This window comes from Eucalyptus grandis, chromosome 5 (assembly GCF_016545825.1).
Source record: "Eucalyptus grandis isolate ANBG69807.140 chromosome 5, ASM1654582v1, whole genome shotgun sequence".
Taxonomy (NCBI): domain Eukaryota; kingdom Viridiplantae; phylum Streptophyta; class Magnoliopsida; order Myrtales; family Myrtaceae; genus Eucalyptus; species Eucalyptus grandis.
In genome coordinates, this window is record NC_052616.1 from 57,246,654 (window position 1) to 57,305,700 (window position 59,047).

The 59,047-nt window shown below is 37.6% G+C and overlaps 3 protein-coding genes across 4 annotated transcripts; all 3 read left to right on the forward strand.

Moving 5' to 3' along the window:
• The first annotated feature begins 27,745 nt into the window (after window positions 1-27,745).
• LOC104447605 (F-box/LRR-repeat protein At3g26922) lies at window positions 27,746-29,326 on the forward strand. The gene is made up of 3 exons (XM_039313957.1): window positions 27,746-28,669; window positions 28,804-28,986; window positions 29,048-29,326. Exons 1-3 carry the CDS (start codon window positions 27,746-27,748, stop codon window positions 29,324-29,326), a joined length of 1,386 nt encoding a protein of 461 aa, XP_039169891.1.
• Window positions 29,327-46,659: 17,333 nt separating this feature from the next.
• On the forward strand, window positions 46,660-49,466 carry LOC104445732 (F-box/LRR-repeat protein At3g26922). Its single transcript, XM_010059654.3, has 4 exons — window positions 46,660-46,887; window positions 47,528-48,525; window positions 48,670-48,831; window positions 48,932-49,466. Exons 2-4 carry the CDS (start codon window positions 47,563-47,565, stop codon window positions 49,226-49,228), a joined length of 1,422 nt encoding a protein of 473 aa, XP_010057956.2. The 5' UTR covers window positions 46,660-46,887; window positions 47,528-47,562; the 3' UTR covers window positions 49,229-49,466.
• A 1,476-nt stretch (window positions 49,467-50,942) lies between these two features.
• LOC104445731 (F-box/LRR-repeat protein At3g26922) lies at window positions 50,943-53,810 on the forward strand. Of its 2 annotated transcripts, XM_010059652.2 has the most exons (5): window positions 50,991-51,060; window positions 51,653-51,699; window positions 51,833-52,829; window positions 52,969-53,124; window positions 53,233-53,810. In XM_010059652.2, exons 3-5 carry the CDS (start codon window positions 51,867-51,869, stop codon window positions 53,524-53,526), a joined length of 1,413 nt encoding a protein of 470 aa, XP_010057954.2. In that variant the 5' UTR covers window positions 50,991-51,060; window positions 51,653-51,699; window positions 51,833-51,866; the 3' UTR covers window positions 53,527-53,810. The 2 variants fall into 2 exon arrangements, with proteins under 2 accessions (XP_010057952.2, XP_010057954.2); XM_010059650.3 differs by lacking the exon at window positions 51,653-51,699 and having other exon boundaries at window positions 50,943-51,060.
• The last annotated feature ends 5,237 nt before the right edge of the window (window positions 53,811-59,047 follow it).

The window sequence follows — 59,047 nt, forward strand, 5'->3', positions numbered from 1 at the left end:
TAGGACTTGTCATCAACACATTCTTTTTATCATTCCATTAAACACAAGCAAAACGTACATAATAACTTCAAGTCAATCAACAAAGAGGGATAGTATAACCATCACAGCATACATCTTTAAAAACATTACTTCCATTTATAAATTTGTTAACCCCAGAAATTTCATATTTACAAAACATTACAAACAAATAAAAAATAAAATATAAAAACCAGCAAGGGTCAGGGTTAACCTAAATTTCATTAAAGCTAGGCTAATCCCTCACCTCCAAAGGATCTCAAACCACACATGACGATTTTCGAAACTACATGCCTAAAAAAATTAAACAACAATAGGGTGAGACATAAATCTTATTGAGTCAATCTTCTAAACCTCGATTAAGACTCTAATTCGCCTGGAAGGCAACTTAAACATGCAATGGCATAAGATCTTACCTCGCTTTGGTACACCCCTACATATTCATACATCCCGTGTACCAATATCAATGTAATAGGCATAATCAATAATCAGAACACATACTCTCATGCACCAAGCATCCACACGGATCCTGATTATAATATAAAACCCATCTTGGCTTATCTCATACCATGCCTCACAGATTTATCCTATAATCAAGCGTAATGCATCACAATCATTTTCCTCGTATTTCGATTATTACAACATCTTGGGCCATGGCCAACACACAAGTTAGCAGTCTTACGGCATAATTAGACATCATCCCACCCCATTGGGCATGGCATCATCTAGAACCTCTAACCTAGATGTCATCTCATAGAGGATGTTGACACCTAAATTTTGATGATCTGGTTATTAATTTAATTGCATAGAAAATTATGGGTTAATTTTATCCCTGGAAAAAATTATGGGTTAATTTTATAGCATATAGATTTAGGTGCATTTATTTTTAAATTGCATTTTTTGTTTGCATTTTATTGGACCAGTGGCGGATGAGTTCAAATTAGTTGGACCGAGCCCATGAAGCGAGCAAGTTGGCTTAAGTCCATAATTTTTTATCGAAAATTATCTTGTGAGAAATTTGAAATTTGAAGTTTTTTCGAGATATTATGAATTTTTTTTTATGGGGCATATGTGACAAAATATTACGATTCATCTTGGCAAGATTTGGATTTAGAGAAAAAATTTATCATGATCTTGAATCCTTATCAGGATGAAATTGGTGGAGTAATTTTGTGGATGTTGATTCGATGAAGAAATTTGAAATCCTAATTATTTCCCCTATAAAAGGTTGTACATGCATAGAGTTTAGGGGCTTTTCGCTCGGTTTTGGAATTATTCACCAAAAGGAAAGTCAAGGTTTGGTTTGGGAGGAAGAAAAAGCAAAAAGCAGCAAAAAGGAAAAAGCAAAAAAAGGGCAGAGGATTGGACAGGTACTGTTCAATCGTCTTCTCCACGCACTGCTCCGTCCACTCGCTGCTCCATGCTGCCACTGTTCCGACCTTTCCACTGCACCAGCCACCTCCGAGTTGCTGACCACTGCCGCCGTTGCTCCAGCGCCGCCAGCAACCCCCATGTAGAAGGATCGGGATCTTTATCTTACTTTGTTACTATAAAGTCAGCTAGTGACTTCGAGAAGGAAAAGATAAATCAAGCATGCGAAAAACATAAACAAGCTGATGATCAACAATGGAAAGCTGGTGATGAAGACTAACATGAGTTGATACAGAAGACATGGATCGCCAGACTAATCAACGGTGAAGAATATGCGATGTAGAAGACATGGATCGCCAAGCTTGCTTAGTTAACGGATTGCTGTTCTGTTGTAAACAGTTGGCGAAGTTTGTTAGTTCAGTTTTTTTGTTACTAGAAAATTAGCTTCTCTCCTTTTGTTATATATAGAGAAATGTAAAACTTTGTAGGGTTAAGAGAGTTAAGCTCGACTATGAGATGTACACATAATGAAAACATAGTAGAAGAGGAAGAACAGAGGAGTTGTATTGTTTGTTATAATCAATACTTTGTACAAACATGAGATTCTGATACAAAGATATATAGAACATTTCTTGTACAGATTTTGCTTCTGCTGAGTCTATTCTTCATCATCATCATCTGATTCCGTTCTTCATCATCTACATCTTCGATTTCACATGGTATCAGAGCAGGTTCTACTGCATTTGATGAAAAGATCCATTCAGCAGTAGGTCATTACATCAAGACTGAAGATCTGAAGCACCAGCAACTTTCAATATCACGATAATCATATCAGAACTCATAGTATTACTGTTATCTTCTTCTTCAAGCTAAAGGATTGTAACAATGGCAATCAGAACACCAAAGTATCCCTTTCCAATACATGTGAACATCTCGAATTTTGTTACAATCAAACTTGCTGAAGACAACTTCCTATTGTGGCAAGCTCAAATCCAGAGATTTTTGAAAAGTCAAGAGCTTTTTGGTTTTGTTAATGGTGATATCCCTTCACCTCCTCGAATGCTACAAAGAGAGGTTGAAGGCTGTGAATCTGAACTTGTCAATCCAGATTATACTGATTGGACAAGAACTGATCAATTGATATCATCTTGGATCAATGGGGCTGTTACTGAGAATATTTTGAGCTTAATAATTGGATTAGAAACATTGTTTGAAGTGTGGCAAACACTTCTAAAACGATTTACACAGAAGTCAATTGCTAGAGAGTTCTGAGATAGCTAGTATAAGCACCTAGAGGGGGGTGAATAGGTGCACAAACAATTTATCGAGATATGGAAGCGATTATTGGCAAACGATAGAAAGGAAATTCTCTCTTGATTAACAAAATGAAATACGATCAAGGTAAAGAGAGTAAAGAAGAGAAAATTGAACACAAGGTTTATAGTGGTTCGGCTTATTCCAAGCCTACGTCCACTCTTTTCGCACCGACACCCCACCGGCTGGATTTCACTTATGAACAAAAGAGAAGTTACAAAGACAGCTTTGCCTTGATTCCACAAAGTGTGGATGTTCTACCACACCTCCTCAAGATTTCTCACAAATATAGACTCTCTTTTGTATACAAGTATTCGCTCAAAGGAATTGTCTAAACAAAAAGGAGCTTCAGACTTTGGAATTCTTCTATCGCACACACCTCAACAACTTAGAACGTCTTCCTTATATACTCTTTTATGCCATCATACCCGTTGGCACTTACCAAAGAAATTCCTCCAATCTACCCGTTGGACGGAATCAATTAGGAAGATTATCCGAGCTATTAAAGGAACGTGTCGATAGCCCATCAATCATGTTCGCCCATACAATCAGGATCTCGGTTTCCATAAGTAGAACCTTCCAATAATATTTAGGCAATCACCGGATCTTCAATTATCGAATCAATCTTCGATCAATCAAAGAACTATGTTATGACTTTTCCAGCCACGAGATCTTCTCCAGTTGATAAGGTTAAATCATTGACGAAACATCCAGTTCTGGATAACCTTTCTTCAACGAATTAGAGACTGTCAATGAGGATAGACTTTGAGTCTTGAGTCTGGCTGTCGGAGGAGGTCTTCGAGACTTTAAATAGCAGAGTCTGCAAGCCTTCAGACTAGACTGATGGAAACGTTTTGTCAGCTTCAAAACACTTCAAGAAGATTTCTCCAACAAGTTCGAACTGAGAGGAAAGCTACAATCGTGTCAGAAGCATGATCAAACCCTTTCTGTTTATCTCAGAGAATATAAGTCCATATGTGATCAGTTGAATGCAATAGGCAAACCTGTGGATTAAATAACCAAAATGTTTGGTGTATTGGAAGGTTTAAGCCCTGAATTTGAAAATTTTCGAACCACCATATATTGCTTAAAGCCTCAACCTGATTATGATGAGGTTATTGCCCAATTAGAAAGGTTTGAATCAAGGCTGAAGACCTATTCCAGGAATCAGTTCAATCCTAATTTGGCCTATTTTGGGCAAAGACAATCTCAGATACAGCTTAAAGAAAATACTAATGGAGATTACATCTCTCAAACTTCTGGATTTATACCTCAAAGAGGAAGTTACAGAGGAGGCCGAAGCTATGGTCGTGGTAGAGCTGTTAATAATAGAGGTCGAGGTTTTGGTTATGCTGAAAGAAATCAGACTTACAGAACAGATGCCTTAATCCAAGGACAAGGAGATCAGCACCTCAGACAGAGAAATACTTTCTTTACAACTAATCAGGGATTTAGACCCTATACTACTTATTCTCAAAGGTACCAAAACACCAAAACTTATCCTTCTGTAAACTCAAATAAGAACTTACATGATGAGAAAGAAACAGGCAATATTCGACTGGAATGTCAAATATGTAAACGATCCGGACATGATGCTCTTCGTTCTTTGGTATTGTTTTGACAACTCTTATCAAGCAGAAGACATTCCAGCAGCATTAATAGCAATGCATATTGAAGATTCAACAGGAAGCGAATGGTATCCTGATACTGGTGCTATAGCCCACATCAGTGCCAATCTTGGTATGCTTCATACCCTTTCTAAATATCAAGGACATGATACTGTTATGATTGGCAACAGATCATGTTTACCTGTTACATACATTGGTGATACTTGGCTGAATACAAAGGGTAATACATTACCTCTTAATGATGTTCTAATTGTTCCAGAAATAAAGAAGAATCTTCTTTTAGTATCTAAGCTTACAGATGACTATCCTTGCTCGTTTATCTTTGACAAAACCGATGTTTATGTAAAGGACAACAATACCAAAATAATGGTGAAGCTCGGAAGGAAAACTAGAGGGCTTTATCAAGTAAATCCACAAACCACAAAAGCTTTTTTCACCCAGAGGCAAAGGACTGTGGATGAAGACATATGGCACCAGAGATTAGCTCACACGAATTCACAGATAGTGAAACATCTGCAGAAACAGAAGCTGATCCATTACAACTCAACATCTAAGAATGTATGCAACAGCTGTCAAATAGCAAAAAGTACATCAGTATCTTTTTCTTTGTTGGATTCTACATCAAGTCTTCCATTAGAAAAGGTCCATTATGACATTTGGGGACCCTCACCAGTATGCTCATTTCAGAAGTTCAGATACTATGTGATTTTTGTTGACAATTTTTCTCGATATAGCTGGTTATATCCTATGAAGTTGAAATATGAGTTCTATGATATATTTGTCCAATTCCAGAAGTTAGTTGAAAGGCAATACAATCATCAGATTAAAATTTTCCAGAGTGATGGAGGAGGAGAATTTGTAAGTAACAAGTTTCAAAATCATCTGAAGAACTGTGGGATAAAACAACTTATATCCTGTCCACACACACCAGAACATAATGGGTCTCAGAAAGAAAACATCGACACATAGTTGAACTGGGATTAGCTATGTTATATCATTCAAAAGTTCCACTGAAATTTTGGGTAGATGCCTTTGTGACAGCCAATTACAATGTGAATATTCTCCCCACACCAAAACTAAAGATGGATACACCCTATAACAAAATTCATAATAGACAACCAAGGTATGATCATTTAAGGGTATTTGGATGTGCTTGTTATCCTTGCTTGAGACCATATGCAAGCCACAAATTTGATCCTCGATCTCTTACCTGTGTCTTTTTGGGTTATAGTGATCTGCACAAAGGATATCGATGTCTTGTACCTACTGGTAATCGTGTGTATATCAGTAGACATGTTGTCTTTGATGAAACTTTGTATCCATTCACAAAGAGGTTGGCCAATGAGTTTGGACAGTATACAACTTTATATAAACAATGGATTGGAGAAATTCATTTGTTCGAACCCCCAAGTACAAGCTCAACAGATAATAGTCCTCTTCATCAGTTAGCCAAAAGTTAGAATCATCCTGATATAGGTGGTTATTATAGTCATCACCTATATAGTGGACAGCAGCCACAGACTACTTGCTCAGTACCAATGCAGAATGAAAACACAACAAATGAACAACCAGTCTTTACTTCAATAAATGTTATGCCTACAGATCTCTTTACTAATCAAGAACAACATACTTCCAGCTCTTTATCTTCACACAATGATCTACCTGCTGACATTAGTCCTGATCAAGAGCAACACAATTCTGTTCTTCCTCAAGGTACTATCAATGTTCATCATATGTAGACTCGACTGAAGTCTGGGATTAGAAAACCAAATCCAAAGTATGCTTGTTTAGCTGAGTATCAAGTTCCTATGGAACCAAGGTCTATCAAATTAGCCTTAGCTGATAAAGCTTGGTATAGCGCAATGGAAGAAGAAATGAGTGCACTAAATGAAAATCAAACCTAGACATTAGTTCCCAGAATTGACCAGATGAATGTAATAGGCTGTAAGTGGGTGTTTAAGACCAAACTCGCACCTGATGGGAGCCTTGACAGACTAAAAGCTCGTCTAGTCGCCAAAGGTTTTCACTAAGAGGCAAGACTTGACTTTACTGAGACCTTCAGCCCTGTTGTAAAACATGCAACAATCCGTTTAGTGCTGTCTCTAGCTCTGATGAAACAGTGGCCAATACATCAACTTGATGTCAAAAATGCTTTCCTCCATGGAGATTTGAATGAGACTGTATACATGGAACAACCACCTGGCTTTATACATCCTTAGAAATCGAGTTATGTCTATCTGCTCCAAAAGTCCTTATATGGTCTTCGACAAGCCCCAAGAGCTTGGTTCGATAAATTCAGCAAATTTTTACTCGAAATTGGCTTCTTCTGTAGCACAGCAAATCCTTCCTTATTTGTCCTTCATGCTGAATCACATATAGTGTTATTACTACTGTATGTTGATGATATCATCTTGACTGGTAGCTCATCTCAGCTTTTAACTACCTTGATTCAGAAGCTCAGCCTTCACTTCCATATGAAGGATCTTGGATATCTTCACTATTTTTTGGGGAGGTTGGGACACCTGGAGTGCCATAACTTGGCACGGAGGGACACTTAAGTGCCATAACTTTAAAATGGTACACCTGAGTGCCAATATCGGAGTAAAATGGGACATTTAAGTGCCACTCCGGCGAAAATCCGGCCAAATGGCTGACGTGGCAATTTTCCGGCGAGTTTGGTTCAAAACGGCGTCATTTTGCACGCTGACGTGGTGGAGAAAATGCAAAACCGACGTCATTTCGTGTCTACGTGTAAATAATAATATAAAAATTAATTAAATTAGATTAAATTAATTTTATTTAAAATATTCGAAAATTTTAAAAATTTAAGAAAATTTAAAAAATTAAGAAAATTTAAAAAATTAAGAAAATTTAAAAAAAAAATTTAAAAAGGGGAGGGGGAGGTCGAAGGGGCGGCGAGGGTTGAGCCCTCGCCGCCGCTGCCCCACCGCCGTCGCCGGGAAGGGCCGGCAACGGAGGGGGAGGGTCGGCCGGGTCGCCGGCCCCGGCCAACAGACGGGGAGGGCCGTGAGCCTCGCCGGATCGCAGCGAGGGCCGTGACCCTCGCCCGGATCCGGGCGAGGACTCGCGGGCCCTCGCCGCCGGTCAGCCGGGGGCCGACGAGGCCGGCCGACCCCGGCCAGGCCGGCGGCCTCGCCGCGATTCCGGTGAGGGCTCGCAGCCCTCGCCGTCGGTCGGCCGGGGGGCCGCGACCCGCCGACCCTCCCCCTTCGTCGCTGGTCCTTCCGGTGACGGCGGGAGGGGGCGGCGGCAAGGGCTCGCCCTCGCCCGCCCCTTGACCTCCCCCTTTTTAAATTTTAATTTTTTTTAGATTTTTCTTAATTTTTTTAAATTTTAAATTTTTCTTAATTTTTTGAAGATTTTAAATCTAATTTAATTAATTTTTATATTATTATTTACATGTAGACACGAAACGACGTCGTTTTTGCATTTTCTCCGCCACGTCAGCGTGCAAAACGACGCCGTTTTGGACCAAACTCGTCGGAAAGTCGCCACGTCAGCCGTTTGACCGGATTTTTACCGAAGTTGTACTTAAGTGTCCCATTTAACTTTAAAACTGACACTCAAGTGTACCATTTTAAAGTTATGGCACTTAAGTGTCCCTCCGTGCCAAGTTATGGCACTTGTGCTGTACTTCTGCCATTTTTTGGGCATCGAAGCCAAACGTACTTCACAGAGTCTATTTCTGTCTCAAACAAAATATGCCACTGACTTACTGAAACGAGCTCATATGGCTGAATGTAAACCAATCTCAACACCCTTGCCACTTCGATCACTTTCCATGATCGATGCTACAAATCAGCTAACAGATCCTGTTGAGTACAGAAGCTTGGTTGGTGGTCTTCAGTACTTAACTATTACTCGACCAGACCTGGCTTTTTCCACAAACCTTCTTTGTCAAAAAAATGCAACATCCTACAGTGGCAAACTTTCACCAATTAAAGAGAGTCCTTCGATATGTCAAAGGTACCATACATCTTGGGAGGGATAAGAACGCTTCAAGTGCCAAAAGTTGGCACAAAAGGACACTTAAGTGCCAAAAGTTACGAAAGATACACTTAAGTGTCACATTCGAAGAATAACGGATCACTTAAGTGCCACTCCGCCAAAGTCCGGCCAAAAGGCTGACGTGGCATTTTTCCGACGACTTTCCGATGAAGTGAACCCAAAACGACGCCGTTTTGCATGCTGACGTGGCAAATAATACAAAAACGACGTCGCTTTTGGTTGACATGGTAAAAAAAATAATATACAAATTAAATAAATTAAATTTAAAATTCGATTTAGTTAAAATATTTTTAAAAAATAATTTTAATAGTTAAAATATTAAAAAATAATAAATTTAAATTACATTTAGTTAAAATATTAAAAAAATAATTTTAAAATTAAATTTAGTTAAAATATTAAAAAATAATAATTTTAAAATTACATTTAGTTAAAATATTTAAAAAATAATAATTTTAAAATAAAATTTAGTTAACATATTAAAAATAATAATTTAAAAAAATTTAAAAAATTTAAAAATAATTTTAACATTAGATTTAGTTAAAAAATTAAAAAAATAATTTTAAAATTAAATTTAGTTAAAATATTAAAAAATAATAATTATAAAAATAAAAATTTAAAAAAATTTAAAATTAGATTTAGTTAAAAAAGATTAAAAAATAATAACTTTAAAATTAAAAATTTTAACAAAAAATTAAAAAATAATAATTTTAAAATTAGATTTAGTTAAAATATAAAAAAAATTAAAATTAAAATTAATTAAAATATTAAAAAATGGGGGTGCTAGCTAAGGCTGCCCTCAGCCACCGCCCCCTCCCTTTTATTAATTTATAAATTTTTGATAAATTTTTTAAATTTTTTAAATTTTATTAATTTAAAATTATTATTTTTTAAATATTTTAACTAAATTTAAATTTAATTTTCTTAATATTTTAACTAAATCTAATTTTAAATTTTAAATTTTCTAGTTTTTATTTTTAAAATTATTATTTTTTAATATTTTAACTAAATTTAATTTTAAAATTATTTTTTTTAATTTTTTTAGCTAAATCTAATTTTAAATTTTTTAAATTTTTTTATTTTTATGATTATTATTTTTTAATATTTTAACTAAATTTAATTTTAAAATTATTATTTTTTAAATGTTTTTAACTAAATCTAATTTTAAATTTTTTTAAATTTTTTTATTTTTATGATTATTATTTTTTAATATTTTAACTAAATTTAATTTTAAAATTATTATTTTTTAATATTTTATCTATATTTAATTTTAAAATTATTAACTTTAATATTTTAACTAAATGTAATTTTATAATTATTATTTTTTTAATATTTTAACTATTAAAATTATTATTTTTTAATATTTTAACTAAATCTATTTTTAAATTTAATTTATTTAATTTTTATATTATTTTTTTTTATCATATGAGCCCAAAACGACGCCGTTTTTGCATTATTTGGCCATGTCGGCGTGCAAAACGGCGTCATTTTGGGCTAGGCTCGCCGGAAAAATGCCACGTCGGCATTTTGGCCGGATTAGCACTCAAGTGATCCATTTTGCTCCGATTTTGGCACTTAAGTGTACCTTTCGTAACTTTTGGCACTTAAGTGTCCCTTTGTGCCAACTTTTGGCACTCCAGGGGTCCTTGTCCCCATCTTGGGATCTATCTCTATTCTCAAAGTTCAGTAAATCTCTATGGGTTTTCAGATGCTGATTGGGCAGGTTGTACTGTCACACGACGCTCTACAACTGGGCTTTGCACCTTTCTTGGATCTAATTTACTTTCTTGGTCAGCCAAGAAACAACCCATTGTTTCAAGATCCTCCACAAAAGCAGAATATCGGGCACTTGCCTCAACAACTGCTGAACTCACTTGGATAAGCTTTGTATTACGTGATATTGGTATTTCTCTTCCATCAGCTACATCTTTATTCTGTGACAACAGATCAGCAATTTCTCTTACAGCCAATCCAATACTACATGCTCGAACTAAGCACATCGAAGTTGACTTCCACTTCATACGTGAGAAAGTTTCTTCTGGATCTATTCGTGTTCAATATATACCTACTCATCTTCAATTAGCTGATATCTTTACTAAATTTCTCTCATGATTAGCTCATGTTACTCTCCGAACCAAATTGGGAATGGGATTTTTCACCCTTCCCAATTTGAGGGGGGATGTAGAAGGATCAGGATCTTTATCTACTTTGTTACTATAAAGTCAGCTGGTGACTTCGAGAAGGAAAAGATAAATCAAGCATGCGAAAAACATAAACAAGCTGATGATCAACAATGGAAAGCTGGTGATGAAGACTAACATGAGTTGATACAAAAGACACGGATCGCCAGACTAATCAACGGTGAAGAATATGCAATGTAGAAGACATGGATCGCCAAGCTTGCTTAGTTAACGGGTTGTTGTTCTATTGTAAACAGTTGGCGAAGTTTGTTAGTTCAGTTTTTTCTGTTACTGGAAAATTAGCTTCTCTCCTTTTGTTATATATAGAGAAATGTAAAACTCCGTAGGGTTAAGAGAGTTAAGCTCGACTATGAGATGTACACACAATGAAAACATAGTAGAATAGGAAGAACAGAGGAGTTGTATTGTTTGTTATAATCAATACTTTGTACAAACATGAGATTCTGATACAAAGATATATAGAACATTTCTTGTACAGATTTTGCTTCTGCTGAGTCTATTCTTCATCATCATCATCTGATTCCGTTCTTCATCATCTACATCTTCGATTTCACATGGTATCAGAGCAGGTTCTACTGCATTCGATTTGCAATCCTTTGCAAAAAATCGACAATCCGATCTCATGCTTGAGATTCGATTCGCGATTTAATTTTAAAATTGGTCAACCCGATCTCATGCGCGAAATATGATTCGTCAATTTTTTAATATCAATATTATCTTTCTTGATTTGCTTTTATGGTGTTTGAGTCAATTTTATTTTCGTAAAAGAAAAATCAAAGAAAATTTGAATTAGGATTAGGTTCGTGTTAGGATATTACTTGTTTTAGGGCTATTTTGCATGTCTAGAATAGGAAATTTATTTATTTCGAATTTCTTAAATAAAAAAATCCAAAAAAAATGCGTTCATTTAAGATGTTAGTTTTCTTTAATTTAAATGGCACATTTAATTATCTGGCAATTTTAAATTTCGAATTTTACAAAGAAAAATACAAAAAAATCATCATGCATGTATCATGTAGAATTAAGGTATCATCGGCACGTCATTGCATATTAGGTTGATTGCATGTTTAATTTTGTTTAGATATATCTTTTTAGATAATTGCATTTTAGGTTAGAGATTACTTGGTTAAGATAAGATCATTCTAGTTTAAATTAGGATTTGGCTTAATCTAATTCCTAATACAAATTGAATAGAATCTTAATCTAGCTAGATAATCTTTGCATTTTTCTAATTTCAAATTTCATGGAAAATACCAAAACTTGCCTTAGAATAAATCAATTTCATTCATTAGGAGAGATTGCATTTTATTCACGTCATATAGTTAGGTCATCTTGCCATGTCATGTCATTTCATATTAGAGCAGTAGCATACATTGCATAAAGCATGATTCTCATTAAAAAAAGTGAAAATAAAAATTGAGTGATTGCGTGTTAATTAGAAATAATATCTATGACCGTTGATGTGAATTCTAATCTAACATTGCAGATGATTTCGTTGCTATAAGGTAAGTCTTGCATTTTATTTATTTGTTTTATTGGATGTTAAATTGATGGATTACGCATCCGCATGATCACCTCACATGTTAGAGAATTAAAATCAATTCAAGCTGATTGCCAAACTTTTTTTCAAAAATAAAAGAGAAAGGTACCGAAATGGCGTTAGAGAAATCTAGCGCAATCAAGTCCCCGGGCTCACAATGTCTGATTCGTAGGAGTAAAATAAATCTCTCGTTACTTTACTTGGGTTTCTAATCAACCTACCAAAAAATAGATTAGTGGCGACTCCTAAATAAAATCTATCTGCATGTTAAGAATCAAAATATAAGTCGTGAATCGGTATAGGCTTGGGAGAGCCCGAGTTAAGTCTAAACTTAACAATTCATTAGCCAAACCCTAGGTAGTTCACACCTGAAAAATTGGTCGCCCAATATCCAATTTCCCCAAATCTTATCATTTCCCCAAATTGTATTTTGTCCCCCAATATCCCCTTATTTTACAACCAAGACTTTGGCCAATAAATCACAACTTTGCCATTAGGTCTAGTTTTTTCCTTCTTGATCTCCAATTTCCATTCGATAAATCATTTTCCAAAAAATTTGAATTTGCGAATAATTCAACGGACAATGAGACATCATCCAATAAATTAGTCTTGAAACTCTCGAAAGTTCGATACCTAAAATAGAATTAGATTTTATGGTTGAAAATCAATTGGATGCAACTCTAGTACAACCTAAATTATCAAGTGGCTTTTAAGGGTTTTCATGTAGTTAACTCGTGGTCGATAATTTTTTATCTACATTTGTGCCTTTTCGAATCGTGGACGACCCTCGGTCATCTTGTAATCGTGATGGTCCAATTACATACCTTGTGTGACATCCAAATTTTCCAATTCTATTTTCAATAAATTGAGGCGGACATTTCGTTGGCACGCATATAGTTATTTTCCTTGAATCGGCCATTCATGTGAAAACTAGACTATTTGGTAAAGCCGTTAAGAGTTTCTAATGTATCAAACTCGAGAATTTAACCATGAAGCGATTTTTCAACCGAGCTAATCTGCAAGGGTCATTACGGCACAATTAAAAATCGATTAGAGACCGAAGATAGGTTGACTCGACAGAGGCATGTGATCGGGTGTGAGTGATACCACTAAATCACACAATTCTTGTCAATCGGCACTAAACCGACTTTTCTGTCGATTGGATATCATGTGTTTGTATTTGAAATCTTGAGATTACCTCGACAACCGAAAGTCGCCAATATTTCAAAGATATAAATTGTGGCTTGAGATGATCAACCACAAGTCAAATACATGAAAATTTCTAAAGGCTACCAAGTAGGTTAGGCCGCGCTAGTATTGTGCCAAAGTGAAATTAACCGTGGAATTGAGATCGAATTCATAAATTGGAGGTCTAGGTGTGTCACAGATCATTTTAGGAATATTGACTCATCTTTGGAAGATTTTCATGAAAGTCGAGTTCTTCAGCAAAATAATCAAGGTATAGTTAATTTGGTTCGGAAAATTGGTAGGCCTGCTTTTGGGACTTAAGTTGGTTCTATGGACAAGTGAAGATGTGAATTTAAGTGTGGTGACATTAGATTAATTTTATGGACTTCAATTTGATTCGATTGGAAGAGAATCGAGTGAAGTTGAAGAAGTTGTTGTACAAGATTTTATGACCCGGCGGAGGAAGGAATTGGACCCATTGAAGATTGTTGTGGGAGATTTGAAGTTAGTGGAGTACGACCTCACTTGATAATGTCATGGTGGGCCATTTTTGTGGATTAAATAAAAAGAAAAAGAAAAAGAAAGAAATGGTCTCATCTCTTCTTCTCTCCTTCCTCTTTCCCGTGTAACCGCTCCTCCATCTCCATCTTCTTCTTCTTCTTCTTCTTCGGAGGCTAGCAAACCAGGGAAGCGAAGCAGCAGCCAATAGCGCTGCTCGTCGCCGTCGCACACCGCTGGACCGCTCGCCACCGCCGCGTGTTTGCCCCGCGCCGCTCACCGACCAGCTCGCCTCTCCGCTCTGCCTCAGCCCGCGTCTCCAGCCTTCATCCGACATCTCCAGCAGCTTCCTACTGTCACCGTCGTCGTCGTGAGCCACCACCGATCACCGCCTGAGCTACCGCCGCCTCTCTCCGCCATTCCCGCGCTCAACCAGCGACTAGCACCCCTTCGTCCGACCGTGAATAGCAGCCAAGAAAATGGGTATCTCAGCCCGGTTTTGGCCTGTTTTGGTCGGCTTCCCAACCTCGAATGCTTGGCCCACTTTGAGGAAAGTTGTTCCCCTCGGTGTCCCCGTCATTTTGGTCTGCTCGGCTCGCTAATCCGGTGAGTTTAGCTCACTAAATCTTGATTAGACGGTTAATGATGCCCTAAGTGTGTTTAGTCTAAGTTACGTAAGTTTAGGTGATTAGATTAGTTTATTTGGTTGATGATTAGATTAGGGCGTTTAATTAAGTTAAAGTGTGTTTAGTTTAAAGTTAAGTATGTTTATATTAATATAAGCTTTGATGTGACTTAAATGAATTTTTATTTATTTATTTAAGTATTCCGAAATTATTAAATAATTTAATAATATATATTTATTCGAAAATTTTAAAATATTATTATTTAAATAAATTTCAGAATAAAATTAATTATTTAATAAATTCCAAAAATTATCTCGGGACCTTATTTGCTCAAAATTTCGTGCTGATCGTTGATGTGTATTCGGATTTTGAAATTGATGGTTGGATATTATAAATTGAGTGTGGATTGCAAAAAATATGGATATTATTATTTAATTAATTTTCGGAATAAATTTAATTAGTTATTAAATTTCGAAAATTTGATCGAGACCTTATTCTCTCAAAATTTCATGCTGATTGCCGCTGTACATTTAGAATTTAAATTTGATGAATGGATGTGGCAAATTGAGTGTTGATTGTGGTAAATAGGGATTTTATTCATAAAAACCCAAGTGCCAAGTTTTGATGCAAAATTGGATTTTAATGATTATATTAAATAGTGGGGTTTGCAGAAGTGAGATATTGGCTTTTTTATTCGAAATTAGCGTGTCCCCACACACGTGAGTAATTTTTGGAATATTTTTAATATGAAAAAAAAATGGTCGAGATCACTATTTTAAGTGAAAGCATTGAGTGAAATGCAAAGTGTCCTGGGGCTAAGTATGATTTGGCTATGTGATAATTAAGAGGAATCGTCTTGGGCTGTTGAGTCGGACTTGCCCCTATATGAGATGCCCACGCGGTGGATGCCAGTCGCAGTAGAGGCTGGGCCGACTAGATCGATGCTCCTTCGAGAATGCCATCGACATAGTGACGAAGCCGTGCTCCAAGGGGGGAGACAATGCTCATTCGAGAATGCCGTCGACGTAGTGACGAAGCCGTGCTCCAAGGGGGGAGGTGATGCCTGGCATTAATGTTAGAAGATAGCCGAACTGCAAGTAGGCTATGCCCTTGTGTGGCAATGAATAATAATTGGAATGTGTGCTAAGTGCGATTGTGATTTATATGAAAGTGATGGCATTCCAATTGTTTGAATTATTATTACTATCTGAGATTGTATGATACAAATTGTGCTAATCTGCAGGAAGGAATTAAGACGAGGTAAGTCTTTTGTGTGATGTGGCTAGGCCACCCGGGGCATATTTTCTTTCTAATAAGGGTTTAGGGGGTTGAACTTGCTAAGACAATGTCTCATCCTGGTTGTGGGATTAAAATTTCAGGTCCCTGGTAGATGGAGCGGACAGATAACTTTGGTTGGCCTGGAGGAGTTGCAGAGGTGAAGTCATAATGATTTGAGAACGTGTTCGACTTGTAGGTCGTAGGACAGTTCCTTTTTAAGAGCCGGTCTTTTGTAGACTTTTGGCCATAGACCTCTGTTTGTAATTTTGTTGAATTATGAAAGTGTTAAGTTGTGGTTTTGCTTCCTGCTTTTCTATCCCGTATTTCATTGTTAGGGGTTTTATAATATGTTCCGCTTGCGCAATAATAAACGAATGGAGTCGGCGACACTACCTGGGAATGTCGCATTTGCATGACCATGGTGGGATGTTGGCGCGCTCGGGGTTCAGGGTGTGACATCTCTGTTTAAGTGGTATCAGAGCATGGTCTATGTATGGAGTGATAAGGTGCGATGAGTCATGGGATAGTTAATAGGAAAGGCTTTTAATATACTGATGCATGTGGTTAATAGCTGTTTGATAATGTGTTTGTGGGGTCACTCAAATTCTAACCTGATGTTGGAATTGGAAAACATGTGTCTATAAAGAGCCTATAGGATGAGTGACCAGGAGTGGATAACTCCTTGGAATAGGTCAGTAGGACCCATACCTCGGGGTAGGATGCTGACAAGAGTTGGTACCCAAGGTAGAGCGCAGACTTAGACCGGCGCGAGTGTGGGAGTACCGCTACAAGTCGGTACTAAGAGTGTAGCAGCACCGAGCGATCCTAGGTTTGATGGGATTGTTCAGGCGCTAGTGTTCCTTGGAAGCTCATTGGGTCAGTAAGCTCAGGACCGAGCTGCCGCTGTTGTCGTTGTTTCTACCGCTGCCAGTGTTGTGACCATTGTTGTTGCCACGCCTGTTGAGGCCCAATCTGGAGTTGTGATCGAGGATCAAGCCACTGTATCTTAGTTAAGGTTCAGTTTAGACAAAGATAGAAATTGATTGGGGAAAAAGACCAATGTCAAAAGAAATGTGCCCTGTTTCACCCAACCGGAAGAGTAGAATTGGAAAGTTAGTGTTCAACTCAATCGATGTGTGTCATGTCTGTAAGAAAAGATAAGGATCCGTTCCATGTTGTAAGAGAGAAATGATTTGTTACAAGGGTTGCTAGTACAGTCATCTAATCAAAGATTTTTCGTATAGATAGATTGAGCCACAGCTGTTTCTGTCACCGCCGTTGATAAGACAGAACATAGGAAACGTGTTTCGGGACATTTAATGGGGTACTTGGAACAGACCCTAGTGCAAGGACAAATAGCATGTATTTCTCCAACCGCTTCGATTTTTCACAGGGGACGAGAGTTTGACTTACAGTCAACAAAATAATAAACGATAAAAAATTGATGACTTTTTTGTAATCATATCAGCAACTCAATCTGAATATGTAGCAAGTTAATTACTCTCCATTGAAATCGGGAAATAATCATATCTGCAACTCAATCTGAATATGTAGCAAGTAATTACTCTCCACTCAAATCGAGAAATAATCATATCGGCAGCTCAATATAAAATTGTAGCAAGTTAATTACTATAGATTAAATTTCTGATCTAACATCTACTCAAATTCCATAAATACCATATCTATACATCTATATATACCCACTTCCAGGGGACACATGACACATATCTTCCACAATTGTCTCTAATAATCAAGCTCGGATTTCCTCCCTATAATCCTAAAAAACTTTATAGACAATCATACATCAGGTAATTAAGCCAACATACTTGGAAATGGAGAAGGGCCAAGCCAAGCTTAGAGCATTGGTCATTCTTTTGGTGATTGCATCTAGTAGGTTTCTCTCATCTCTCGTTTATTGTTATTATTTCTAAATGTAGAACTGCACTAATGAGTTTTCCAAACTTCCTTTCTTTTAAGGTCTTGCTGTCTCACAAGCTAAGGAAGGAAGAATATACTGTCTTCAAGACGGCAATGGCAAAGCTCATGTTTGTCCTATCGGGTTTCATCCCATCGCTATACGTGGCCACTGTGTATGTGTTCCATCAAAGCGCCAGGATGCCTCGGCTAGCAAGGAAGGAGAAGTTCTTTGTATTCCAGAGATGTGTCTTATGAGTTTTCATCCCATCGTTGTAGACGGCAAATGTAAATGTGTACCTAATCATTGATGCGTGTTGCGAATGCGTAAGAGGAGAGGAAGAAAGAATCAAAGGAAATAAGAGAGAGGTGTGTTGCATGTGTCAGAGATTTTTATAAATCGATTTAGCTTTTATTGAAATGGGTTGATGCTATTGAGTATTTGACTTATCCTTTTTGGTGGTCTCGAAAATTTCCAACAATCAAAATCAATCAATTTCGGGCATCGCCGTTAGATTCCACTGTTATATTAGATAGTTCGATAAGAAAAAATGATGATCGTACTCCTTGTATGTTAGGCAAATGGTCGGAGATCAATAAGAAATACAAATTTGATATTTGGTCTCAAAAACGAACTCCAGAAAGAGTGCCACACTCGATATGTTTGGGATTTTGAAATCGATAGCTAAGAAATTAAGACGTATTTAGAACATTCTATATTGACAGGAAAAATGAAGTGCTGAAAATGAAGATGAAAGGGAATTGTGTGGAAATCATAGATGCTTTTTTGTTCACATTCATGTCTGACCATCGTTCGTCAGTGAAGCTATGATTATGATTGAGTAATTGTAATCTCATCTTTGCCGATCATAGTAAAACATCTAGTCGATCTCTCCCCATTGAGTAAGCACACATCGAAACACACAATCCACCATGTTTGGTTTTTATCTATACAATTCGTTTGGTACTCAAATCGTTTCACTTGTTAATATTCTCACAATAATCATAATAAAATCGGTGGCACCTTTAAGGTTTGTCAAAACACAACAAAGAGCCGAGTCAAGCCAATATATGAATTGCACTTATCCAAATTTAACCCAAAAGTAGAATTTGGTTGTTGTACATACTTAATGATAGGTCTGCCATATGGATGGGTCAGGTCGGATCGACAATGATCCAACCCAACTAGATCCATTTTATTCATATGGACCCTTTTTTATACAATATAATTTTAGTGTTCCAAACTTGATTTAGACCTAGACCCAACCCATGCCTGTCATTGCCTAGACTTCAATTTTTTGGCAACTTTTAAATCTAATTTTTTTTTTTTTTTTTTTTTTTTTTTTTTTTTTTTTTTTTTTTTTGTCTTTGAAGAATGGGCAACTCTATAGATCAACTCGCAAGTTAATGAGAGAGCTCAAGTGCTTAGGTCAGGTCATGGGCTACAACTTTGTGTGGCATATGGGCAACATGGAAATGTGGGTAAGCATCGCATTGACGGGCAAAAGTAAAGAGACTTTAGAATCGAGAACTGATTGGTTCCGGTTCAAATCCTAGTTCTCTAATTCAAATTTCCTTTTCTCTAGGAGGCAGCCCATTTATGTTCGATTTTTTTTTTTTTTTATAGAATATGAAAGTCACACCATTTCACCACAAAAACATATACAAGTCAAGTTGTTGCTTACTCATGTTGAAGACAATGGTTCGATTCTTAATGCATGTAAAAGTATTGTTTTTGTTAAAAGGAGAGGCTTTGGAATCAACCTCAAGGGACTTGGGCCAAACCTTCGTGGACCTAGGTACCGGGGTCTCAACCGTACCTTAATGGACCTAGGTTTGACATTTGTGAACTCGCGCACATGCATTGGGGTCTTGGGCTTGGCCTCAATAGATTTTGGCCAGCTTTTATGGACTCAAGCCCACCTACCAAGGAGCTGGGCTTGACTCCTATGAACCTGGGTCAGGGACTAGTGACTTGGGTGAAGGAGCTAGGCACCCCGACATGGTTGCTTAGGAATTAGGCATAGGTTGGTGCCAAGCATAAGCATTGGTATCTCAAACTTGGTCTCGAGGAACATGAGTCGGTCTCCATGGACTCGAGCATGGGTACTAGAGTCTGAGGCTAGGCCTCTTGAGGCCTAAGACCTACCTCTATATATTGGCCATAGAGGAACCAAGCTCAGCCACGATGGACCTTGCCAAAAACCAATGATTTTGGCACTAAGATGGGTTACTCGAGCATGGTCGCTAGAGACTTGAGCTTACCCAAGCACTACATTCTAGGCCCAAATTGGGGTTGAACCTAGCCTCTATTGACTTGGCTGTCGAGGAATCGGGCCCAAGCTCAATTGGCTTGGGTACACCTTGATGGTTGATTGTATTAGACTATTTAAAATAACGTAGACAATGAAAATAGATCATAGACAAACTAATCCTAATTCGAGATGTATTGTCTATAAAGGTTGTGACCTCGGAGAGGGCTTGTTTGGAGTCGTGCTACCCTAGGAGAGATTGCGCTCTCTTAGGGTTGGTCGACCTCGGTAATTGCTCGCCTACGGTCTTGTGACCTTGACTCAAATGGATCTAGTGGAGCCATGAGCCCCTACCACTTTGGCTTTCTATTCATCATTGTATTTGTGCGTGTGAGGTTCAAACAACGTAATGGTGACCTTGTCCTATTTGGCGAGAGGTCAACGAGCACAAATGGACCCTTGCCAATGCCAAGCTTACTGCCACTACTCTTGCTTCCTCCTTTTCTCTCTTAAGTAGTGTTTGGTCATCTGCATTTCTAGTCTATATATGATTGGATAGGACAATATATGAAATCGATGGACTTTGCTATATCATACGCATTGCTTGGTGAATCACAACAATAAAGTTAGATATTTTCATATCCTATCATATCTATTATTTGATCTAAGTGACCGATTGATATAATTAAACATGAAAATGCACAAAGGATGATGGTAAAAATTTCTTGTGATTCATTGTTAAAGAAACTATAAATGCATAACATAGATAATCTCCATTAATCAATTTATAATGATAGTACGATTTATATCTTGAACAAAAAATGAGCTAATTATAGAATTCCAAAGCCACAGATTCGAATATGACAATCAATGTAAATGGAACACCAAATCTAGTGAGAGAGAATACATGATTATTCACCTTCATGATTAGCAAAATGGGTTTTGGTTACTGAATATGCTTTTGTTATCTTGAGCTCAACAAGACCCGATTGGCAATGTGGCCCAATCCAAGTTAGTTTTATACAATCACCAGCCAATATAAAATTGAATCTGCAATAAACAACCATGCTCAATTAAGTTTCGACTTTTTTGCTGCCAATAATCATATAAAATTGAGTTTCTTGCCACCTTCATGAAATTTCAACATGAACTACAAAATCACGAAAAACAAGAAGTTTCAACTCTTTTGCTGCTTGCATAGACTTTTAGTGTGAACCATAAAGCTACAAAAGAGAAAGAGTTTCAATTCTCTCATCATTTTCGTTTAGCTTTGACGCGGACAAATAGCTACAGAGAAGTTGTCAAATTTTAACATTAATCAAATATGCGAAGGAAAATAATATATTGTGAATTAAAAAGATATGTGTTCAGGTTTGAAATTATTCATTAAAAATTGGGGTTCTTCCACTTCATTTTTATTTACTTATTTTTAATTAATTTTCCTGTTGTATTTCTTTTTTATTCCATTCCATCATTACTTAATTAATCTTTTATGAAATATCAAACTATACAAATATACCTAAAATATGTAATAAATATACATATTGATATATGTTATAGTATAGAAAGAAATTCAAATGCGAAAAAAAGAACTAAAATTATCCATTTTTTATTTTGTATTTTCTTTTTATATTAGAATCTAAATATGATTATTTTATTTTTATCATCTTTTATATATTTTTAATTTTTATTTTTATTATTTAATGAAAATATCATATATTATGGATATAAGAAAATCCTATCCATCCGTATCCCACTTTTTTTATATATTAATTTTATCCGGATTATATTTGTTTATATTCGATTTTACCTATTTTGGATGGGAAATCAGACATAAGCTTTGGTAGCCTTGACAGAAGGGGCCTCAAGAAGGTAGGGTTCCTCCTTTTCTCCACTGTGTCTCGATCGTGTCGAGCCCCAAAAGGCTGTTGCTTGACGACCCTTTAGAGAATAACCCAGGTAATGTTCACTTCGTGCTCGAAGATTTTCTTGATCCCTTTACACTTCTTGCGCATTGGTCTCATCAATGATTTCTTTGTTTGTCTTGCATGCGTCAAGTTTCTTTTTTCTTTTTTTTTTTCTTTTTTTTCTGGGTAGTTTGTGTGATGTTTAGTTTAGCTTGTGTTAGGCGCAGAGATACGCGTGGATGAGGCTGATACTGAGGCAATTTGGTTCTCTTTGCTTTTGGCAGCCTGAGTTCGCCTCATGTTCTTGATGTGTTGGAGTGAATTGGGTTGTGGGTGCTTGTTGCAGTGATGCAATTCGTGAGAATGATGGCAGATTATGGGTTGTTGTGGCTCAGTTAGAAGAAATGAAATCAAATTTTGAAAGTTTTGTGATGCTCTTGCTTTTCAGGGTTTTCTTGTTCCACTGGTGTTGTAACCAGAGGGCTTGTGATTGATCTACCAAGAGTTGTGATCAGAGTCGGAAGGGCACTTTTTCCTCTTCTTTTAGTTTAATCTTCAATGATCGGAGAGAATGATGAAGAAGTGGATGCAACCGTTCTAGTTTCGAGTAAGCACAGGGAATTGATTGGCACTCAAGTTTTAAGCTGCAAACGACTGTGCGATCTACCTGATGAGATTCTCCCAAGGGTCCTAGATTGTCTCTCAACGAGCGATGTGGTGAGAACAAATATTTTGTCATTAATTACACTAATCGCGATTAATTGCACTAAACTCGATTAACTAATCTAACTTAAGTTTAATCTAAACCGTCCTTAATTACAATTAAGGCTAAACTAAAATTAACAAGAACTAACCATGATTATCCTTAAATTGACCTATCCTAAGCATAATTAACTATCTAATCAAGGATTATGAGTTAATTCACAGATTTTCCGACAATGATGTTTAATCTAAACCGTCCTTAATTAAAATCAACTAACACTAACCGTCATTATCCTTAAATTAACCTATCTTAAACATAATAAACTACTTAATTAAGAATTATGAGTTAACTCACGGGTTTTCTGGCAACGACGGACAGGCGGCGATGGTGGTGTGACGATGTTGAGGGCAACGTTCATGGCTCGATCAGAGACCCGACGGCAGCGACAAAGCCCTTAAGGCTCTTGGCCACCAATGGGATAAGGGGGTTCGGTGGAGGTGAGTCGGCGGTGGAGATAGAGGTGGTGGCTCAATGGCGTGACGACAACAGCAAAGGTGGCTCAAGCGGCGACGACACAGGCGGCTCGAGCAGGTGGCAAGAACGGTGATTCGAAGAAGGTGGGTCAGTGGTGTCCAAGGTGGCGATGCGGGTGGTGGTGGATGGTGTTGAGGGCATCAATGTTGCAGGTGGTGGTGGACAGTGGTGAGCGGCGATGGGTGCGGTGTCAAACGGTAGAGCAAGTAGTGGCAACGGCGGCTCGGAGGCCAATAAGTAAATGGTGGTGAAATGATGGAGATGAGGAGGAAGATGAAAGAACAAGAAGAAGAGGAAGAGAAGATGAAGGGAAGTGTTTTGGCAGGCAAAACATGAGGGGGGAAGGAAGAGAGAGGAGAAGAGATTTTTCTCTATCCGTTCGTTTCACGGAAAATATCATGTTTCCAGGAAAACATTTTCCTGGAAGTCATTTTCCAGGAAAATGACTCTATTTTCCGGTGTTCGGCCAAGATCTAAAATTTGAGTGGAAAATATTTTCCATTGTTCGTTAGCTCATTTAATTATTTGGAAAAAATTATCAAAAATTGAATTTTAATATTTTTAATTGACCAAAAAAATTATTTTATTTATTTATATTTTAAAAAAATAATTTTTAAAATAATTTATATTTTTTAAAATAGAAATTTTTATTATTTATTATTTCTTTTTCTTTTTCTTTTCCTTCCTCCTTCCTCCTCCTTCTTCCTCCTCCTTCCACCGCCGCCACCTCCTTCCCCGCCCGACAATGGCTCGCTACCCGGGGCCGACCAAGACTCGGTGGCCAGATCCGGCGACAGAGCTCGAGCTCGCTCGGATCGGGAGCCCGAGCTCGCCGCTAGATCCGGCGAGCCGAGAGCTCCATCGCCAGATCCGGCGAGCTCGAGGCTCGGCCGATCTCACCCGGCGCGCCGGATCGCGCGACGAGCTCGAGCTCGCCGGATCGAGAGCTCGAGCTCGCCACTAGATCCGGCGAGCCGCGAGCTCCACCGCCAGATCCGACGAGCTCAGGGCTCGCGGCCGCACGACGAGCGGCCTGGACGGCGGGCTCCCCGCGAGCCTCCCAGCGCCGCCGCGGTGCTCCCTCTTGAGCCGGATCCTCCCAAGCGGCTTCGAGTCGCCAGGGAAGCGGAGCGCGACGGCGGCAGCGGTGCCCCGGCCGAAGCAGGCGGACAAGAGCGGCCGGGGAGGGCGGAGGCTGATCCCGGAGAAGGATGTTGTCGAAGCCATTGCAGCAAGGAGAGCAAGAAAGAGAGAGAGAGAACGAGAACTGATGAAGGAAGGAAAAAGCAGCAGGAGCGCGAGAGCTCGTGCGAGAGGTGCGGAAAATGATTTCCTCTTTTCAAAAGAGGAAATCATTTTCCGCGATTTCAAGAGGAATTTTCCGTTGACCGTGTATTTTCCGCCATCCGAACACCGGAAATTTCAGAAAATATTTTCCTGGAAGTTATTTTCCGTGAAACGAACGGAGCCTAAAAATCTCATCATTTTCCCAAATTTTCATCATTCTCTTCGCCAGCTGTTCCTAAAAACCCTCTCTACCAAGTATTTTGTCCCCGATATCCTCTTATTTTCTTTTTCTTTAAAACCAAGACTTTGGCCAATAAATCACAATTTTGCCATTACGTCTAGTTTTTTCTTTCTCAATCTCCAATTTCCGTTCGATAATTTATTTTCCAAAAATTTTGAATTTGCCAATAATTCAACGGACAATGAGGCATCATCCAATAAATTAGTCTTGAAACTCTCGAAAGTTCGATACTTAAAATCGAATTAAATTTTATGGTTGAAAATCAATTGGATGCAACTTTAGTACAACCTAAATTATCGGGTGGCTTTTAGGGGTTCTCACGTGATTAACTATTTTTTATTCACGTTTGTGCCTCTTCGAATCGTGGACAACCCTCGGTTATCCTGTAATTGCAATGGTTCAATTACGTACCTTGTGTACAATATCAACAGAAAATCGGTTTATTATCGTTCGACGCAGTATTGTAATTATGCAAAATCACCTGAGAACTGACTACGTACTTCCGTCAAATCGATTTACGTATGTTTTCTAATGGACTTATAACAATGTAATATTGACCCTTGTTAATCCTTATAATTGAGCGATCAATCCCTAATTGAATTCATTGGTCTTTCGTGTTTTAATCATTTGTGGTCTCATCCAATAAATTAGTTAACTTGTAAATAATCAATTCAGAGTAAAATAATAATAAATGCATCGATGAAATAATCATTTCATATATTTCAAAATAATGACTAAATTTTGGGATATCACATTTAGGACAGTTGGTGATGGTCCCACCAAATCTCACATCCCTCGTCTTCTAACTATGCGGAAGATTTTTTAGATGGCAATGGATGCTTGTTCTCCTGCTCGAAAAGCTAACTATCAAAGGATGTCAACGAATCCCTATGTCAATTGTTGCACGCGAATAGGTCATCAACTTGATGCGGTTCTTCGTTACATCCTGTATTTACCAGTGAAAGATGCGGGGAGAACAAGTGTGCTGTCGAAGAGCAGATAAATAGACTTGTTAGATGCTCGTTTTTGTATTGAAGAAATCAGCACAACAGAAAGCTCTTCCACTCCATTTTACCTGTGCTTTCCAAACTACTTAATAAAATTTCCCTTCTTTGTTCCAGCCTCCTTTATTCGAAGGCCATTGCCCGAGATGCTGGCAATGCAAATGGCTATACATTGGCGCGCCATGCATTTCGATGGCGACTTAAAATGCCTGGTGCAGTGCAGCTGCCCAGGGCAACACGCTGGTGATCAAAATGCTTGGCGCGAAGATTGCATGCACCTGTGAAGATGAATGGAAAGCTTTGAACCTTGCCTTGCAATGACGAGTGCGCACATCGATGGCACTGCACTAAGAGTCTCGTCCAGGAAAGGAACGCCGGAATCGCTATGGATTGCCTAAATGCTGATTGCATCCTCTGCTTCTGTCGTCTGCTCAAGTTCATTGCCCTCGCTCACCAGCCACAGTCAAAATCTAGTAGATGCTGTCTCAACTACATCAGTAGCAAAGTGTAAGCTGAGATGATGGCTCAAGACAACGCCTTGGAGGTCAACCACAAGAGACGGGACGCTCAAGAGAATAAAGAGCAGAATATGTGACATCACAAACAAATTTTCTGCTAATTTTTTTCGAAGATTTTTGACTGGTTTAGAGGATCGTCCTCAATCTTTGAAGTAAAATTTGAGTTTTTCCTGGCATTACTAGACCGGAACTTTATAATTTTAATACCATTAAAAACCACAAATTGATAATCTTGCAATATAATTACCTCAAGCTAAAGTTTCATTTAAAAAATAATCCCCAAATGGGTATTTTTTTTTTGTTGGTAAAAGGTAAGAAATATATTGAGGAAGGGCCAAATGTACATCCCAAATGGGTATTCTATAATATATTTACCCAAAATTAATTTTCATACTTAAAGGAAAAAAAAATCTAATACGATACCCTAATCATGATGTACCTTCCATCATCATTTCGTTCAATATTTTGTTAACCTACATACATGTCAATACACATGGCTGGATAGTGCGAAATGGATTGGGTGTGAAAAATAAAAGATCTGACCTGAAACTTTATATGGTTAATATTATTAAAAATCACAAATTGATACTCTTGCGATATAACCACCTCAAGCTAATTTTTATTTAAAAAATAATCTTAAATTGATATTCTCTAACGCATTTACTCAAAACTAATTTTCGTTCTTAAAAAAACCTAATTTGATACCTTGGCCGGATGTACCTTCCATCAGCATTCCATTTAATATCATGTTAACATAGGTACGTAGTGGCACGCTATTGCGAAATTGATCTAGCGAGAAAATTAATAGATCCGACTTAGAAAATTCAAATGTAGTGACGCATATATATTTAATTGACGGGTAGGTTTGAATCAGGAATACCTTTTAAATTTTTTTAGAGGTTTAAAAAATTAATTTGGACTATATCTGTCATAGATCTTATGAGACGAACATTACTCTGAAATAAATGTGTATTGAGAATTGATTTGAGATTTATAATGAAATAAATTAATCACGCGATTCCGGTGTCCTTAAATTCTGATTGCCCGGACCACACCTCCCCCTTGTTCCTTCTCTCCGGGACTCCCAAGCCCATCACCCTCGGTGCTGCAGTCACATATAAATTCCATGGCGTTAGCATAGCAACCCAAAGGTAATCTTCCCCGGTCGCTGACAACTTCGAGTTTTGTTCTCTGCCCCCCGGTTTTCCTTGCTTGCTTGTCGCCTTCGGTCCGTGAGACCATCGAGTTGATCTCTCTGAGGGGTTGCCCCATCTAGCGCTGGCCCATTTCCTGTTGAGCGAAAGGCATCGGGGCTTCATTGTTTATGCTGTTGTCAACCCGTTTCTGTTATTTGAGGAAGAGGGTTGTCACTTTTTTGCTGGTTGTGATGGTTGCATCACGTGAAATGGCTGCTGTTGTTAGCCAAGTCTGTCTTATTCCAAGAGTGCATTTTGATGAAGTTTACATTCGTTGGTCGCAGTAATTTCATCATGGTTTTGTCTCTGAATCCGTTTTTGTTCGGTTTTCATTAATCGTCGATGGGCACCTGCTGAAGTTTGAGGAGAAGTTCGTTTGTTCTCTGTTATGCTGACCGTTGTGTAAGATATTTGGTGATTTATTTGCCAGGACTTGTCCTCTGAGGCATCGGTTCGTTCCCTCTTTTTAGTTTAGTCTTCTGAGTGGAAAGGTTTGTGGAAGCCATGGATGCAACTTCTCCAGCTGGGGAAGCTAAATGTCGAAAGAGGAATGAGAACACGGATATTAGTTGCTGCAAGAAATTGTGTGATCTACCTGATGCGCTGCTTCTGCGCATCTTGGAATTGCTTCCTATGGAATATGCTGTGAGAACGAGCGTGTTGTCGAGAAGGTGGGAGTTCCTGTGGACTTCTATTCCTAATCTTCTCTTCGATGAAACTGAATTCCCTAACCAGACACTCTTCATGAATTTCGTGGAAAGAGCACTTGTATGTCGAGACTGCTCCTCTATGAATGCTTTCTCTCTCTCGTGCAGTGTGCAATCTGATGCGGCCCGCATCAATGCGTGGATTGCTGCCGCGGTCAGGTGCAATGTGCAGAAGCTGGAGCTACAACTATATGATATTGAACAGCCTTACGTGTTACCTTGCTGCCTGTTTAGGTGCAAGACACTGACAGAATTCGATCTCGATATGCCAATTAATCTCAGAATTCCTTCTTTGGTTTGTTTTAGGAGTATAAAGGTCTTAAGACTTGAGCAAGTCAATTTTGTGGACAATGATTGTACTGGAGAGTTGTTTTCAGGCCCAGCCCTACAGGAGTTGCGTCTCACAAGGTGCAGCTGGACAGCTCTCAAAGTGCTTAAAATTTCCGCTCCTAATCTCTGGCGCCTGAATATAAGTGTATGTGATGAGTATGATGGAAGAAATTGCCAAGTACTGATCAATGGAGCCAGACTCACGCGCTTCCACTATTGTGGCGAGCTCTTCTGTGACTATGACATATCTGGCTTAGATTTGCTAGTTAAGGCTTACATTAATGTGGATATGGGCAGTCAACAAACGGTAGACCAAATACACCGTGGATATAAGCTCTTAAGGAAACTTTCTAATGTCAAAAAGCTGACCTTACTGGGCGAAGTTGTCAAGGTACACTATTTTCCCACATCCTCCGTGATTTTCAATTGATTCGCCGGATTTACCTCTTATGCATGTTCATTCCTTTTAAAACTCCGTGTTCATTTTCTCTAGTGTGGTTCACTGCTGTTTTAATTTGTTAGTAGGATTTGGATGAGCACAATGAGCTCCGTAACACTCTACCAGCTTTTCGTAACCTCACGGACTTGAAAGTTTGGGATGGACATGGGGGCCTAGAGTGTAGACAACTCGGAGTGATACTTAGAAGATCTCCTTGTTTGAGGAGTCTTGAGTTTCAAGAGGTGATTTATTACTGTACGTTTTCCTGTGTACTGCCATTGCATACTTCTGGTGGGGGCAATAGCTAACTGATCTGATGTTGCAATACAGAGAATGGATGTGTTTTCTCAAACATTTGACGGGATATTGGACCCTATGCCTCCTTGTTTCTTATCATCCCTCAAGAAAATCACCATTTGCTTTTTTTATGCAACTGATGCGGAGATCTCAGCTGTTAGGGTTTTGCTTAGGACGGCTAAAGCTTTGGAAGAATTAGTTATTCATTGTGACGAGAGTTGTTCTGAAGATGCTGTTGGAGACTTGAGGCACTTGGTGGAGATGTCAAACTTGACTGGTTCATGCCACGCGATTCGTCTAATTATTAAATAGCATGGGGGGCCGGCATCGGGATCTGAATACATCGAGACTTTCTCATTATATGTAAGATCTTTTGATTAACCCCTTTGTTTTCGTATTGTGTGGCATGATGTCTTTTATGCCATAACATTGTTGTCCATGTTCAGGCTCAATCTTATATTCTCATCGGCGGTAGCTTCTTACTCTGACAATCCTACAGATACATTCTTTATTGCCTGGCTGCGTGCACGTAGATACATCAAAATTTTGGGGAAAATTACAATCTGGAGAAAACAGGTTACTGCATTGTGGCTCAAACTCTTCCTAGCACTTTGGAAGGCGACCTGATGGAACACTAATGGGAGCTACCCGTGGGATTAAAGTGCTACGAAGTACACCTGGTTTTTTGAGCATTTCGCGGTGTCTATTTTCAGCATGTCTTGTGTAGATCGAGACTCATTGATCATTATGTTTTTCATTTTTTTTTTATTTTTGTTATATGCTAACATTATACACAGATATATTAGAATGCCATACTCAATGTCACTGGATTCCTTAGCCCTTCCCTTTACCTCTCTTTTGTATCATTTTATAACTTAAACAAGATGCCAGATACTTCAGTTCTCTGAAGTTGCATCCAGGCCCTCGAGCATATCCTTCACGTCATTGTGTAGGCGTGTTTCTCAAGTCATTGCTTCGTGGCTGAAGATTGCGATGTTTCTCTGTCCACATTGGAGCAAGAGTTTACCTGCAAAACCACTTGTGTCCTTATATATGAAATGGAAGTCTTTCCCTGACGTTCTCTAGTCTTGTGCTCTGGGGTTTGAAACCAGAAGATTTGCTGCGTCTGAACTTAATATAGTCCATTGATGGGTCTCTTTACGTGTCAGTGTTTCGGGGAAAAGATGGCGGAATATTGGACCCTCCGCCTCCTTCATGGAGCTTGCAACTATTCGGGTCTTGCTTAGGAAGGTGGGACCTAGTCTTTCGACGACCATCCCGAGGTCAACTTGATGTGGTCAGCAATGTCGGTGAGAAGGCCACTCGGGCCGGTGCCATGGCAGCCCATTGCCAGACTCATGTGGTTTCATGATACATGACTTCAATGAACTTGACTTTTACGTCGCTGATATAAGCCTAAAAAAATACTTCATTTCCTTTTGTGTACCAAAAAAAAAAAGTATATGAGATAAAATGGGGTATTTTTATATGGACACAACATGTGTAAAAACAATTAATTAAGGATATATAGGAAGAGAGAGAGATTAAATCCCTCAAAGGTAGGATAAATGGAAAGAATTAGTGAATAAGTGGAGTAAAAATTCGTGGCCGATTATCATCTTTTATTTTAATATGGACAAATAGCATGTATTTCTCCAACCGTTTCGATTTTTCACAGGGGACGAGAGTTTGAGTTACAGTCAACAAAATAATAAACGATAAAAAATTAATGACTTTTTTGTAATCATATCAGTAACTCAATCTGAATATGTAGCAAGTTAATTACTCTCCACTCAAATCGGGAAATAATCATATCAGCAACTCAATCTGAATATGTAGCAAGTTAATTACTCTCCACTCAAATCGGGAAATAATCATATCAGCAGCTCAATATAAAAATGTAGCAAGTTAATTACTATTGATTAAATTTCTGATCTAACATCTACTCAAATTCCATAAATACCATATCTATACATCTATATATACCCACTTCCAGGGGACACGACACATATCTTCCACAATTGTCTCTAATAATCAAGCTCGGATTTCCTCCCTATAATCCTAAAAAACTCTCTAGACAATCATACCTCAGGTAATTAAGCCAACATACTTGGAAATGGAGAAGGGCCAAGCCAAGCTCAGAGCATCAGTCATTCTTTTGGTGATTGCATCTAGTAGATTTCTCTCATCTCTCGTTTATTATTATTATTTATAAATGTAGAACTGCACTAATGAATTTTCCAAACTTCCCTTCTTTTAAGGTCTTGCTGTCTCACAAGCTAAGGAAGGAAGAGTATACTGTCTTTATGACGGTAATGGCAAAGCTCATGTTTGTCCTATCGGGTTTCATCTCATCGTTATACGTGGCCACTGTGTATGTGTTCCATCAAAGCGCCAGGATGCCCCGGCTAGCAAGGAAGGAGAAGTTGTTTGTATTCCAGAGATGTGTTTAATGGGGTTTCATCCCATCATTGTAGACGGCAAATGTAAATGTGTACCTATTCATTGATGCGTGTTGCGAATGTGTAAGAGGAGAGGAAGAAAGAATAAAAGAGAATAAGAGAGAGGTGTGTTGCATGTGTAAGAGATTTTTATAAATCGATTTGGCTCTTATTGAAATGGGTTGATGCTATTGAACATTTGACTTATCCTTTTTGGTGGTCTCGAAAATTTCCAACAATCGAAATCAATGAATTTCAGGCATTACCGTTAGATTCTACTGTTATATTAGATAATTTGATAAGAAAAAATGATGATCGTACTCCTTGTATGTTAGGCAAACGGTTGGAGATCAGTAAGAAATACAAATTTGATATTTGGTCTTGAAGACGAACTCCAGAAAGAGTGCCACACTCGATATGTTTGGGATTTTGAAGTCGATAGCTAAGAAATTAAGACGTATTTAGAACATTCTATATTGACAGGAAAAATAAAGCGCTGAAAATGAAGATGAAAGGGAATTGTGTGGAAATCATCGATGCTTTTTTGTTCACATTCATGTCTAACCATCGTTCGTCAGTGAAGCTATGTTTATGATTGAGTAATTGTAATCTCATCTTTGCCGATCATAGTAAAACATCTAGTCGATCTCTCCCCCATGGAGTAAGCACACATCGAAACACACAATCCACCATGTTTGGTTTTTATCTATACAATTCATTTGATACTCAAATCGTTTCACTTGTTAATATTCTCACAATAATCATAATAAAATCGGTGGCACTTTTAAGGTTTGTCAAAACACAACAAAGAGCCGAGTCAAGCCAATATATGAATTGCACTTATCCAAATTTAACCCAAAAGTAGAACTTGGTTGTTGTACATACTTAATGATAGGTCTATCATATGGATGGGTCGGGTCGGATCGGATCGACAATGATCCAACCCAACTAGATCCATTGTATTCATATGGACCCTTTTTATACAATATAATTTTAGTGTTCCAAACTTGATTTAGACCCAGACCCAACCCATGCCTGCCATTGCCTAGACTCCAATTTTTTGGCAACTTTTATCCCTAATTTTTTTTTGTCTTTGAAGAATGGGCAACTCTATAGATCAACTCGCCAAGTTAATGAGAGAGCTCAAGTGCTTAGGTCAGGTCATGGGCTACAACTTTGTGTGGCATATGAGCAAAATGGAAATGTGGGTAAGCATCGCATTGACGGGCAAAAGTAAAGAGGCTTTAGAATCGAGAACTGATTGGTTCCAATTCAAATCCTAGTTCTCTAATTCAAATTTCCTTTTCTCTAGGAGGCATCCCATTTATGTTCAATTTTTTTTTTTTTATAGAATATGAAAGTCACACCATTTCACCACAAAAACATATACAAGTCAAGCTGTTGCTTACTCATGTTGAAGACAATGGTTCGATTCTTAATGCATGTAAAAGTATTGTTTTTGTTAAAAGGAGAGGCTTTGGAATCAACCTCAAGGGACTTGGGCCAAACCATCGTGGACCTAGGTACCGAGGTCTCAACCGTACCTTAATGGACCTAGGTTCGACATTTGTGAACTCGTGAACATGTATTGGGGTCTTGGGCTTGGCCTCAATAGATTTTAGCCAGCTTTTATGGACTCAGGCCCAACTACCAAGGAGATGGGCTTGACTCCTATGAACCTGGGTCAGGCACTAGTGACTTGGGTGAAGGAGCTAGGCACCCCGACATGGTTGCTTAGGAATTAGGCATAGGTTGGTGCCAAGCATAAGCATTGGTATCTCAAACTTGGTCTCGAGGAACATGGGTCGGTCTCCATGGACTCGAGCATGGGTACTAGAGTCTGAGGCTAGGCCTCTTGAGGCCTAAGACCTGCCTCTATAGATTGGCCATAGAGGAACCAAGCTCGGCCACGATGGACCTTGCCAAAAACCACTGATTTTGGCACTAAGATGGGTTACTCGAGCATGATCGCTAGAGACTCGAGCTTACCCAAGCACTACATTCTAGGCCCAAATTGGGGTTGAACCTAGCCTCTATTGACTTGGCTATCGAGGAAACGAGCCCAAGCTCGATTGGCTTGGGTGCACCTTGATGGTTGATTGTATCAGACTATTTAAAATAACGTAGACAATGAAAATAGATCATAGACAAACTAATCCTAATTCGAGATGTATTGTCTATAAAGGTTGTGACCTTGGAGAGGGCTTGTTTGGAGTCATGCTACCCTAGGAGAGATTGCGCTCTCTTAGGGTTGGTCGACCTCGGTAATTGCTCGCCTATGGTCTCTTGACCTTGACTCAAATGGATCTAGTAGAGCCATGAGCCACTACCACTTTGGCTTTCTATTCATCAATGCATTTGTGCGTGTGAGGTTCAAACAACGTAATGGCGACCTTGTCCTATTTGGCGAGAGGTCAACGAGCACAAATGGACCCTTGCCAATGCCAAGCTTACTGCCACTACTCTTGCTTCCTCCTTTTCTCTCTTAAGTAGTGTTTGGTCATCTGCATTTCTAGTCTGTATATGATTGGATAGGACAATATATGAAATTGATGGACTTTGCTATATCATACGCATTGCTTGGTGAATCACAACAATAAAGTTAGATATTTTCATATCCTATCATATCTATTATTTGATCTAAGTGACTGATTGATATAATTAAACATGAAAATGCACAAAGGATGATGGTAAAAATTTCTTTTGATTCACTGTTAAAGAAACTATAAATGCATAACATAGATAATCTCCATTAATCAATTTATAATGATAGTACGATTTATATCTTGAACAAAAAAATGAGTTAATTATAGAATTCCAAAGCCACAGATTCGAATATGACAATCAATGTAAATGGAACACCAAATCTAGTGAGAGAGAATACATGATTATTCACCTTCATGATTCGCAAAATGGGTTTTGGTTACTGAATATGCTTTTGTTATCTTGAGCTCAACAAGACCCGATTGGCAATGTGGCCCAATCCTGAAGTTAGTTTTATACAATCACCAGCCAATATAAAATTGAATATGCAATAAACAACCATGCTCAATTAAGTTTCGACTTTTTTGCTGCCAATAATCATATAAAATTGAGTTTCTTGCCACCTTCATGAAATTTCAACATAAACTACAAAATCACGAAAAACAAGAAGTTTCAACTTTTTTGCTGCTTGCATAGACTTTTAGTGTGAACCATAAAGCTACAAAAGAGAAAGAGTTTCAATTCTCTCATCATTTTCGTTTAGCTTTGACACGGACAAATAGCTACAGAGAAGTTGTCATAATTTAACATTAATCAAATATGCGAAGGAAAATAATATATTGTGAATTAAAAAGATATGTGTTCAAGTTTGAAATTATTCATCAAAAATTGGGGTTCTTCCACTTCATTTTTATTTACTTATTTTTAATTAATTTTCCTGTTGTATTTCTTTTTTATTCCATTCCATCATTACTTAATTAATCTTTTATGAAATATCAAACTATACAAATATACCTAAAATATGTAATAAATATACATATTGATATATGTTATAGTATAGAAAGAAATTCAAATGCGAAAAGAAAAACTAAAATTATCCATTTTTTTATTTTGTATTTTCTTTTTATATTAAAATCTAAATATGATTTCATTTTTATCATCTTTTATATATTTTTAATTTAAAATTTTATTATTTAATGAAAATATCATATATTATCGATATAAGAAAATCCTATCCATCCGTATCCCACTGTTTTTATTTATTAATATTATTCAGATTATATTTGTTTATATTCGATTTTACCTATTTTGGATGGGAAATCAGACATAAGCTTTGGTAGCCTTGACAGGAGGGGCCTCAAGAAGGTGGGGTTCCTCATTTTCTCCACTGTGTTGGAGAAAACTTCTTTGAGTGTTTTGAAGTTGACAAAACGTTTCCATCAGTTTAGTTTGAAGACTTGCAGACTCTTCTATTAAAATCTGAAGACCTTCGGACTACCAAACTCAAGATCCAAAGTCTATTCTTATTGACAGTTTCTAGACCGTTGAAAAAGGCTTATCTAGAACTGAGTATTCCATTGAGGATTTGATTCTATCGACTGAAGAAGATCTCTTGACTAGATACAGCATGTCGGAATCCATTATTCAAATTGAGATTGATTCAGGGATTTTGGATCCGTTGATTGGTAAAGTAAAGTTGGAAGGTTCTACTTATGGAAACCTAGATTCTGATTGTATGGGCAAGCATGATTGGTGAGCTATCGTCATATTCCTTAAATAACTCGAAATCTTTCTAATTGATTCTGTCCAACGGGTAGATTGGAAGAACTCCTTTGGTAAGTTACAACATGTGTGATGGCATGAAGGAGTATATAAGGAAGACGTTCCAATTGTTCGAGTGTATGCGCGATAGAAGAATTCCAAAATCCGAAACTCTTTGTTCTTAGTCAATTCAATTGTTGAGCAAAATCTTACACTCAAAAGAGAGTTTATATCTTTGTGAGATCTTGAGGAAATGTAGCAGAGTCTCTACACTGTGGAATCAATAAAGAGCTTTATTGTAACAACTCTTTTGATTCATAGTGAAATCCAGCCAGTGAGCTATCAATGCGGAAGAGTGGACGTAGACTTGGATAAAGTCGAACCACTATAAATCTTGTGTTCTTATTCTCTTCCATATGCTCTTTTACTTTGATTGTAACTCAATTTGTTTACAAGAGTCTAATTTCCTTTTCATAATCTATTGCTGATTAGAATTGCACACTTCACTCGAGGAAATTTGTTTTTACACATATTCACTCTCCTCTAAGTACTCGTACTAGCTTTCACAGATGTAAATAAAATATATATTAGAGATTGGTTTTAGCATACTAGATCAAACAAGAGGGTTTTAAGGTCTTTTGCTTTATGAGTTTTCCAAGTGAGTTTTATGTGATATAACACTTATGGGTTTTAATTGAGTGAATATAGGGATGAAATGCACTTTGAGCGAATTATCAACTCTATATTCTTCGAACTCATAGTGGATTTCTCGCCAACTAGCTCCCCCGTAGAATAGTTTTGAAACTCAAACCAAATTACTTATTGATTTCTCAACTAATTTCTTCTTTCTGTGTTAGATTTGAATTGGAAAATCCCTAGTTTCTACATTATTTCACAACAATTTCTGCCTTTGAAACTATATCTGATAAATGGTTAGCTGTAAGGGATTAGACCGAGGAATGCTGGAGATTTGGAGAAAATCTTCGTACATCCTCTACGGCCAATGTGTTGTCAAAAGGAGGTCCGGGTGAATTCGCCGTAACTTCTGAATGAGCTCCCTAGTTAGGGCTTCAGATCAGTGTCAATATCTGTTAAATGTCTAGCCCTTGTTCATGACCTAGTGCAGAAGTAGCATTCTGTTATGAATTGACTCTTGGGTGCTGTATCAATTTACATTGTCATAAGATGTTCAGGACTTCTGCTGATCCAGCGCACAAATGACATACTTTTCTTGATACAAGTGCTGTTTTTCGAATAGATTTTTCTAGTGTCTTTATTTTCTATAATGAAACATCACCTCGTACGACTACATCCATCATGGAGTCATAATTCAATGAATTACGTGGTTGTTGCTTGAAATGAAGCATCATATGTTATATTATCATGTCATCTCTTATTTTTCTCTCCCTTCCATAACATTTTGAGATAAACTTTAACAGGAAAGCAAATTCGAATGCCCCTATGACAGCTTTCTTCTTCAATTAACATCCTGAATCTGAGGTCGTTGCTGATGACAGTGCTGGTGGGTTGCCTCCATATTGTAGTTTGTAGTTGTCCCACTGTTCATACACAGACTTCTCGAGTAGCTGCATGAAGTGAGCATCACTATAGTAATGCTTCATCATGGCATCTAGGTCAGCAATGAATCCATATCCGAGCCCGTTACAGTGCTCCAAAAAGTACACTATAACAGCATATTCTTCGTCCCAACTCGACCCCACCCACTCAGGACCTAGTCTTTCGACGACCATCCCAAGGTCAACATGATGTAGTCAGCAACGTCGGTGAGAAGGCCACGCGGGCCAGTGCCATGGCAGCCCATTACCAGACGCATGCGGTTTCACGATACAGGACTCCAATGAACTCGACCTTTACGTCGCTGATATAAGCCTAAAAAAATAATTCATTTCCTTTTGTGTACAAATGTATATGAGACAAAATGGGGTATTTTTATATGGATACAACATGTGTAAAAACAATTAATTAAGGATATATAGGAAGAGAGAGAGAGAGAGAGAGATTTTTTTTTTTTTAGTCGGTCCTACTCTATTCCTACACTAACTCTCACTCTCAAACTTTTGCCCCACCTCTTTGCAGGGTAGGCATGGGAGTCGAAACCCACTCTTTAAACTAAATCGTCCCCACCCCAACCCTCTGAGAAGATGGGGATTCGAACCCCCCACCTCCCCCTTCCATTAGGAAGAGTGGCCACTGGAGCAAAACCCCAGTAGTTAGAGAAAGAGAGATTAAATACCTCAAATGTAGGATAAATGGAAAGAATTAGTGAATAAGTGGAGTAAAAATCCGTGGGCGTTATCATCTTTTATTTTAATATGGACAAATAGCATGTATTTCTCCAACCGCTTCGATCTTTCACGGGGGACGAGAGTTTGACTTACAGTCAACAAAATAATAAACGATAAAAAATTGATGACTTTTTTGTAATCATATCAGCAACTCAATCTGAATATGTAGCAAGTTAATTACTATCCACTCAAATCGGGAAATAATCATATCAGCAACTCAATATAAAAATGTAGCAAGTTAATTACTATTGATTAAAATTCGAATCTAACATCTACTCAAATTCCATAAATACCATATCTATACATCTATATATACCCATTTCTTGGGACACATGACACATATCTTCCACAATTGTCTCTAATAATCAAGCTCGGATTTCCTCCCTATAATCCTAAAAAACTCTCTAGACAATCGTACCTCAGGTAATTAAGCCAACATACTTGGAAATGGAGAAGGGCCAAACCAAGCTCAGAGCATTGGTCATTCTTTTGGTGATTGCATCTAGTAGGTTTCTCTCATCTCTTGTTTCTTATTATTATTTCTAAATGTAGAATTGCACTGACGAATTTTCCAAACTTCCCTTCTTTTAAGGTCTTGCTGTCTCACAAGCTAAGGAAGGAAGAGAATACTGTCTTCATGATGGTAATGGCAAAGCTGATGTTTGTCCTATCGGGTTTCGTCCCATCGTTATACGTGGCCATTGTTTATGTGTTCCATCAAAGCACCAGGATGCCTCGGCTAGCAAGGAAGGAGAAGTTATTTGTATTCCAGAGATGTGTTTAATGGGGTTTCATCCCATCGTTGTAGACAGCAAATGTAAATGTGTACCCAATCAATGATGCGTGTTGTGAATGCGTAAGAGGAGAGGAAGAAAGAATAAAAGGGAATAAGAGAGAGATTTTTATAAATCGATTTGGCTCTTATCGAAATGGGTTGATGCCATTGAGTATTTCACTTATCCTTTTTGGTGGTCTTGAAAATTTCCAATGATCGGAACAATGAATTTCAGGCATTGCCGTTAGATTCCACTGTCATATTAGATAATTTGATAAGAAAAAATTATGATCGTACTCCTAGTACGTTAGGCAAACGGTTGGATATCAATAAGAAATACAAATTTGATATTTAGTCTCAAAGAGGAACTCCAGAAAGAGTGCCACACTCGATATGTTTGGGATTTTGAAGTCAATAGCTAAGAAATTAAGACGTATTTAGAACATTCTATAATGTCAGGAAAAATAAAGTGCTGAAAATGAAGATGAAAGGGAATTGTGAGGAAATCATAGATGCTTTTTTGTTCACATTCATGTCTGACCATCCTTCGACGGTGAAGTTATTGCGACACAAGACGTCTCGTCCGTTAAAGGCAAGAATAAGTGATAACTTACATATTTCCATGAAAATAACTATGGGTGGCGCTATTGACACTCGCTATATGACTAAATCCACCCTATTTTCATTAGAAAGGTCGTATTATCGTCAATTTCATTTGCAATCTAAAGTGGTGACTCCTAATTGATTTCTTTTCCTTCTTGGTTTAGTTTTTATTATTCTGCATGGGATCTAGTTGTCATGATTAAAGATGTCATATGCTTATTTTTGTTTATGGTGTTTCGTCAAATTTGAGTTATTGCTATTTAGAAAAAATAATCTGGTCTCTTCTACATCACTGTTCTTATAACAACTCTTCTCTAAAAAAAGTTTACTTTCTTATGACTTTTTTGTTTTAAAATTTTGTTAGTCCGAAATATATATTGTCTCTATATGTACTTTATCAAAGAATTTGTCTTTTTTTCATTACTATTGGCGCGAAGCTTTGACACGGAGCGTGTAAGACATTATAGGAGAGTTTAGGAAAACACTAAAACATTAACATGAAAAAGTTATGCAACATCTTGATATTGTTCATAAACACTCCGCAAATGATGTTCATTTTTTCAATCCATAATAATGAGATTCCTATGGTATTGTACATAAAATTCTTATCTAATGCAAAATTTTGATATAATTAGATTTCATCTTTTGAAATTTCATGAATAGGAACGTAACTTTGATTTTGTCTTGGAAAAGCTTTAAAGAGGCTTTTTGTTTTTTTTTTTTTTTTTTTTTTTTTTTTTGTGGCATCATCCAATCATCCCATAAAATATATATGTATATAGAAGACAATCGACATAAAAGGTCTCATGGTGATATGCACAACAAAATGGTAAAAGCTTATAAATGCGTGACTATGTTAAAAAGTTATCTATGTTAAATCTTTTCAACATTTTTACCAGACAATTAATTTATAAATTTGCGCGACAATGCTGAAAATAAGTAGGTTTCTTTGAAATTTCTCCTTTCAAGAAAACTAATTTTTATAAAAGTTATATCTAAAAATAAAGAGAAAACATAATGCATTTAATATATATGGGAGATTCACAATAAACAAGTAAAAAAATATGTGATATTATTAGTTATGACAACTAAATCCTACATAAAAATAGAAAATCTAACAAAAGAAGGATAGTCAATGAATTGGGGCTACCACTTTAAATTGCAATTGAATAATTAAGGCTAATTTTTTCTTTTTAATGAAAATGGGGTGTATTTAGTTGTATAAGGGGTGGAAATAGCTCCTCCCCCCGCCCTTCAATAATTACCTACTAATTTAAAATCTTTATCCTAATAAGAGATCCATAAATTATTATGAATGTAATTACAGGGAAATTGTCCAAAAAGTCCTACATTCATTGTACGCCAGTCAATTTAATCATAAAAACTTTTTAATCGAGCAAATTTATTTATAAATATTTGTTATCATTTGGTAATTCAATATTAAACCTTTTGATTTTGACTAGATATCATTTTTTTTAGTCAGTAGTCGGATATCATTAACATGAACAATTTTTTCCAAATTCTTTTACTTTTGATTATATATATTGCTTTTTACATAGGGCTGATGAGGCTGCTGGCCATTGGCTGTGGGACAACACCCCCACTAGCCCTTCGCCCCTATCGGCATCGTGTAAAAACAAAGAAAAAAAAAGGAAATGAAAGAAAAAGTAAAAGGAAAGGAAAATAAAATAAAAAAGACAAAAGAAAAAAGTTCGAGAATTTTTTAAAGAAAAATTACAAAAATTCTCCAAATAAATGCCAGCCAAGCCACATAAAATGAAAGGCACCTATTCGACAACTATTTTAGGGATCTATAATTAAATTAGTAAAAAAAACTACATTAGCAAATCATTAAAAGCTTTAAGACAAATTATAAAATGGATTGGTAAATTGAAATGTAACACATTTAAAAGATCGTTGTACAACATATTTAGGACTAAGCTAGCACAATTGAAAGATACAAGACTACATTGGCCGCCGTAAAATAGGTTTAGGATTTTCGGGACAATTTTCCCTAGTTAAAGGTATGAAAAATCAAGTCTGTATATCGTGTCTAAATCGCATGCTCACTTCATTTAATTAAAAAATTATTTTATTTTTTAATATTTGACACATAAACCATTTATTTTTCATTACTTACATGCATATTTGCATTACTTGAGAGGTTCGCAATTCACAATAATGACATAGAATGAAAGCCTAGAGACAACAATATGTCAAATAAAGGGTCATGATAGCGCATATAGCTGAACTTTGTTCAGTTTTATTTAATCAAGTACCTCAATTTCAAATTGGCTCAATGTGAAGCCTTCGTTAAATTAGAGAAGTTCTTTTTTTGTTCAATCATTAACCAACAATTGTTAGTTTTAAAGACTTAATTACATTTTCGTGATAAGTTTTAAGACTTCACGAATTGCTTTGTCGTAGACACATTATGAATACACTATCTAATCAATTGTATGACTTTTCCTACATTCTAGATCCTAACTTGGCGCCTATTGAAGATCCGAAGCCTACTAGTAAGGGAGGATAGACAAGTGTAGAAACCATTGAAAGGGTTAACAAGGAGAAGAGATGAATTGCTTTGTCGTAGACACATTATGAATACACTATCCGATCAATTGTATGACTTTTTCACTAAAATGAAGCCGACCAGAGAAATTTGGAACACACCGGAATTCAAATACAAAGCAGAAGAGCAATGTACCAATAAATATTTAATTGCAAAGTATTTTTATTTCAATTTTATTGATATCACATCAATGTTGGAACAAGTCCATGAGTTGTAAGTACTAATGAATAAAACTTGTGCTCTCAAGATTGATATTTTAGAAGCTTTTCAAGTTGGAGCAATAATTGCAAAATTACCTCCAAGTTGGAAAAACTATGGAAAAAAGGTTGATCCACAAGTCAAAGGACAACACCTTGGAACAAATACATAAACATCTTCGTATTGAAGAAGAGTCACATTTACATGATAATTTTGTTTTGTATGATTCCAAGGTGCATGCCTCCAAAAAGTAGCAAAAAATTAAATAGGATACAATTACACTATCTAAAATGTCCCCCAAAAGCTAACGGAGATAGTATAAGGACTAAAGTGCATAATTACAACAATTTTCTTGAATTAAATGAAAGAAACGAAATTTTTAGGAGTGAAGTGTATTATCATGACAAGTTTCCAAACTTTAATTATACCAATTGACATTGAAATTTCTTCCTATATCCAGAGCTAGGAAAGTTGATTCTACATTTCCTGAAAAATTGCTTATTTCACGCGTGAAAGTTTGTGACACATGAAAGTCAAGTAACTAAACATCAAAACTAATTACTTCTCGATGTCGGTTGCGGTGAATTAATTATAAAGGAAACACCGTTCCTTTCGAGAAGAAGGATCCCTTTCAATTCAAAAGTTGACCAAGGATCGACGCGACTGATGATTTCCATGTAGAAAAGACTTCCTACACCTGGCTCGATGCATAAGGAACTTTTTACAACTGGCCTTTTTTCTAATAGCTCCCGGCATGTCGACTTTAGCTGCTTGACCAACGATTGAGTTGACAGACAGGTTATAATGTATGACGAACTTGCAGCACCATATGTAGCCAAGCCAAACGCCTGAAAGTGACATAATTTAAGGCGAGAAAATTAGTGATTTGATTGCAAAATCTACTAAAATTCGGTCATGAAATATACGTCTTGCACAAAGGAGAAGAGTAATCAACTCGAGAAGTGAGATTCTTTCAAGTTTCTGTGTTTCCCGGTAGATCCTCTTGCGTTAATTTTAGTCTCTAACTTTGACCGATAATCTTTAACATCAACATTAAATGGACACTTCGTAAATTTAGTGAAAATATTGGTAAAAAAAAAAAAATTAGTGAAAATATAAAAGCGGTAGAGTCTCCACCTTTGATTAACTATCCTTAGCATTGGGAAATGAAGATATTCTTGCATTAATTACTGTAAAATAGGATACATCATTTATATGTTGAAAATCATTTAAGAGTCCTCTGCACTTAAGTAACTACTCAATGCTTAATATTTAGATTTGTTGCCTTTTTATTTGTGAAACCAACTTCAATTGTCCTCCGATTGAGTCGATATTCTCTAATTCTAATATTCTATGACCTAACGCATTGTCCATTATCTTAAGGTATTAGTCCACTCAGATGAATCCCTTCAAAATTCTCTTTAAATAATAGCGAGAGTCCTAAAACTTATTACGATAACATGCTAAAGTTGTAAAACTTTCATTTTTTGCATTTAAGTCCTAAAATCGATCACAATCGTCCCATTTAGTCCTTCGTCGGCTTTTCTTGAATGGAAAATTTACTTAAGTCATTTTATGTTAATTTTTCCTTTAGCGGGTGATGGGGCGCGGTCGCCGGCAATTTGTACCTGCAAAATTTAATCGCTCTTTTTTCACTTTTCGTTTATTCCTTTTAGTTTACATATTACATTCCTAAATTTTTAGCTTTTTCTTAATTTTTCAGTCTTTTTCCCAATGTGGCACTAGGAGAAACAATGTGGCACTAGGAGAAACAAAGTCATTTTGTGTCAACGGCACTGTTTTGGGTCTTGGCTAGCTCCGTCAGCTTATTAATCGCCACATTTGATGAAAAAATTAATAGAAATAAGCCAGCTCAGAACTTTTTCGTCCACCAAAAGCTAACCAAGCTAGCAGAATGACTAAAGTGGACTACAATGACAAATTTGGGGCTTAAATGCATATAAGGATAGTTGTAAAAGAAAAGGGCATTATCGTGACAAATTTTCAGACTCTTGATATAATTATCACCTATATCTAGAGCTAGCAAAGCTGATCGTACATTTTCTGAAAATTTGCTAGTACCCGGCTTGAAAGCATTTTCTAAAATCTTTTTTTTTTGGTTAAGGTAAGAAACATTTTCTAAAATCTTGCTAGTACCCGGCTTGAAAGTTTCGTGCACCATACGCAGTCAAGCCAAACATATGAGAGTCGTGCAATTAAAGCCGGCTAAACATTAAAACTAATAATTTGCCATTGTCAATTTTGGTGAATTAGTTTTGAAGAAAAGTCATATCCCTCTAGAATAACGGTCCTTTGTTCATTTCAAAGTTGACCAATGATAGACTTGATAAATGGTTTCCATGCAAAAACGACTTTCGGCACCTGTCTCGATGGAAAATGAATGTGTTAAAATTTATTGACTAAATATAGATGACATGAAAAAAAAAAAATTCCTTTCTTTCGATCCCAAAGTTGACGAAGGATTGATTGGACAGATGATTTCCATGCAAAAAGATTTTTCTACAACTAACTCAATTCAAATAGAACTTTCCTTGCCGGCCTTCTTTAAATGAAAAAAGAATAAGCTAAAATTTATTGTTTAATACAAGCATATATCCATTGATAGAGCTTTACATGTGTTTGTACAAAACTAAGATTTTTAATTTGAATTAAGATCATAAAATTTGTATGAAGCATATTAATTGTAATAAAGTACAATAATTGTAGGGCTTAAATCCACGAAAAGAAATTTCCTGAGTAAAGTGTAATATCATGATAAGTTTCCAAACTCTTAATAGAATTATCCAAATAAACAGTGAAATTTCAGAAGTGGTAGCATCTTTACCCATATCCAGAGCTAGCAAAGCTTTTAGGCCTCGAAAGTTTTGTGCGTCGTACGTAGTCAAGCCAAACACATGAAAGTCATATAATTTAAGGTAACCAAATATCAAAACTAATTCCTTGCCGTTGTCTTTTGTCATTAATTAATAACGAAGGAAATGCCATTTCTCACGAGAAAAAGGATACCTTTCAATTCCAAAGTCCGGTAAAGATCGACCCAACAGAGGGTTTCCATGCTATAAGAACTTTATACTCCTAACCCAATGCAAATGTAACTTTCCACTCCTGGCCATCTTTGAATGAAAAAAAAAATGAATTAGCTGAAATTTATCGGTTAAGTATAGGGCTTAAAAGCATGGATAAAAAAAGCTTTAAGACTAAAGTGCTCTATCATGACAAATTTTTGGACTCTTGAGATAATTAACCTCGTACCACATTGTATTTTCTGAAGTGATAAAGTCTTTCACCTGTATCGCAAGTTAGCAAGGCCGATCGTGCATTTCCAGAAAACTTGCTTCTTTAACACATGAAGTTTATGTGCACCGAATGTAGTCAAGCCAAACACACGACAGTCGCATAATTTACGGTAACTAGATGTCAAAACTAATTACTTTGCCTTTTGTCGGACATGGTGAATTAATTATGAAGGAAACGCCATTTTTCACGAGAAAAAAAACAATTCCTTTCTATTCCAAAGTTGACCAAGGATTGATGTGACAAATGGTTTCCATGCGGAAAGAACCTTTTATCCTTGGCTCATACAAATAAAACTTTCCACACCTAGCTATCTTTACAGTACCTGGCATGTATGTCGACGCATAGTTTTAAGTTGCCATGCAACCACATAGGGTATTTTTACCTATATAAGTTCTCCCATTCCAATTTCAAGTGCTACCCATTATTTCTCTCCTTCTCCAATTTTTCCCATAAACACTTCTTTTTCTTCAATCTATAAGCATGTAGAATTATCCTTTTTTGAGAAATCGAATCGAAGCATTAACTTTCCATGAGTACACTGGAGGAAGATTTAAGCCGCGGGGCTGGTAAGCAACTCAGATGAGCGCATTTTCCCTAAAAAGGTTCACTTTTTTTTTTTTTTTTTTTGGTAGAAGATACTTTGATCATACTTTGAAAATTACTTATTATCACCCAACGTGCTCAATAACTTTTATTGCAATAGAATAAGTTACTCAGAGTGATCAGTTCCTGTTTTGGGACTAGGGATTGGTCACTTGACAATTCTGCCTTCTAGTTTCAACATTCTGAAAAAAATCTTTCTCCCACAAACAAAACTTAATGGACCAGGCAAATCTTTCCCTTAACAAAATACTGAAATTGTTGCTATTTTGGGATTTCTTGCTATTTTTAAGAAAATTTAAAAAATATAGTCAGTCCAGTCTATTTGATTCCAACCGGACTGAAAATCACCGGTTCCATTTTGGACCGATGCTCCCGAGAACCGCCTAGAACCGGCCGGTCCAATCCAATCTAGGCGATGCCCGATTCGATCAATCGGATATGCTCACCCTTTTATAAGTTTCGACAAGTTCATAATTGAAATCCGTAACTTCTTAAACTGCTTGTAAAAGCAGGATTCACCTATTTAATGGTCAATAAATTTTCTCTAGAAAAATGCAACTTCAAAGCAGTCAAGAAATCACTGAAATTCTCCCCATACGGTCATCTCTAGGACTACAAAACATTTTCCCTCCCGAACTGCAGCCTCATTGGGGGAGCGAACAGGGGTGACGAAGCGACGTGATCGTCCGTCCGTCTTCGCCATTTTCAGTCCAATTTCCCTCCAAAGCAATCTCTCTCTCCCTCTCTTCCTGAGCTTTTCACGCTGCCGGGTGGTGGGTCGCGCGCCGCTTGAGAAGAGAAGCGTCTCCCCGGTAATCAATTCTTGCCCATCGATCGCCTCTGCTCCTCTGTTTGTTGATCGTGACGAGTGCTTGGCTCCGATTCGCTGTTCTTTGATTACCCTTTTCGTTTCTGCGTCATGTGGGTTCTGGGTTTCCGGTGTTTCTGTGGGTGGCGATTTTTTTCTGGGTTTGCTTGATGCGAGGTTGGTAGGAGAACGCTGGAATGTTTGTTCTGTTGTTTGATGCCCAAGCGTTCGTGGAAAGGTCTCTGTGACCCTTCATGAACAAAACAGTTACCCGTGCTTCTTTGCTCGGTGAAGTCGCCGACTTTCAATCGTTTTTAGACAACTGGGTCAAATTTTCCTGAGTAGACGTTGCCTTGTCGTGTCTTATGATGAGTCCTGTTTTGATGAGGCTTTTTGTGGTTTGATATGCAATATGAAGGCCAGTGTGACTCATTAGAGTTTTTCACTACTAATATAATATGTTTATGGGCGTCGAATTCGAAAATTGAAGAGGTTCTTGTTAGCAGATTTTGACGAAATGGGTGTTACTCTCGTTGCTTTCCAAATTATTTGATTAGTGCACCGCGAGTGTCTTATTGACTACTAACCAGTCTATATTTTATCCATTGAGAATTTGAGATGCCAGTTTTCCAACTTCTTTTTAGATTTAACGTAAACTCTGGGAGAGATTGTGAAGCTGATGGATTCAAGGCCTCCGGTTCACAAAGCTAAGTGCTTGCACTTGAACAACGCCCAAGATGTTGACAGTCATACGCGTATATGTGACCTACCTGATGAAATCCTTCTGCGCATTCTGGGTCGTCTGCCATTAAAAGAAGTCGTTCGAACGAGTGTGTTGTCGAAAAGGTGGGAGTATCTGTGGACGTCAATTTCTAGTCTTGTCTTCAGAGAAGATGAAAGCAACGGCAGGACAGTTTTCATGAACTTTGTGGAGAGAGCATTGTTACTTTGTCAGTCGTCTCCTCTGAAATTGTTTTCTCTTAATTATGTGATCGATGGTGACGAATACGTTGATGGTGATGAGTCTCGTATAAATTCGTGGATTACTGCTGCTGTAAGGCGCAATGTTCGGGAGCTTCGATTGCACCTTGGAATAGAACATCCTGCTTTTATTTACAGCTTACCTAGCTGTATATTTAGATGCGAGACATTGACAGAATTCCATCTGTTATTGAACGGCACCCTCAGACTTCCTTCTTCAGTATGTCTCAAGAATCTGAAGGTCTTAGCTCTTGAGTATCTTCATCTTGTGGATGATAGGTCGCTCGAGCAGCTGTTTTCATGCCCTTCCCTTGAGACGTTGTCTCTGGACTATTGCATTTGGCCAGAGGATATGATTTTGAATATTTCTGCTCCTAAGCTTTTGAGCTTGTCCATAGTTGAACGTGACTCTTTTCTAGATATTGGAAGTCACTCTCGCATCACAATTATTGGCCCCCGTATGAAGTCTTTTGACTATTATGGTGAATTTTTGGATGATTATGCCATAACTGGCTCACCCCCTCTGGAAGAGGCTATCGTCCATGTGTATCATCCATCCGACATAGAGAGAAAACCAGATCTATGTGCGCCCCATGCATTTAAGCTTTTGAAGGACCTTTCTCATGTTAGACTCCTGACTTTATCTGAGGACGCCCTTGAGGTACACTATTCTATTTGCATCTTCAATGTCATGTCTAAATCTTTCATTTGTTGGATGTACCTATTCCTGGAGCCTTGAGGGGCACTTAATCTTTTCGTTATCTGAACCACAGTCTGGGCTACTATTTGTTGGCTTTGTTAACAGGACTTGGACGAAAACAGGGAGATTATTGATCTTGACTCCCTTCCCTTCTTTAGTCATCTTACCAAATTGAAATTCACAACTCGCAACGTGGACCTAGATTCTGTAACGTTTCAGGCATTGGTCGGCAAATGCTCCATCCTAAGGAGTCTAGAGTTTGATGCGGTAACTGTTCTATCACTGTCCTTTTCCTCCTCCTCCTCTTACTGCATTAGTCTTACTGTGGAGATCAAGGTGAGACTGATTGAATGTGATTATGTATCAGGGTGTTTCCATCGAGTCTGGAACGGCCGAAGGGATATTGGACCCGGCGCCTCAGTCTTTCCTGACGTCACTCAAGGAGATCACAATTAGTTACTTCCATGCGGCTGATGATGAACTCCTGGCTGTAATGATTTTGCTGAGGGCTGCTGTGGTTTTGGAGGAACTCGTCATACATTGTACGGAGCAGTGTTTTCTGCATTTCCCAGGGGACTTGATAGAATCATTGCTGGCACTCCCGAGGGCTTCGAGTCGATGTGCAATCAGCCTTTTGCCATGCGAAATGCAGATCCAGGATTAGCTTTCTCTGGTTACTTTTTGTCGACTGCAATCGGATGTGTAGGTTCCTTCTTCCTTTTGCTGAAACAAACAGCTCTCGGCAACATCATTAATTAGAGTCGTGTTTGGAGATTTGTGCTCTTGAGAATGAATTGCGGGTGCCTATGCTGCATTCAGGAACAAGTCTCATGAGTTGACAGATCATAAGCTTTTTCTTAATTCTTTTCAGGTTGAATCTAGCAGCACACAAACTTTGGCTTTTTTTAATCTCAAGTATCTGAAACTTTCACAATACATCGATATGGATTAATATTCGATGTACTGCCGGTATAGAAAAATCTCTACACATTTCACTGTTGATTAATATTCGATCAAAGTACCTTGTTGTTTAAGGTCTTTTAACTCTTCATAACGTTGATCTAGAGGGTGATTCAGTGGAGAAGCTTGCTGCTTTCATGCCTTTTCCTTTGACAAGTTGTCTTTTGACTCTATTGCGTTGCTCATGGGGCTGTTGTCCATAGTTAGGACACGACGTGGGTGATTATGAAAGTCACTCGGCTCAGTTTGTTTCAAGGAAAAACGGACATTTAAAAAAAAAAAAAAAAAAAAATTTCCAAGAGGTAATTCCTATAAAAATGAAAATACCTTCGTATGTTTAGCTAAAATCTGAAAATAGAATGAAAATTATTTTTTATCGTTTAGAAAGAAAAACCTGTGTTTTATTTTTCACTGTTCAAGTTCTAGTGACTTGAGTGCGGGTGGCCAAGGAACTGATCACGAGCCAGTCTCGATGGTCCTAGGCCCGAGCGACAAGTACCTACAGCACAAGCACGTGCATTAGTCCCAAGTCCACATAAGCCTGCCCCATAACCATCTAGTCCTAGACTTTGGCCTAGCTCCTCAGCGCCCAAGCACAAGCATTTTAGTTGAATCAATTAAAAGCCTAAAAAATATTGCATTTTCTACACAAGAGTAAATTTTTCCTAAAAGGAAAAGTTAGAGAAAGCAGGACAAATTGTCTAGCAAAGAAATAAAGTAATATGCAAATTAAATCAGCTCAATGGTTGAAATTTGTTTGTGATAATACTAAACTGTTACCAGCAATCAGCAATCGTCAATCAAATTTTTTTTTCTGTAATTCAACGCGAGTTGCCCATACATCTAATATATATCATTATAAATCCATCAAAGCAACTTTCAATCCTCAAATTTTTATTTTTTGGTAACCAAGAATCTATCGGGCTCTTCTTTCGTTTACGTTAATCGACAACCCACGGCCTGTAGAGTGCTTAGACAGTACCTTGGACCAAGTGTCAATACATCGGGGAGACTAGCGCAAGATCCCATCACCATAGCCTCTTACTTAAAAGGCTAGTGATTGCGGGTTTCAAACTCTTGATCTCGGCGACAAAGGGAGAAGCTCTCAATTAACACAATCACCAACCAGTGGGTTCAATCCTAAAAAATTGTTATGCATAAAGTCCAAAAATAAAAACTCATGCCCCTATATAAACCATGAATAATCCTCCTCCTTTTATAACCAAAAATAATCAAAAGCAGCATGTCATCGTCACACTTATCTGTTCATTATATATCTTAAACTTAAGTAAAATGTTAATGGCCATGTAACAATTAAAATTCAGAACGAAATTATTTTACTGGCCAAAATTTTCTGAATAAGTTCAATCACATCACAAATTTTCCCTTTTTTTTTTCTTTTTGCGAATTTCAGTTCCGTGCTATTTCCTCTTTTTTTCTTTATATCCTCCCCATCAAGAAGTTCACTCCTACCCGCCCCCTTCATCTCCCACCCAAGTCGCCGCTTGCGTGGATTCCTGTCATCTGAAAAAGCTGGTGATTCTTCCTCACGGCTCACCGGTTCTCTTAACCTGCATGAACGCTTGGCTTCGATTTATTTTCCCACTACCATTTTTCTTGCTCTTCCTGTGATCAACTGCTCTCGTATCAATTTTTATCCTCAGTTTTTCAGTTCTTTGTAGTAATGTCTTTTCTGGGTTCTTGATGTTTGGAGCGTGGTCAGTAGTTTTTCCTTTTCTGGGTTCTTGATGTTTGTGGGGTGGTCAGTCGTTTTGCACTAATCTGTTCGAATAGATGTCTTTTCTGGGTTCTTGATGTTTGGAGGGTGGTCGGTCGTTTTGAACCATGGCTCGTGGGTGTTCTTCGAGATAGTTGCTGGCAACCCATGTGTTTGACGTAAAGCCGCAATGACCCAACGTGCGCACTCATCCCTTGGGGTCAACATTTTATGCCCCGTTGCATGTTTCACTGCCAAGTGAATCGGCTCATTTGTAATACCCATGTCCCGTTTGTTCTGGCTCTTGTCATTTAGGCTGGTTTTGTTGACGCTTGTTAAGGCTTATCATGAAATTGCAATGCACCTGCCAATGGAACTCGTTGGACTTATTTGACCCTGGTCGTGTTGTAGGGATGCGCATCAGGTTCGAGAATTGCAGATTTTTCTTTATTTTAAGGGTATCTTGAAGAAATTTAATTATCTTACCACTTGTCATCATCATTTTGACATTCAAAGTTTGATCGATGTGCTATGACTAGTGATTAGCCAATAGTTGTGCATTGAGATCGTAGTTTCTTGTGTTCATTTTAGATTTAACTTGTACTCTGGAGAGGTCGTGGATCTGATGGATGGGAGCCCTATGGGTGACAAAGCTAAATGCCAGCACTTGAGTGATGCTCAAGATGTTAAGAACTGCAAGCAACTATGTGATCTACCCCATGTGATTCTTTTGCGCATCCTGGCTTTTCTACCAATGAAAGATGCCGTGCGAACAAGTGTGCTGTCGAGACGGTGGGAGTATTTGTGGACATCCATTCCTAGTCTTGTCTTTGGGGAACAAGATGAAGAAGATCATCGTGGGAGGATGCTCTTCAGGAACTTCGTGGAGAGAGCATTGTTACTTCGTGACTTGTCTTCTATGAAAACTTTTAATCTCTGGTGCAAGGTTGACAGAGAAGAATATCTTGATGGTGATGAATCTCGCGTCAATTTGTGGATTACTGCTGCAATACGCCGTAATGTCGAAGACCTCCGCCTGCACCTTAAAATTGGTCAGGGTGCTACTGTATACAGGTTACCTCGTTGCATATTTAGGTGTGAAACTCTGAGAGAACTCCATCTAGTAATGGTACATGACCTCAAGCTTCCTTCCTTAGTTTGTCTTCCAAATCTAAAGGTCTTAGTTCTTGCCGAAGTTCGGTTTGTTGCTGATAATTCAGTGGAGAAGCTGCTTTCATGCCCTTCCCTTGAGAAGTTGTCTCTTGACTGTTGCAACTGGAATCTTGAGGTTTTGCAAATTTCTGCTCCCAACCTTTTGTACTTGAATATATTAGAACATACCTTATCTTCTGGCATCCTGAACGCCCAAGTAAGGATCCATGGAGCTTTTATCAAGTCCTTTGACTATTGTGGTGGCTTATTATATGACTATAACATATTGAGCTCACCCTCATTAGTTGAGGCTTCCATCATGTGTGTTCATGACGACATTGAGGAAAACTTCCATGAAGGCACCTACCATTTGCATAAGCTCTTGAAGGCTGTTTCTAATGTAAAAGAACTGTTTTTCTCCATTGAAAGCCTTGAGGTACGCTTTTCTGCTTGGTTCCTCAATTTCATCTTAACCCCCCTCCTCCTTGGATCCATTTATTGGGACAACCTTGAGGTACGCCTCATCTTGATCCTTGATGTTGGTCTAAGTTGATACTGTATGGCTTTGTCATCAGGATATGGATGAGAGAGAGGATATTCTCAACTCCCTTCCGATCTTCCCTAGTCTAACCAAATTAAAATTAGACAACTGTCACATTCATTTAGAATGTAGAGCGCTTTTGATGTTGCTCAGTAGATGCCCTATTTTGAAGAGTCTTGAGTACACTGGGGTAAATACTCAGTCCTTAGTCCCTTTTCCTCCCATTTTCTTGTTCTGCATTAGTGTTTCTATTGTTGAGACCAATGTTAAAGCTCATTGATATTTTATTGTGAATCAGAGCATTCTTGTGGTCTCTAAAAATGATGACTGGACATTGGACCCCATGCCGCCGTGTTTTACATCATCGCTTAAGGAGATCACGATCAGTGGCTTCCAGGGGACTGATTGGGAACTGTTAGCTGTAAGGATTTTGCTAAGGACCGCTGCGGTTTTGGAGAAATTGTCAATCAACTCTTCGAAGCGCTGTCCGAGGAATTTTCGAGGCAACTTGACAGAACACTTGAATAAGCTCCCTAGAGCTTCAAGTCAATGTACAATCCTGTCAAATTACTTCCACCAGGACTTCGTTTGACATCCGTAATTTGTTTAAATTCGTACTTCTGCTCTGAGGACTCAGACTTTGTAATCGTTTTGAGTCGGGACATGTGAATTTTGAGTTGTCTCTTACTAACTGATGTAGGCATCGTCTCGGAGGGACAACTTCATCATCCCACTTAACAAGTGAATATTCACAGTATGTGTTGGGCTATCTATTGCTTCTCCCCATCCCTTAACAGTCAGTGTACATGTCAACGGTTGTCCACAAACAATGGGTGAAACTTGTAAGAGCATGAATTATAATTATTATTATTTCATCATGTTTTTGATAAGTTTATCGTATTTAGGATTTGTTTGTTCAAAGGAAAACTATTTATGGGAAATCATTTTTCAACTTTCTGATGTTTCAATAATGGAGAACCGGTTGATCTATGGAAAGTATTTTTCCATGGACTAAAAATGAGCTTAGATTGGAGAACATGAACTCCCCCTTTTAGTAAGAAGGAAGTCATTTTTCCTACATTTCTTGCTAATTCTTATCTATTTAGCTCAAACAGCATTTTGTTAATGTATTTTAATGGGATTCACTTAATATAAAATATCTTAAGACTAATATTTTTTTTCAACTTTCTAATGTTTGAATGACGAAAACTAGTCAATTTACAGAAAATGCTTTCTATAAACTGAAAACAAGCTTTAGATTGGGGAACACAACTCCCCTTACTTGCGCGAAGGAAATCACTTTTCCTACGTTTATTCTCATCGAATTAGCTTAAATAAGATTTCGTTAATGCATTTCAGTGGGATTTACTTGAATATCAAACACCATAAAATGAATATTTTTTTCCACTTATTTTCAGATAACAAGTTTTCGGTGAAATATGAACGCACGTTTAGCAATTCATTCCCATCTTCGGGCTCGAGACACTCAAGAGTGTCCCGAGAAATGTCGAACGCATGCGATTTCAAATCAATCGGGATTAACTTCGAGCCATAACCAACCAAAAAGAATGGACATTGGCAATTGAAAGGGATGAGCCGAAAGGCCCAACTGGAAACCCTGTCGACGCTCAACGAGTCCAAGTCCAGTCCCGCCGTTCTTCATCCATCGTTTCGTGGGTGTGTTTTGGTGGTCGTGTGTCGAGTAAAAGTTTTCTGCTTTTTAGGGTACGAGGCGATCTAGATGGTGAATTAGAAAATAAGAGAGAGATCTATGAATTGGGTTTCTATCGGGAGGAGAGAAGTGTCGCTCATCAGTCGTAGGTTTGAGCGGCGCGAGATTCGTGGCAGGGCATTTGGTGCTTTGAGCACTTACCGGTCGACACCCGAAGCGTTTGATGAAATGCTTGAATGACGGTGACATCGATACGCTGGAACTACCGATACTGCTGAGGTTGAAATGGGAGTTTGTACCCCGCCATTCATTGAGTTTCTTTGCTGCCTTTGGTTGAAAAAGCGGATCGTAATAATTCTTCAAGTGTCGTAGTTCGCGATTCTTGCTCAAGGGCGCTTGTTTAAGCGTGGATTCTGTTCATAAATAATGGAACTCGCAATCTGCATGATTTGAATTTTTTTTTTTTTTTGGGGGATGTTTTAGCTTGTTAGTTTGCCTAGAGTTGTCTAACGGAATATCACTTTATCTTCATTGAGTTTCCTGCTTCATGCTTTCACCGTGGCTAATTGCCGGACCAATGGACAAAAGATTAGCGGTTAAGAAAGCTGGGCAGCATGACTTGAAGAACAAGTTCAATGTCAGTAGCTGCAACCGATTGGGTGATTTAGCTGATGCGTTGCTCAACACATCCTTGGTTTTCTTCCTTAAAGAGTGTGACAAAATGGGAGTACTTGTGGGCATCGATTAGATTTCTTGGCTTTGTGGAGGAGTGAGCATTATTGTTATTTAGTGATTTATTTCTCCGAAATCTTTCTCATGTTTTGATGATCAGGCATCTCGTGTAAATTTTTGGATTATTATTTGCCAAATGCTTAGAACCTTTATTTCCTGACGAAGCTGGAGAGCAATTACATATTACCTTCACGCACATTTAGCTGCATTTCTGGATACAATTCTGTCATGGTTTCTCTCCTCAGTTCGGAAACAGAGGCACACTCGGAGCTTCTGAACCTTGTGCCCAATGGTAAAGTAAGAATTTATGCGAGATGCCTTCAATCAACAAGAGTGAAAAATTTCAGAGAGGATGAATCACTAAATAATAATGCCCTCTCCACAAAGCCAAGAAATACATTATATCGGGGAACTCTAACTCATTGAAGTCAGAATTTGGAACCAACGTCCACAAGTACTCCGGCCCTTTTTGTTTCGATAAATATGCTAGGCACTTGAACAACCCATTTTTTTATCACAACAATGTTGTGGAGACAGATTTGATGCTCACAACATTTTTTAAAAGGAAGAAAACTACGAATTTGTTGGGCGTCAAGAAGCCCATCCCAATTGGTTGCAGCTACTTATGAGGATGATGGTTGAATTGAAAAGCTGCTTTCAGTTCATAACCTTCAACTCTTCATAAATGCATCTGGTGGCTCTCAAAGCTTTGAATATTTCTGCTTTGTAGCTTTTGAGTTTGCGTCAATGGCCTTAACTATACTGGTGGGCTCTTCTCCAAGTATGCCATATCTGCGACATCCATCCTAATTCAGGCTACTTCCGTGCTAGTGCAGGCTCTCTTCAATTTTGAGCAATGCTTCTTTTTGAATTGGCATTAGATTTGGTAGGGTAACTTTCTTGTCGTTATTGTTTCCCCTTACTGCATTCATTCAGTGTCAATTATAAATTTGGTGTAATTGTGAATTAGGGCTTCGATTTAGGCTACTTTGGATTGTTGGAGTGTAGCTCTAGGAGAGAAGGGAACTTCATTACTAAAATGGTTAAATGGATATAATGAGGGAGAGGACACAACTCCTTATACTAGAGCCCTCTTGTTACAACCGGTGATTCATGTTCGATCTAATGGCGTCAAAATGACACTCAAAAACAGCTAATGTGGTGGATTTAAGACACGATGCCGTGTGAGGTGGTACAATGGTTATGATGACTAAATTCTATGATCTGGTTCTTTAGAGGACGGCAAGTCTGATGATGGCGTTCGCTTTTTGAAATGGTCAACATAATAGCATCAAACAGGTAAGGAAGGCCGTGGACTAGCAAAGAAACGCAATAGCGTGGCTAGCGTTGTTATGAGCACCATGGTGAAACACGATCAATGTGGTTAGCGTTGTTACTAAACAGATTCAAAGGGTGCTTCCTTATATAAGAAAAAAGCTCTAATACCAAGTTGAGAGTTGTGATTGAAAAAAGAGAGAAACACAGTATTCTGTACATTATCAAATGAAGAATACATAAATATATTTTATGGGCTTTACATGATATCTATCTAAATTTGCAGCATATCAATTACAACTGAAGAAATTATATGATATCTTATATGTATATCTATAATAACTTTAGACAATAGGTTGTTATTAATTTGAAAAAGGGACGAACTCTATATTAATAGATTATAATGGATGTAAATTCTGTACAAAAGAAGATTACCCATGCAGTACATATATTTAGAATTAATCCTATAATAATTTCGCTCTCTATTCACGAGCTAAAATGAAGATGGACTGCGGGTTTCCATCCTTAGATGAAAAAACCCTAAGTGTTATGTTTCGGTTGGGAAATTTTATTCATATAATTTATTAATTTTGTGTATCTCTATGTGTAATTCAAAAATAGTCTTTCAACAACCATTCATGCAATTACTTTCTTTATTTTTATCTCTTTTACGACTACTCTTCCTATTGGAATTCTTGTCGGCGGAAGACGACTTACCTTTATCTGATGCGCAAACAACAATTAACCCCGAAATGAACATTGAATTGCGGATGAATCATGAACAAAAATACTTCACGTTGGTTTGAATGCAATCACGAGGAAAGCATTTGATTTCCACAGCGTAAATGCCAATTGTTCTTGTAAAGGAGAAATTGAACGCCTTCTTTCTCTTTGATGGAAAGGGGAGAGAAAAAAAAACTATTTCTTTCTGAGCGTACATTCTGCCAACCATGCCAATGATTGTCTTCAGGAGTCTTTTATATGACTCCATCACATCCTTTCAAATAGTATATTTCCATCGTAGCATATCAAGATGAAACGGTGCATTCTTATCGCACCCCATCATGGACGTATTAATAAAATACTACATCTCCCACTCGGACATGATGGGCTTGATAGCTCTCTATCAAGAATATAAGGCATTTAACATCCATCAACTTTACAAAGCAATTCATACTGGCAAGTAAGTCGTGCGACCAGTAAGTATACCTGCACTTGGGAGCTCAAATTATGCACCTGTTAGGAATGACATAATAGCTACAATCCCAAAAAGAAATAAACAGTCGATGTCTCATAGTGCCCCAGACATATTTTGTTACATCAATTCAAGTATACCTATCCCTTAAAGGCTATACTTGACTATTCTCAAAACGCCATATATTTACAATTATATCACAACCACATAAGGTGATATAATTGATCGACCAATAAATACATGTGATAGATGCAAAACAATAAGTCTTCCTTCGCACTCATGTATCTCTCCATTTTAGAACAACTGTTTTCCTAGACACGTCCTCATAAAGCCATATCTATGCATGACCGCCGGTACCATACTAAAATAGCAACATTGATATTTCACTTCGAGAACATAGTTAGAAGTAACATAGGGCACAAAATGAGGTAAATTATAAATTACTTCAAGAGCTCACACGATGAGTAAATAGGGATAATTTTACTCACATTCCCTTGTCGATTGAATAATGCACATGTAGTATGAATTACATGCTATAGTAGATTTCTCTTTCTATAAGAGCATATGTCATTTATTAAATATATCCATTATACGGATCTTAGCCTAAACATAGTCACATGCTTCTCACATACTCATGTTTAGCTTGAGTGCTATATCAGCTCGCTTTCTATAGCGCCCAATTAAGTACTTGCATCCGGCATCTTTCAAGCATACATTATTGTGGGATTATCATGTTCGGTCTTATTATAAACAAATATCAAAGTGACATCTTATTTTATGTACTAAACTTGCTTTTCAGCATTCATTTGTACATAACGTCTTATCTCAACATGCTAACTATAGCACTTGAGGTGATTGCTCGTGTGAGTAAGCTAATCATTGTCCGTTGACATACTTTTCAATAATATATATGTGTATGTGCTAGTCTCATAATGTATTTGTACTTATTGATAACATCAAGTCATTAATAAAAACAAAAAACAAAAAAACAAGTACAATACATATGTCCACAAATACATAACCAGTGATCCTCTACAGTAACACATATCACATTCTATGCAATCCTAGTGATATCCTATGTGTCAAGAATATGTCTCTAGAAATAGCCTTCGTAAGTGGATCAGCAACCATTCTATTGGTTGAAATGTATTGTAGGATCACTTCTTTCTTCGCTATTATATCTCTTATGAAGTCATTCTTTATGTCAATGTGCTTCGTCCTTCCATGATACTTGGGATC

What these genes read in the sequence shown, in the direction of transcription:
- LOC104445731 (XM_010059650.3), top strand. Translation starts at nt 51,867, where the DNA reads ATGGATGGGAGCCCTATGGGTGACAAAGCTAAATGCCAGCACTTGAGT. An exon ending in TCTCCATTGAAAGCCTTGAG is followed by an intron (nt 52,830 to 52,968) that starts GTACGCTTTTCT and finishes CTTTGTCATCAG; the next exon opens with GATATGGATGAGAGAGAGGA. An exon ending in AGAGTCTTGAGTACACTGGG is followed by an intron (nt 53,125 to 53,232) that starts GTAAATACTCAG and finishes ATTGTGAATCAG; the next exon opens with AGCATTCTTGTGGTCTCTAA.
- LOC104445732 (XM_010059654.3), top strand. Translation starts at nt 47,563, where the DNA reads ATGGATTCAAGGCCTCCGGTTCACAAAGCTAAGTGCTTGCACTTGAAC. An exon ending in TATCTGAGGACGCCCTTGAG is followed by an intron (nt 48,526 to 48,669) that starts GTACACTATTCT and finishes CTTTGTTAACAG; the next exon opens with GACTTGGACGAAAACAGGGA. An exon ending in GGAGTCTAGAGTTTGATGCG is followed by an intron (nt 48,832 to 48,931) that starts GTAACTGTTCTA and finishes ATTATGTATCAG; the next exon opens with GGTGTTTCCATCGAGTCTGG.
- LOC104447605 (XM_039313957.1), top strand. Translation starts at nt 27,746, where the DNA reads ATGGATGCAACTTCTCCAGCTGGGGAAGCTAAATGTCGAAAGAGGAAT. An exon ending in TACTGGGCGAAGTTGTCAAG is followed by an intron (nt 28,670 to 28,803) that starts GTACACTATTTT and finishes ATTTGTTAGTAG; the next exon opens with GATTTGGATGAGCACAATGA. An exon ending in ATTACTGTACGTTTTCCTGT is followed by an intron (nt 28,987 to 29,047) that starts GTACTGCCATTG and finishes GTTGCAATACAG; the next exon opens with AGAATGGATGTGTTTTCTCA.